Genomic DNA, 54,399 nt, shown 5'->3' on the forward strand with positions numbered 1-54,399 from the left:
AAAGGCACAATACAATGAAGGCTTTCCACATTCATTCATAATTTTAGTTTTAGGCTCCCGGTGCAGGCAGGCATTGAAATCAAGACCTTTCAGACTTCTACACCCAGGCCAATCAACATTTTTAAAAGCAGTTTCCCTTTCTGATGAATTTATCATTGAACGTATTATTGTTGTAATGGGATAAAAGCCAGAGGTTGAGTTAATAACTAGGCCTAATTATTTCGATAATTATTTCAGTTTTTCTTATAGGTGACATATTTGTGGGTTTTAGGCAAACTCATATCCATAATATTAAACCTAATGGGCCGTATCTTTTTTTTTTCTTTTTCTTTTTTTTTGTGAAGGCGTGTAACGTGAGTCGTCGTTGCCCTGACCCCCTCCCCGGTCACATGTGGAACCTCCTCTCTGTCTCGCTCTGTGCTGATCCGGATGCGCTAGGACCGCGGGGACCAGGGCGCAGACGAAGACGGAATGGGCGCACTTGGGGTAGTAACCAAGTGATTTTTGAGTGTGACAGAGGCAAGCAAGCAAAACCGCTAGATTCTGGGAATTACACCGCAGCTCCGAGCTCACTTCTAAACGAACTAAAAGTTGCTGTTTTTTGTTTGTTTCTTTTTTCCAACAAGTTCAAACTGAATTCAAGTTGCGCATGAGAGTAAGCAACGGTGAGCTTAGGGATTGGAGGAAAACACTGAGGGAAACTTTCAAGAGATGCGAGCAAGTGAAAAAGAGAATTAATTTTTGTTCATATAAACGACAGCGTGGCTGTGGATGTGACTGCTCAGCCGTCAATCTCACCAACCCCTGGATTAAGTTTGCAGAAGGCGAGATAACGGTAATCTGGACACTCCCACTTCTCTAAAGGTAATTAACACAGCCATCAACTTTTTAGAGACATATTGGATCGCTTTTTTTCTAACTGTTGTGGACGTTTGGAGGGTGACACATCTCTTGGATTTATTAAAAGCGTTTGGACCAGAGGGAGTTGTGCGCCATGACATAACGGGACACTTGGGAAAAAAATCAACGGCGCTGAATATTTCTGGAATGACCGGATGGCGAGTGTCCATTGTTGAGCGGATCCTTTAACCTTACCATTCATTCAAGGCCTGAAAGCTGATTTTATTATTATTGTTGTTATTACAACTTTCTTCTCGCCCACATTACACCCACTGAAAGCTCCATGGTGCAGATATGGGATGATTGGAGGCTGGGGTGCAGCTGAGGTGAGATCCAGCCGAAGGACAATGTTTGCGCCCGGCGTTGGCATCCCTCTGCTGCCGGGGCGTCTGGTACTGATGCTGCTCCTGTTGCCGAGGCTCTACCAGGCTTGCCCGGGGCTGCTCGCCTCCACCAGTGGCTGCAGCTGCGCGGAAGAGCGCCCCAAACTGCACAGCGTCCAGGCTGTGGGGATCAGGGTCAGCTGCAGCAAGGGGGAGCTGACTGAACTTCCGGATCCCGGCTTGCTGCCCAACAGAACCGTCACTCTGTGAGTTGGAACACTTTGAGCATCACTGTAACATTCAAACTGACGAATTAACAGTGTATTATTATCATAAGGCTGGATTTTTGAAGGCTGGGCCTGACATACTGGTGTCACTGGTACAATTAGGCCTCATTTCTGTCCTCTGGTGTCACTCAGCTTTCATAATAGTATTTCTGAATGTCCCCTAAACATTTTGGAGGGGAAATATTATCCAATCTTTTTAAACAACTTGTTTCCATAGTTAAATTAAGTTGAAGTCACAGGATGTCCATGTTATAGGATTAGGGAAGTCACCTTTAGTTGTTCATTCTTAAAAAGTACTCCCAATGTGATTATCATCTAAGGCTTAAGTATTCTGGGAGCCACACACCGATGACCCCTTGACCTTAGTTTTACCTACATTAATGGCTTTCTGTGTTAATAAGACTTGTCAGGTTAGGCGCTTACATCTTGATTTACTTTAACTGCCGGGCTGAACGCTGCCATGCTGCAAACCATTAAAACAAGCGTTGAGAGGGCATAGGGCTGACTGTAGCCATCATCTGGCCCTGCCTCTCTGACACAACTCTGTCGCTTTAAATTAGACTCAGCCAGACGCCCTGTCTTCAGCTCGCTCCTTCTTCTTCCACCACCGCCGCCGCTCGTGCACATGGCCCAGCTGACTTGGCCTCGCAGAACTAGAATAAACAGAAACACATTATAAGTATTTTATGTCTGAGTCTTTGCTTTACTGGTGGCCGGCTCCTTAAATGCCGCAACACCCTGTCTCACTATCTCCTTCTGTTGAAAAGGGAGGAAAAAAAAAAACATCTGGCGAGAGCTGGACAGCACTAATCCTGACCCAGAATAGTTGCATATTTGTAATTATAAAGCAGTTATTTGTGTGGTCTGTTTTGGACCAAACTTGAAAGCACTACCATCACTGGCCAAAGTACACTATTGACCATGACTGATGGCCTACCGATCTATTAGTGACACATTTCTTTGGACAGTAACACACCACTTTCTTCACAGCTGCTCAGTCTTTTGAAGACATTGCTCATTCCCACAGTGTGTTAGTGTCTCTGTACTCTGACCCAGCGGGAGAAATGCTAAGTGCACATCGTCACAGGGGGAAAAAACATGTTCAACTGCCCCACTGGAGAAAGCATATGAGGTAAAGTGAGGGGATTTATGCCCAGGAGAGCTAAAGCCAGCCAGCAGTCCATTTATAGGGCTTTATGTTTCTTGCTTATTAAAGGCAGGATAAACATCTGGGGAACACATTGCTGAAAAGCTGGAGGAGGCGAAATGGCTCGGGTGGCAGTGGTTGAGGTGACTTAAGATAATCTCCTATACCCACACCTAACTTTGGTTAAGATGTTTTGTGCATGTGCTTTGCATTCTGTGACACTTTTTTGATTAAACTCTCTGCCAGGCGAAAACAATTCCGCTTGCAATCCACCATTTTCTCTATATCCCGGGAACGACGGTGTCTAGAAAGTTTGTTTTCCTGAGGATTCGGTGAGTCTTTTCAAGCGCCTGCGTTCCCACTGTTGCTCGTGACATTAGCTCCAGATGTGGAATGCGAGAAGTTGTGTGGGTATTCGTGTTATTCCTGACATTCCACAGACGCTCTGAAACTGCAGACAGTATCCCAGGTGCGGCATAGGAGCTTTTTCCATGCCCTACATCACTTTTCCTCCTCTCCAGAATCGGAGGGCTTGAGAGCCAGGCCCTGCTGCCCTCTCTCTGGGGCAGCCTGGAGGAATGCTCTCCTCCATGCTGAGCAGGCAAAGGCTGGAGGACACCAGGCCTTGGGCTTCCGGGGCTGGCTGCTACGTGTAATTCACAACAGCTGGCCCCTGTGAACATTCCAGCTGAGGCCCCTGAGCCTCATGGGAAAACCCGACGGCGATTTGTTTATTAAAACTATTAGCTGGCTGTTTGTTGCTCCTGCCATCCATAAAGGAGCAGCAAACAGTCCACCCCCCTGACCCCCCAATATTATCACCTCCTCCTATGGCTCGTCAGTGTCTCTGTTTGGAGTTTGTTTACACTGCAGTGTGTGTCACGTTTACACATCGCCGTTTCTTTAAACTTATGCTTATCGGTGGTTTAATGGTGTATAAATTTATTCTCAGCCTTCTCCATCGAGCTCCAGTCGTTTGTCCCACTTTCATTCGTTTCTCTTTATCTCCATCCCCCCTCCCCCCGCTCTCTATCATGAGTTCATCCACATGCAGTAACTCTCAACCTAAATATTTAGTCGTCTTGGTAGGAAACTGCCATGTCCAAACTCCTTCCAGATGTGAGCTTGAGCAGGCTTGTGTTTAGGCCTAATTATGCACGGCTGCAGAGGAGGTGGATCGCTGAGAGAGGAAGAGGAGTGGAAAGGGAAGAGAGGGTAAAACTGATAAGGGTGTGAAAGTGAAAAGTTCTGTTGAGGAGAAAGTGGGAAAAGACGGTGTAGGTTAAAAAGAGGCCGGAGCGAGGGAAGAAGGTCGAATACGAGGAGTAGAAGAAGTGGGACGAGGGAATCAAAGGGGAAAGAAAGAAAGAAAGCTGAGCAAGAAAAATGATGGCGAGAGGAGAAGTTTGGCAGGCAGTTCAGAGGGATGTGCCCCTGGAGACTGAAAACTCCCCATCCCCTGACTAACAGATCTTTAGCTCCGAGTTGAGACACAAGAGGAGGAGGCAGGGCTCCTAAATGCATCAGCATAGCTTCACTTTTAATACATTACTTTGTGTGTCTAATATTTTGGACGTTACATTTCCCTGTTAGCGGAATTATGCAAAACTACAATTTTGGGTAACACCACTGCCGCTGAAGCAGCTGGTTGGAGCTGGAGTTAATTTTTAAACAATATGCCCAATATTCATAAGATCTATGATAAATCCATATGATATAAATTTTTTTGGTTTGTGTTTTAAGTTTGCTAAAATTTCACAGGCTCCGTTGTTTCCAATCTTCATCAGAACTGGACCAGATCACCTTCATACCAAGATATTATATGGATTTCTGATTTTCAAAAGCTTTTATTCATCATGGCAATGAAGCTGTTGAAAAGGAAGTTAGGTCATATCTTGGCAACACGTTCAAGGACATACATGGACGCGGGACTTTGTTTTGACGAAGTGCAAACAGTCTTTCTTCATTTGCTGCAAAATCGAATAACTTTTGGTTACTTAAAAGAAATAATTCTCGTCTGTGATAATGCCAAGGGAGGTTCAAATCTGAGACATTTTCTAATGCAACTGGCATATTGTTTTTTATCAAGAGCAGATTGGATGTTTCTGTCATAATAATTCAGCTGGATGAACTGAGAGAACTCATCTGTGTCAAAAAAAGACTGCAGATCTCTACAGCTTAGACACTGAAGGCACCAGCTTCTCTACACAGTCTTCTCCATGCCCCAAGCTTAGGTTACTTAGTTATGCTTCACACCTGGCCAGTCAGAATGGTACAGGCCTTACTAGTACTGGTAAAAGTCAGAAAAGCTGTTTGGAAAATGGATTTAAAGGTGATGCATAAAAGTGAGGAGTGGAATACATTAGGGTAGCGCTAGACCCAGTGAGAGTGTTAATGCCAGGTCTGAACCTATTCAAGTACCAGTCATCAGTCATTATTGGACATGTTTGAATTAATAGGGCAGGACTGAGTCATTCAAACATCTGCTGGGGATGCCACATTGAACAAGGTGACATTGTTCACATGTCTGTTCCAGCCTAACGACCCCGGCAGTAATTCATAGAAAGACGTAGGGACAACATGGGCACCAATGTTGGTATATCCCCAGTTTTATGCATCCCAAATAGCCTAAAAGAAAATGAGCGAATTGGCAGGAGAAAGGCTCAGTGACACAGGACGCTCCCAGTAAAGCTAAGAAGACTATACTGAGGCTATTGACAGAGGGAGGAACATCTGTACCTACTCTAAACGGCTTACATTTCTAACAGAAGCTGTCTCTTATGCCTCTATAGCAAAAGTTCATAGTTTCCATTCTCTCAACTGGTTTGGAGTGTAAACACACTTTTCTTACATACCTGTCAATACCACAGACTTCACAGAACTGTTTCTGTCAGACTTCAGCCTGACAGCTATAGTATGTTTTTTAAGACTGATGTCGATATTTGATGATTTAAAAATCCAATATATCGGCCGATATTTTTTTCTTTCAGACACCTGAAACGCAAAAAAACTTCATTTGTTATGTGTAGGTATTTAGTGATTCTGCCTGACTCTGTTTTGTTTGTAGTTCCAAACACTTGTTGGCAAAAGGGATGTTGCAGAGTGCCCCCTGGTGGGCAAACTATGCAACTTCCTGGCTGAGGGGTGTTTCTGTTGACTCTTCTTTACTTGTTTCATTTTCAGTCATTTGCTGTTATAAATGCCAATATCAATAGATCAGAAAATATTTAATATTGGCCTAAAATTTTGGCCTGTTGATAAATTGGTCCAGCTGTAGAGTTCGAAATTCCAGTTAGCTAACTGTTTATGTATGCGATTGGAATAACAAATCTGGCATTTTTGTTTACCCCCCCCTCCAAAAAACCCCATCCAGGTTGGTATTCCAATAATAATGTAATTTGACCTGAAAAGTGTGGATGCCAACTGTTGCAAAATGAGCCCATTAATCACAATGATTGATGGGCTCATTACTAACAAGTTATTATAATTTTAATGGAATATCCACATACGCATAATTTCATCAACCCCTGTGTCCCAAAGCCAAATGTTGTCTATTATGTTGAAATTGTCATTGAAAGTTTAGCTCTGCTGACTAAAGGAGCTGTAATCTTTCGGTATCGGCTATTTCAGTGTTTTCAGCATCTTCAGACTTTCTTCGTAAACTGATCACAGAATTCTTGTTGTATGAAGTGAAGGCTGTTTCAGAAGATTTCATACTGTAGGTTCTACTACTGCATTAGGGAACAGGACAAAAATGGCTTTAATAATAATGAAAATGTGGGAGGCTGTGGGGCACAACTTAGCAGAAGGAAGAGTTCATTCAATCTTTCATCTGAAAAAGGATGTTTCACAGACAATCAGCTGGCAGACATATGCAAATATGCCAGTTTGGGGTATCTGTGTTGAAGCAAGCAATATATATGTATCATTAGCTAACTGGTATACGTATCCTACAGATTCATGCTATAGTCCTGAAACACCCAAAGAAAAATGAGTGCAGCGTGGGGGCAGCTGTGTTTGTTTTAGCGCTTTAATGAATAACAGACAAATGAAGAGAACGTACAGTGGCAGCTCATGTGCAAATGTGCTGGTGCTTCATAACTTGTGGTTTGTACCCAAGTCAAAGCTTTGCTCCTCCTTTGGCGTATTTTCTTGTCATCATTGTCAGTGACTGATGGCTGTGGCTCAGTGGATGTGAGCCTGAGCGAGTGGGCTCAGATGGTCAGAGTGAGGGTCCCCCCCCCATCCAAGACAGCTGCAGTTGCTCTCTCTGCATGCTTGAACTTGAGCCCAGTATGTCAGTGTGGCTAAATGGCAGTCAAGGGTTTCAGATGAAAGTATTTCAGCCACGGCAACAATATTTTTATCAGTGAGGATCATGGAAGTGAATGTCTGCCCATTTACTTCCTTCAGACAGTATGTTTTTGCATGATTTTTGCATTAAAACCAGCATCACTTGAGATGCAAACTTTATGTTCACATATACAGAGATAAGCTAGTTTTTGCTCTTTAGTGTCACATTTTTTTGTGTGACCTAGGTCACTTTGACATTATTTTTGTCCAGTGTCCTGCACAAACTTACATTAGGTCATTGTTGCACAGCTAACAGACAACACATCAGGATAAAACAGCTGACTCTCCCTTCCAACTTTTATCAGTTCAACTCTTAGCAAGAAAGCAGATAAAAGCTTGATTTTTGAGCTATTCCTACAACCACATTTTGTCTTCATCTCATGTAGATGGTGTGCTTGAATGGCATTGCCAGCAAACACACCATCGACATGACCAACTCAGCTTATTCATTTGGTTTTTTTTTTTTTAATTATTCATGAGAAAAAAAGAGAAAATGTCTAAAAGGTAGCTATTTGATGCTGATCATGACTCTGTCATGTTGAGAAACACAGTACCCGATTATAACTTTCTAAACCTTAATGACTCAAAGAGATTATTAATTAAATTTATTCAGATTTACAGTTTGAATACTGAATTGGCTCCAAGAGTGTGCTGATTATTATTATTTAAAAAAAACATCCACTTGTATAACAAAACAGGGTTTTTTTCCACTGCTGTCTGTGTGTTCTTTTCACCATGTTTGTTTAACTAACTTATGTATAGTTTCTCTATCAAATGTCCTCATGAGCAGTCTCTTAGTTTGTTCACAGCTGCTAGCAAAATGTACGGCACACGCCCTGTTACACTGTTGTGGTTGCTCCTTCTCCATAGCCATTTGAACCAGCATAATTATTAGAATTTTACAGGATTTATATATTAAAAACTTTTCTATAATATCACTAGTGTTAGCAGTGGCTGAACTAATCCTGCAAAATCTACACCTACAAGAATATGCTACACCAGCATCTAAGCAGTCTGCCTCTAAAAAGGAGTGATGGAGAAGCCTTTTTGTTAACCCCACATTCATCTGGTTTGAGTCTTTTTTTTTGGCTCTGTTTATCTGCCCATCATGAAGCCCGATATCATTTGCTACATCTGCTACGCCCTCTGAGTGTCTATTTTTTCAAAGCCAGCTCACCTCAGTAGTATAATTGGCTGCCTACAGTATTAATCTGTGTGCCTTTAATCGCTGTGCTATCTTCTGAGTCACATCATCAGCCTCTCACTTGTGGCAAATGGGAGGCTGGATACCCAAGGGCCAGCAGATGTGTCGGTGGTTTATGATTGGTCTGTGAGTCAGTGTTTGTCAGATAGGAGCGTGACTACGAGACATCCCGAATGACATCTTATCATCAGGGAAAGTTCACAGAGAGAGAGAGGGAAAGAGAGAGCGTGCTGGCTGGGCATTCCTGAAGAGTTTATTTATGTGGGGAAAGGTGTTGAGACGAGGGGGAGCAGACTCCCCTCCACACATGTTAGGTGTGGCCGTGGTCAGCAATAAATCAAAAAAGCAAACAACGGCCTGACACTGGATACTCCGAGTTTTCTACTGCAGCTGCAGCACCTGCCAGTGCCACACAAGCCTTGTATTTTATTAAGTCCTTGCAGTTCAAGGTAACATAAGCAGAGAGGGAGTCTTCGCCGTCATACTGTGTGTACTGCAGCTGCCCGCCCGTTTGCTTGATGAATGTGCATTTCACTTATCACCTTGTTGTGTTTGTTGATTAAATGGCCCCGGTGTTCCAAAACTTGGCAAAAACAGCGGTGTGTTGTCATAGTAATCTCATACCCCCAAGTGGCTTTTTGTTATTTTAGTTTTTCCTTTCTCGCTGCTCTCTTCTTATCTTACTCCAAAAATGCCTGACTTTGGCTTTTCTTTGCCAGCGCTAACTTCCCGCTCCCTGTGTCTGACCACAGCGGCCCCCAAAGTTCCTGCTCCGGGTCGACAACACATGGGACGGAGATAATGGGTGTCTGTAGTGGGAATGCCTGTGGCTTGCGTGTGTGTATGTGTATGTGTGTGTGTGTGTGTGCATGTGTGTGTCTTTGAACTAATCTATGGCAATGCAGTGCAATCATCTTCTGAATTTCAGATACTTTTATATTACTTAGAGTATACTAAGTAACTGTATCCATCAGCATGAATAATGTGCTTACACTTTCAGTTTTAGAGGGTGGGTTGACCAGGACAATTTTACAGCAACTACAGAAAGTATTGAATGTGCAAGAAGAGTAACGTGTCGAGCAAAGAGGCTGAACTTAGTGCTTCATGGCTTTGGACATGGCTAGTGCCATTTTATCACCAATCTGGATTTAAGCACAACAATTAAGAGCTAAAAGTCTGCATTAGTCTGTGTACTAACACTAAATGAACATATGGCAGAATTTAAAGTCAAGGAAAGCTTTTGGGTTTCCTTTTGTCAGTCATGTCAGTGTGCTTGAATGGAAACACATGCAGATAGGTTGCTCCTCTGAAAATGTTTTTAAATGCCACATTGTCACAAACAAATAAGCAGTTCAATCAGCAGCTTATCCACCGCTCTCTTACTATGAATGAACTGCATATGGTAATCCTTCCTCTGGATTATTGTAGGGGTCTTTTATAAGCGCATGTTGTTGTGATTTGGTGCCATATAAATACAATGAAATTGAATTAAACTGAATTTCAAAGTTCATCAGGTTGGAGGCTCTCATTAGCTTGCAGCAGCTCTCCATAGCAGAGTAAAGACTGCTGTCGACAGATGTTGGAGTTCACCAGACTGTATGATGATAGATGACAGATTGTAAATTTATAAATTACATGGCAAGTATAGGTGTAAACCTTTGCCAATCTGTCCTAGAGTGATTGCAGTCGATCTGAGTTGTATGGCAATTGTTGGGAGACAGCTTGCCTTCCACTGGGCGACCTGCGCAATCGCCATGTGGTAGAAGTGAATCACCCAGAAGTTGAGGGTGTTGCACGCACAAACTATGATTAGCCATACAACCAGAGCTTATATTGTTCACTTGCACTCCCCTATCAGCAGCACAGGGATGGAAAACAAATAAATTGCTTTATATGTGGAAGGGGCTTTAGATGGAAAGATAAATACTGCAAGTAGTGGGAAATAACAACCCCAGCTTTGTCCCCGAGGTAATGTCATGTGACCACATTTTTTTTTCCTAAGAAACAAATTGTTAAATAAAAAAGAGATAGTGATAGTGTGTTTTTGTATCTTTATCAACGGTACTCAAGTATATAAAACCAACCAGCAGCTCATCTTCATCGTTACTCAAAACCATTGTATTATTGAGTAAGCTGTTACACGGAGCCACAACAAACTAAACATCTGTTGCTTGGATTGTTTTATCCTTTACACTGTCTATGAATAAGAGCTGGTTTAGAGCTACATTTAAAGTGACTGAACAAGTTGTGACATAAAGCAATAACCCTTGATTAAAATCTTCTTGATGGCTTAACCGCTGTTTAAAGATACAGTATGAATGTGTGTTCCTTCGGAAAGAATGGTGGTCTACCAGTTTTTATTACAGATGCCTTTTGATTATTTAATACACTGTGGTAGCCTCTGGTGTTGAAACGTTGGTAAATCTGAATTGAGCCCTGACTGTCATTCGAGAAAGGATTCCTGCTGCACAGAAATGAAAAAAGAAAAACATCCTTCTCACAGATTCCTCTAAAGGCACTCAGTATCTGGGGCAAAAAGATTTTAGCCAAGCCTTTGTAAACGCGGCCTGATTTCCCAGCAGTCTTTGCTGGGAATCAGAAAACAGAGGCTGGTTATGAAACAGAACAATGAGACAATGTTAACAGGCATACACCACATTCCACTCACTGTCTCAAATGGCTAAATTCACTAAATTGCCTCATTAAAAGTGTAAAAACACTTTAGACAGTGATTAAACTGACTATTGTGTTCCTGCACTCCAGCCATAAACTTTCCAGTTTGGTTTGTCTTGACGAGTCTTTGACTATAAATATTGCACTAATTTATTGCAGCCTCACAGTAAGGCGGTTTTATTTCAGCTTGTGTTCCCTGATTGTTAATATTTGTGGCAGCTACTTGTTTATGTCTTTGGAGTTCACTGGTTTCTCAGCTTTAATAAATTGTATATTGAAGCGCTTTTGGTAGACAGTTCCTGATAGCAGAACTCGATGAATTGTCTAATAAGACCAACTTGAAGTGGAGACCTTCCTCTCCAAATCGTATATTGTGTGTGTGTGTGTGTGTGTCAGCCTGAGCGCACACATATGGGAAGGGCGTGCACAGCCTCTCAAAATAGGCTCCAGTCCTCCCCTCTCTAATTAGAGACATTTAAAAAACCCAGATTTTAATTTTAGACTAGTAGTTTTTGGACCACTTATGCGCGCACACACACACATACCCATCGAGTTAAACATACACACTTTCCATATAAATAAATCTGATAGGTCACACACTAGTACATATAAATCTGCGCGCACGCACACAGACACACACACACACACACACACACCACAAACCACAAAGCCTAACTGCTTGGCCCTGCATGGTAACCCAAGCACAATGCAGTACACTCTATAATAAGCGGTTCAACATATCAGATGCAGGAGCACACTCCCCACGCTAGGCCTTGAGGGACATAAATATGATAACAAAACTGAGTAATGCAAGAAAATTATTGGCATAAATCATTAAACTCATCTATTTTGTCATATACACGAATGACAAGAATCTGTACCACTCCTTCATGTGGCTGCTCTCACCCTCTTCTCCCTGTTTGATGACTAAATTACTCAATGTGGGTCTGCAAAATGATTTCATAAAAAATATTTTTCATGCAAGTGCCTTTCCATGACAGGCGGTAAATGGGGCTTGTAGCTTGGCAGCGTTCCCTGGTGACTGCTGCGAGCCCACTGGTGGGTCAGGCACAATGGGCACATTCACATCTTGACATGCATTTGCTGTTTAAGTGCCTGTTGTGCTCAGGGGCATTTAGTCTTTCTGTTATATCTGGTGCCGCGACTTGCCTAGGACAGGCTCAGGGTGCAAGGGGCTCCCAGGACTGCTGGCTTAGGTGACTCTCTGTCTGAAAGGGTCAAGCTATTAGGAATAACCCATGCGCTGAATAGTCGGTGCGATCTGGAAGCCTCTTTTAAAGCACTTATTGTAACAAAGATGACACAACTGGCCTCCCACTCTGAGAGATCTCTTTGCTCTTATTCCTCCTCCCTCCACTTTCCTCCTCTTGTTTCTACAAAATGTGTCTGTTAGCAAGGAAGAGACTTAGAGGAGAGAGCTGCACTGCAATGATTGCTGTAAAAGAAAACCCCCACAATTTTAGAGTAAGCAGGCTGTATGTCAAAAATGCTGTAAAAAATGTAAAAAGAATTATAGTATGGTCACTTTAAATTTTACAATAAAGTGCTGCCAACCCTGCTGCCAGTATTTTACTGTAAAATTTACAGGATTTTTCTTAAAGTTAGAGTTCTGATGCAGGCTGTGAACCATAACCACACATACTGTCAGCAGTCCTACAAATGAAAATGTGAATATTTTCACAGCATAGAATAAATAATTTCCTCAGAAAAAAATAATGCAGTTCACACATACTGATGCATTTCAATATCCCCTGAAATAACATTTACATCTCCTTAAACCAACACTAAACAAATAATCTACATTTACTTTAATACTTATATAATTCCTCGCTGTTAACACACCTCACGAAATGTCATTACCCACAATTCTCAGCTGCTAATGAAGGTCTTCACAGCTTATGTGTATATGTACAGGTGTATAAATGCTTATTATTGTCTGTCACTGCAGGTTTATTTTTTTTTTAAATCAATTCAAATAATTAATAATGACTGCTGTTTTTAATTGTATTGCCTACATTGTGTTCCACTTAAACAAACATCAGCAGTACTTCATGGCAATTCATTCATTTAGCAAATAGCTTTTTTATAGATGCACTCTTGCCTTCTGCATGCAAGACTGGAAGATTAATTGCTGCTGTTAGTAAAAGTTTTCCAGATTGGCTTTCTCACATATCACAGCGCTGAATGTATAAATGGCAGCCCGCTTTAATTACGGCTCTAAGTTTGTCCAGACAGGAATCTCAGCTTAGCAAGTTGTGTATGTTTTTCTGTGGGTGTAAAAGTATCACAGTCATCACAGTCTGTCACTGAAACATTTTCTAAAAGTTTACAGCTCATCTCTTATGACACATCCGATGATGTTATCCTTTCTCACTGGCGTGCCCGCAGCTGAAGGGATCATTTTGATTCTCCTGGTTTGGGAGCTTAAATTGCAGTGTAATCCACTGCATGCTTCCATCATTTTTTTTAAACCACTTATTTGGTTCAGGGTTGCGAGGGTGCTGGAGCCTATCCCAGCTGACAGCGGGCGAGAGGTGGGGTACAACTTCCACAAGTTGCCAGCCCGTCATAGTAGCAGTGTAATGTAGATGGGTAATGGCGTCTGATTCATTAGAGCCCATGTTTGGATGGAGTAAGTAGGATTGGGAAGCTAAATTAGGTAATGCACTTTCTAATCCATCTTTTGGTGTAACCACAGTATTTTGTTGATCCACCCCGTCTGTCTGCATTACTCTGAGGGATATGTATGTGATGTATATATGAAGAGAAGTGCTGCCATGTCCACTTAGTTCTCCTCTGTGAATGGCACATATTCTTGAAATGCACCTTTGGCTAGAAAAAGCTGCTCAAATGGAAAGCTAAAGGGGAAAATGCAGTAAAATAAATCAGCACTGGTTTTGCAGCTCAGCTGTAAGACACAAATGAAAGAGCTCACACAAAGCTGGCCTCTTGTAATCTAAAAGTGGGTAATTGCACCACTTTCAGCAGAGTTCAGCTCCCTCACAGTTAAATTCTTATTAAATTTTATTTATGTGAAACAGACCAGCATGTGCATTATCAGATCGGCTAATTAAACCAGACTTAATTCAGTAATGATGCTCTGAGACTCTCATTTACAGTTAGTCTCATTATCTGGCTCCCATTGGTCTCTGAATTACGACCGGAGTTTTGCCACGTTACCAATCTCTTTCAAGGGTTCTTGTCTCTCACCCCGCGTGTGGTCCTCGAGCGTAAGAGACCAATCCAAAGTTAATTGATGTTTACACAGTGGTGCTTTGGGTTGTTTTTACTCTTTATTACGCTGAACCTGAGCACCTCCCTCTCTTTTGGCCTCGGAGTGCTAGATCGATCGCATCTTTCAAGCGCTCCCGTTGTTTCATCATTGGTGACACTGCTGCAGCTTCAGGTGTTGTAAAGACTGGATCTGCTGAAGAAGAATGAATCTGTAGTCAGTATGAAAGAAAACCATACTATTATTCACAGAACGTGAAGTGTACTACATACATAATGAGCTCTAGGAGCTTAGCCTGGAGATGAATTCTTATTAAATATAAATCCTTGCTTAAGACTCTTTTTCTGCTTGTGGTTTGCTGTAGAAGCCTGCAGCTACACAGAGCTCACTGTCTGAGTCCAGCATGCCTAAATATTTAGGAGCCAATTGAAATCGGGGCTTTTTACTTAAGTACTGCTCATTTATGTTCGGGACTACATGCCAAACCAGGCTAGAGCGTTTCCTGTGTATCCTTCCCCACCCAAAAAAATAAAGAAAAAGTTTAAAGTGCATTTGGCAAAGAAGCAGGATGAGAGGATGAAGGTGGGATGATACTGACACCAAAAAGCAAACAGGACATCCTGTTGTGTTTGAGTTTACAGCATTCTTGCTGTGGTTAGGACAGATAATAGAGGGATGTATTTTTTTTTTATCGCCTGTGTTCAACCAAACGACGGCCCAAAATCAGCTTTAGAAAGTATACAGAATACAGAAGACAAAGGTGCGTAAGCACCCGCACACATCAGGCCTTATCCTCCAGGCTCAGGGCAGCGTGTTACCAATGAGACAGCTATGTAGTTAAGAGTTGGGGGGTGGGGAGTGGAAGTAAATCAAATACGATTTGTGACGTGCTGTCATTGCTCCCGTGTGGCCCTCAAAGGCTTTATGGGTTTAGTAAGCAAATTGAGCAAACCAACAAAGTGAGTGGCATGATGCAGGGAGGAGCTGCTGTGGTCTACTAGACAAGATGCTTTGTATAGTTCTACTTTTTTTTACACACCATCATGCAGCATAAGAAGCCTGATCTAACACGGAGCTGTGCCAATGGAAGCTAAAAAGTCAAGTGTGATTCGATGCGTAAATTTACACATTTTTTGCTACTGAACTTCTGGAGAGAAGGTTTTTGCAGGTAGGGGATTTTTCGTTTTTGCATGATGTCAAAGATTTAAATAATACATAATTTGGCATTTCTAAAGATGTAATGTTTACAGAAATTTACTTGAGAATTGAGCTCACTTATTAAAAGGTTTTTTTTCTTAATATTAGTTTACTTGATCTCTTTGGGGATAAGTTTGCGAAAAACCAAGAATACATCCATATGTGTTTTTATGTTTTATATTAAAGAAAACCGTGACGTCAAGTTGTTGTTATACATGTGGTGTTTAACCTTTCTGCTGAGTAAGAACTGCTAGAAGAGAAGCTGGTAACTCGGTTTGACCTGGTGCTTTTCATATGACCTCTTTCTTTTTGATCCTAATGTAAATGAATTATGCGAAATGGTTAAACAAGATCCCTGGGGCCTGACATGTGGCCCTGCTTTCTCTCTCTTTCTCTTTTTCCTTTGGTTGCATGAATTAGATGGATTCAATTAGCCCATCTAATTTAGGCCTCTGTGCTCTGAAAGGGTTAAGTGAATGAAAGATACCATACTGTAGTCTGGACTGAGTTAGCGCACTGACATGCCATGCGAATAGGTCTTGAAAACAGAAGAAGATTAAATCAATCTGCCATCTGATCTGTCACTTACAGACAGATCTGGCAGAAATGTGCAGTTAAGCCTCAGTAGCAATACTGTGTGCTGAGCAGACATTAGGCCTCCTTGTAGAAGCTGCTTATCTTCTTTGTTTGTAAAGCTCTGTTAACCTACAGTGATGAAGCGATGGACCCTCGTTTGCCTCAGCTGTCACCTGTGTCCGGACCCTGCTCCATCTGTCTGATGACTTTCCAGGAAGTGCTCTCTCTGCAACCCCTGACCTCTCAAACCGGGTTCTGAATAAACAGCTAATTGGCTGGGTTTCCTGTTTAGCCTGATGGGAGCGCTGACTATTTCTGTCTGTTTACAGAGTTCTGCTTCTCTCTCTTTCTCAGAGTTGTACTCTTTGTATTGTTTATAAAAGAACAATACCCTCCACTACAACTGTGCTCCAAACATCAGACTTTGGGGATTATACAGCAGTGTCTAGGCCACGCAACTCCCCTGCGTTCCTGGAAATCTGCGCCTTTTGTTGCTTATGGGAGGAATTCGGTTAGCTCATTTTGTGTGCGCTTTTTATTTGCGAAAGTCAGCTTTCAAGTTTTAGCGAGATAATTTAAATACTGTGTGTGGAATGTGTGCTGGGTTTAGACCTGAATGCAACACACAAATAAATAAATCTGTGCAGGTTTGGAAAATGCATATTAACTCAGTGTGTGATTATATGAAAGGAGGTGTTTTGTTCCTGTAGGCTTGCAGCGATGTGCACATGTGGGTCTTCGGAGGACACCAGAAACAAATGTGCATTATTCCCTGACTAATAGTTTTCTGCTTAATAAGCAAAGTCCAAAAGGAACTATCTGTATCTCAGCTGTCTGTGTTGAATTAAATGGCTTGTTTCTTTGCCAGATGTGACTTTCTCCTCTCCTATCTGCACTGAATTATTCAGGCAGTTCCGGATCTTCTGTAACTTTCATCCTGGGCCTGCATCCATTTATAGGAGAGATTTTGTGCCCAAAAGTCGAGCAAGAGACCTCAAGGCCCAGGAGTCACGGGTTCAAATCCAGGCTACACCACAAGAGGATTGCTCTCGTCTAACATCCTCTCTCTGCCTTAATAATAATGATTTATTTTGAGGAGTTCAGTGGGAATTTGTGAACATGACATGTTTGTATTTTTTCCAAATCTTGGAAAGGGTTGGGGGGGGGAGCTCAGATTTGGGATGATGTCAAAAATGGTGGGAGAGGCTTTACTTTCAGTGTTCCAGTCGTTATCATTTTTAGTGTCTTGATTGCAGCCCAGCTTGAAAATGTGTTTTCTTTGCTTTTGAAATTTTGCTGATAATTGTCGCAAGATATTGGCTGAAGAGTCCACAATGTAGCTGTAGCAAAAGATGATTTACTCCCTACGTTTCCATTTTGCAATGCTGGCTTTCGACACTTTTGACTGTTACAGGAGGGAAGAAGTGAGTCGGGCCAGCTCATGCTTGTATACTGAGATTGGATGATTAAATCCGGTCATTAAGCGGGCTGGAAGGCGCGGAGCTGAAGGCAGTGTTTTTATTGATGTGGCAGGAAACGGGGGGCTGTGCGCTGCTGCTGAATCTGTAAATCTAACGGACGCTTCACAGTGAGCTCCCTCTCTTAAAGCCGCACACACACAACTTCACTCTCTCAATTAAGAACACACTTAATGTCACAAACAGCCCATTAAAAGCTGTGTGGCAGGAGCAATAATGACGTGAGACTAAAGGGTGTGTTAATGATGGCAGCCTGTCTCCAGGGCAGGGTCCTGGCTGTACCCTGAGCCCACGCTGAGCAGGATATAGACAGGTGTCTGAATCCGAGTTATTATGGTTGTGTATTTTCTTGTTTAAGTTTAGTTTCTATTGTTTGAAAGTGTTATGATTTCATTATTTTCAGTGTTTATTGTTGTCTTTTTAATTATAGTTGTTATATGTAGGGCATATATCAGAGGCAGTATTCAGGAAAATCAGTACAGGTAGTCCATTAAAGCCTCATTAGCTGTAATACATTTTTTACTAACAGATACTTAAACAAACAATATGTTCTCTAGATTTCTCTAATTTTAGTTAGTCTTAATTTTATTTTCAAAATTCTACTTTTTAGTTAATTTTTAGTTAACTATAACAACCTTGGTTAGCCGGGATAGACCCCCCGGCGATCCTGATAAGGATAAGCAGAAGAGGATGGATGGATAGATGGATGGTGTAGCTCCATCATAATTGTGATTATGGTGACAGTAATGTGCTGCGTATGGAGAATAAAGTGCTATCAATCTTGACCACTGGTGTTTTTGTGCACCAGTTCTCCACCCAGACCTCCTCTTGAACTTTTTGTGCACTATAAAAATGTCATTCTTCCTGAATTGGAAGTTGTGACTGTAATTCAATACAGTAGCAGATTTGTTTCAACCCTTATCTGCTACAAAACTTTCATGGTGTTTTAAGTTAATAAATTCTCATGATGCGTGTCTCTTCCTTTCTCTGGCTAACACTCATTTATACAGGTTAGCTTTTCCTTAATCTCCTCTTTATTAATTGTCCTCTTTATTTTTGGACATAGTTTGCAACTATTTGCATGTATGTGTGCGATGAATGATCGTATGGTTGATTATGTGTCTGTATCTTCAGACATTATCTTTAATGTGTGGCTTTTATTCAAACTGTGAAGGACTGTGTGACTCTGTGTTTTGACAAATGTCATACAAATAAAGTTGTTTTTATTAAAAAGTAACTATTTTGTTGTAGCTTTTTTTTCTCTATAAAGAAGACAATTGACTTGCTGCACTTTCCATGATCCATGCCTCAGACTAGAAATTTTCCCTATCATGCTTCTACTGTTGTGAATAAACTAAGCCAACAGGCTTCTGCGTGTAGTGTCCTATTTACTTAACTCTCACAAGTATATTGTCACTGAAACTAGGGGCAGAGTATAAGTCTATGCAACTTCTAAAGCAGCCTTGGCCTATTGCCTTATATTTTTGCATTTCCCTGTCAAACCGAGAGATCTCAGCCTCACTTCCACTCTGCCCTCTAGCATTTTGCCCTGTGCACTGATAAGAACTCCAAAGGCCAAGTGATTTGCCAGCGGGGAAAGAGCTAATTACCGTGGCATGTGCCGCCATTTGTTTGATATGGAAAGACATCCCTTTGATCTTAAAAAATAATAATTTATAAAATGATTATCAAGATTGCAACATCTGTCTTGATGCCCTTCTGTCTTATCATTTATTTGAAACATCTTTAGGTAATGCTAATGCTAATCTCTCATGTGACTGCAGCACTGAGTGGACATTTTCTTTGGCTTTTTTCCTCCTCCTAATTTATGTTTCTATTCTATTTCTATTTATCATGTTTTTTTCAACCTATTTTTAACAACCGTGTGATTTGATTTGTTTCCATTTTTTTTATTTACAGGATACTGAGCCACAACAAAATCCGAGTTCTGAGAAACGGATCCTTCCTTGGACTTTATGCCTTGGATAAACTGTGAGTATCCTTTTCTCATCGTCCTTTATTAAATACTGTGCTTCTGCGGGTGCTCTAATGTCATGTGTATTGTTTCCACTGGATTTATGTGTGAGCTGATTTCTGGCTTGTCTCTGGCCCGGGCCTTGTGGCGACATACAGACAAAGTATCAGAGAGATCTGAGCAGATCTGAGCAGCTATGGCCCATCTATCCGATCACGGGCTTCATTCCAGAAGGGAGGATGATACACTCAGACTGGCTATCACAGACTTATGTTGAAAACTTCACATAATTACACTTCACTCCTCCATTATCAGTAAAGCCCCACTCCACATGACAAGATAAGGGAAATCTCTGGCAGGAGCTGCATGTTGGCAGCTTTTCCTGTGGCTTGCAGACAGTCTGGCCCTCCTTAGCGGCATCGTAATCTCTCTATGAATGGGGTGTGAGACAAGTGAGAGATGAAATAGTTTCTTACGAATTTGAGGCGATGCACAGCGCCACTGGTGACAAACGGGAAAGGAACTATAGTTGGAACTGCCAGTGGTGACACATGGCTATAATTGCACGGCCTGTAAGATGATCCACCACCTTGGTCCAGACCACGATATTATGAAAACAAATACAACCCTGTTTTCAAAAGAGCTGGGTTGCTTTGTGTATTGTAAATAAAAACAGACTGTAATCATTTCAAATAATTGAAATGACATATTCAATTGATAAAAGTACAAAGACCAAACATAAAATGTGTTTTTTGCTTTTTGGAAAAAATGTATATATTCATTTCAAACTTGTTGCCAGTAACATATTTGGAAAAACAAAAAGAAAGAAAAAGTTTGGCCATTGGTATGTTTACAGCTGTGCTGGCTTGAATCTTCTTTTAATAGTGTTTTATAAGCGTTTAGGAAACTGAGGAGGCCAACTGTTGTACATTAAGAAGCTAAATGTTTTCCCATACTTGCTTGACATGCAGGGCCTCCTTAGCTGTATGTTTCATTTCACAGTGTACCAAATGTTTCCAGAAGTTGACGGGCCTGGACTGCAGGCGGACCAGTTAAAGCCCTGAGACTTGTCCTACACAGCCATGTCGTTGTAACACTCTCTGTCATATTTAGGTGGGAATATAAATTGATCAAAACCTGCATGCATCGTTCAGAGCAAGTTACCCAGGCTGTGCACACTAATGCACAACAGCCATGCTTTCACACATGCTGGCTTTCCTTCTTCAAATTTCCAAATTTTGACTTTTCATACCACAGGGCAGAGTTTGAATAAGCTTGGGTCTACAGACGTTGACAGTGTTTCTGGTTCTTATACAAAAAATAAATCTTATAAATCATGTTGCCCAATGAATGAAATACAAACAGGATAGGTGTTAAATTAATTAGCACCTACACGCTACTATGCCAAGCTCCCTGAATACTCTGATATTCTCACACTGTCCTTGAATCTAGTGTACGTTTCACAACAGATTCATTTTGGGGGTTTTTTTCACAGTGTGCTGTTTCACAGGGCATCCCAGTAAAGCTTTATGGCAACAACACATATGTTGCAGCTTCACTTCACAAACTTGGATGCTGTAGTCTGGCAGACAGGCTTATATTGTTGGCGAGGGGGCTGGTGGGTATGTTGCAGAGATATTAGTTCCACATGGCACTTCGAGCTGCCACCCATGAAGCTAATGAGTTTCTCAAAAATGTTGAAAGAAAGAAAAATATGGTAATTTGTTGCAGTTGTTAGCTTGTTAGTACCTACCACTGAAGTTCAGAGCAGATGTGCCAGTCGAGAACAAAAGCTATATTTGCTCAAATTGATGTTTTTTTTTCTAAAGTCTGGCACGAGAACACCATTGGTGAATAGTTTCAAGGCCAAGTTGTCAGTTCTCACCTCAGCAGTCTTGCACCGAGGACGCTGATAAAGCTGTTGACAGGAAGATCCTTAGGCTAATGCTACTTGGGCAGCAATGTATAGTAAATTAAAGCCTGATCTGTGGCTCAGAATGAGCTGATGTTGCTTATTTTTGTTAGTGTGGAAAAGCCTTCCTGTAGCGCCATAGGGTCGGCGGGTCGGGTAATCTGAGCTCTCCCATGTACCTGGAGCAGTGATAAAAAACTAGCAGGAGGCAGCAGAGTGGAGGTTTAACTAAAAGAGCTTGGGAGAAAGACAAAAAACAGGCAGACAAACCCCTGGCTGTGCTCCACAGTGGGAGATGCAGGCGTCTGGCTGAGCACGAAATGTAAATCACACAGGCCTCATTTCACTCCTCCGCCTCCACCTCTGCTGGCTTGCTGACACACAGTGGTGGAGGTCCACTCACTCACTCAGTCACTCACTCTGACATCTTCAACCTTTAATTGAGCCTCGGGCAGCTTATAATTACATCTGAGCTCATGGGAAATTTGCTGTCTGTTGTGAAAAATGCCACACTGATGGAAGGGTTTGCAGGGATGAATTCAGATATGAGCTTAGAGTGTGAGTTTTGTCTGCGCTTGTGAGATTTTGGTTTTGTTTTGTCTCCTCGGTCCACCACGGCTCTTCGGGTCTCCTCATTGTTTCCAGTATGGCGTCAACATGTGCTTGTCATTTGGAGCAGTAGTGAGCAGTTACTCATATTATGTGACCAGCGGTGTAATCAAAGGCCAGCCCACTGGGGCTGAGTAAACACACATCAGGGAATTACACTGCATCTCTTCCCCTACGTGACAAGGATAAACACAGTCTGCGCCCCCTAACTGCACACACACACACACACACACACACACACACACACACACACACACACACACACATTGGGACACATGTTGTTGTGAAACATACACACACGGGGACACACACACACACACACACACACACATTCTCGTTTTGATATCTTAGTGAGGACATCAAATTGATAGTGCTTTCACTAGCCCAGAGGTTTTAGATATCACCCTGGGTCAACACAGCTGAATCAAATAATTAGTTCATTACCAAGCTTCTTGAGAACTGTTGAGGAGGACATGTTGAGGAGGTACTTTAGACATTTAAATCAGCTGTGTTGGATCAAGGACACATCTAAAACTTGCAGGACACCGGCCCTTAAAGCCCAGAGTTGCCTGCCTAAACCTAACCATAATCTAATTATAACCCTGACACTAAATCCACATTTTAAGTCTCAAAAAGTCTTCAGTCTCGCAAGGACAGCTGCTTTTGTCCTCATAAGTGACTGTTGGTCCCCACAAGTATAGTAACATTCCAATTTTTGGTCCCCACAAAGATATCTAAACAGGTACACACACACTCGCGCACACACTCTCACTCTTGGCTCATCGCTGCTGTGACTTCAGTGTATACAGTAACCCTTGAGTGTGCTTCCTAGTATGGGCACCGTCTCTTCTGGCCCAGTCTAACAGGTCTCAGCAGACACACACTCACTTCCACACGCTCACAGCATACTTCTATTCAGAGCTGAATGCAGTCTGATCTGCTGTTATTAAACGGAGAATTCAGCTCCAGAGTAGAACACCCTCCTCCAGGCCTGGACAAGGCCGTGCAGCAATCTACACAGTTAGCCCTTTCATTGGGACAAACCTCCTCAAAGCCACTATTGCCTTCATAACCTGCCAAGCCACCCAAGTGCAGAGGAGCAATTTAGGATTGTTTGTTTTTTGCCCTCTTACTAGACTACTGTGTTTTTGTAGGTCTTATAAACAGGCTTGCCATCCAATGGCTACATTTGGATCTTGGAATACTTCATTTCTTTCCAGCTCTTTGGATGAACACACTGGTTAAATCATGCCTCGCCTCTGTGGCGGTGGTTGCTATGCGCAAAATAAGTCACTTTCATACACACCGTCAGACCTCTGCTCGTGTACTTGCGCACCTTTTGAGTACCTCTACCTCTATGCACACCCTTTCTGATGGAAGTTTTCACTGGCAACCCCACTAATGAGCCGGGACCTTTATGAGTTGTGGACAGATCCCAGCAGCCTGTCCTGAACTGATTTGAGGCAAGGTAATGAGAATAATGAGCAACGAGGGCCGAGGCAGTCTGGCTCCTTTCCAAATGGGCCCCACTGCACCATGGGACACAGGACAGGCAGGCAGGGCACAAGGGGCCCTCATTACTAAGGCCTGTTACCCTACAGCGAGAGAGGGAGCAGGGAGGGAGAGCAGAGGGCAACGATGATGATGGATGAGGGAGCAGCAGGGTGTTTGTAGTGGACAGGTCTGAAAGGCAGGAGTGAGGCTTGTGGTTAGGAGGCTCTAGGTGTTGGCAGCGTGACCGTTTTTGTCAACAAGAGAGGCTGAGATGATCTCTACAGTGGGAATCTTTTAAACACTGCGCTTCTTTGGACTCATTGGAGTAAGCACATAAAACATCACATAAGACAACCAAACACTTCTTGTAGACTCAACTTAGTTTAAGTGTAGAAAATAAGGAGGTGCTTGAGATTTATGCTGATAATGCAACAAAATTAAGGGAAGCCTGAAATTAAACCTTGGGCTGGAACACTGTTTCTTAAAAATGTCTGCATGAGAAAACATGCACAGTTATAGTGTTATGATTATGTGCAGGCCTAGGCCAATTCATATATGTTTGGCTTGATAGTATCTGTTCCGCAAAAGCAGACGCAGACCATTCATTCATTCTTTGCCTGAAATCTCTCCCAAACCAACCTTGAAATCGCCTCTGCCATTCTGAGCGGTAGGGGTTAGGACGGAGTCCAACTTAAACAACTGTACCATCTGACATGAGGGACGCGGAGCCAAGGTGGCTAAAGATGGTATGGTGGTGAGAGAGAGGGAAAGGGTAGATGAAGAAGGGAGAGGGAGGGAGCGAGGGTGAGAAAGAAAGCACCCTCCTGCAGTTTGTCTTGTATAAATCTGAGGCCGTTTTCCTTAGCAGGAGATTTCCACACAAGCTGAGCAAATTACCTTGATGAGTGGGAACAAAGAAGAGGTGTGCCACACTGTAACACTTAAAAACAGTGGCCAATGTGTAGGCATGGCGAGATGGCAAGGAGCCCCTCTGTCTAGACTGGCTTGACTAAAAGAAAGGCTCAGATTGTACCAGCCCACTCTGGAGAGAGCTAAGGACAGCTGCTGTGATTGCACAGGGGAGTCTTGTTTCCCCCTTCACAGAAAAATGAACATTTGTTTTGGTGCATTTTTCCCGCACATGCCACCGGGTGGCTCCCGGTTAGGCAACAGTCACCTAATGAGAGTGCATGACCCATTAAGGGGTGGAGTGGGTGAGGAAGGGGTTAAGCGTGGTGGAGAGTGGAAACACAAAGGGGGTGCTGCAGGAGTTGATAGACTCCAGATGTGTCTTTCAGATAAACTGGAGGAACGGGTGTGTTTGTATTGCAAGCTTAGCCCAGTCATGGCTCTGGGAGTTTATTGAAACAGCGAGCAAACCCCCTCATAAGCCCATTACCAAATCATATGCTTTATATGCCAGTAACTCACTCTCACACACTCTTTCGGCAAACTCGATATGGTTTCAAGGGCATTTTCCTCAGGAGGAACTTGAGCTTTCTCTAGACCTTCTTCCCCCCCCAACTTCCTTTTCTGCTTTATTTTTGCATCTCCCTTCTCCGAGCCCACTCGGGCTCTTGCTGTTCCTCACCTTTTACACTCTCTGCATGCTGCAGTCCACCTACTGGCTGAAAATTCACTCGCGGACATGAGCCACTCTTTTCATTGACAACCTGAACAAAAGGCACTTGTCCCTGCTGATTTCTCAGCTGCAAATTGTTACAACTATATTTTTACTTAACTTTCTAATAAAGACTGAATGACCCAGATGAAATGAAAATAAAATGTTCTTAGCATTTTTTTTTTTCACTGTATGTTCAAATCTATCCGATCTGATCTGACTTTTATTGTTTTTGATGCTTTGCATTCTGGTAGGTCTCATGAAAATCTGCCAAAAATGGGCATGGCACTCTTCTCTATGCCGCTCCTAAAGCCAGACCTGGAGTCAATCACGATCCGTGGTTTCAGAGTTTTCCTTGGCAGAATAATCTTCATCTCTTCTTGCTGCAGATTATAGGAACATATAACCAAGCTAGGAAATTTTACACTTCAAATAAAAGTGTGTTGCTATTTCTGCACATCCCACTAACAACAGTGCAGTTGGACCCACGGTTTATGTTATGGTCAGTCATGGGCAGAGCTGCGGGCCTCGTGTTTTTGAACCATAGTACGGTCCTGATGCTTGTTCTCCGAAATTGCAAGGAAATATTTTAAACATGTGTCCTGCAGCAGCGTTACTGACAGAAAATCATCGAAAACGTGTATTATGTGTGTAAGGTTTCTTGGCTGTGCTAGAATAAATGCTTTCCAGATGGCAAATAGCTGATCAGGTATATCCAATCTGAGAGGAACCAGAAAAAAATTAAATAAATAATCTAGGGAAGGGGCAGCAAAGCAGGAAATTAGTAGAAAAACAAGAGCTCAGCAGATCCTGGTTTCCTGTTTTAGGGGGAAAGCAAGAGCACGTTGGGGTCGGTAGTTACAGAGCCCCATTGTGAGCAAGTGTGTTGTGGAGTAGGGGGGTGGGGTGTACAGGGACCATACGCAGGGCCGTATTTTTCTTCTTATTACTGAATCCTTTAACCCACCTGCCCCTCCCGACAAAGGAAAACTACCTAGTTAAAAAAAGAGAGAGAGAGAGAGAAAGGAAACTGTAAAAATAAACGAGCAAAGGCCTCTGTTAGACCCGCCAACCAGACAGGAAATGACACGCGGCACAAAAATGGTCTCCGCTAACCTCTTTCAGGAACCAAGGTGGCAGTTAACACCCCTCCGCTTTTTTTCCATCATACCTTCAGACATGTTTGTTTCTGTCTTCGTGCTTTTTCCTTTATTGAGTCGTATACAGAGAAAACTGCAATTAAAGTACAGAAATCACGCCGCAACCCACTGACTTTCCATTAAAAAAAAAACTTTAAAAAAACTCCAGCAACAGGAAATTCTTGATTCCAGTCTGGTGATAATGAGTGGCCATTCCCCTGGCTTCCGTCACTTTCCCAGCTCCCTCCAGGACTAGAGCCTAAACAATGTCAGCACTCCAGTTGCTGCTGCTGTGCTCCTGATAATGGAGCACTCCATGTCTGGAGCGCTTTACAGACCATGTCTTCATTATTACCCTCTCGCTGCCCTACAAGCACGTCGCTCCTCTCCAGTCTGCATGGGGCCCAGGCGCTCATCCCCTGTATCCAACAGAGCAATGACTCTTCAGAATGGCAGAGGACCAGTCCCATTGATCAGGAGGAGTTTTGCGGGGGGGGCATTCTTAATGGCTGCCTCTGGTGTTAGGCCCAGCGGCGGCAGACAATGGCCCCTTTTGGATTTGGGAGCGAGCTTGAGTTTGTCACCGTCTAATCATACACGCCACATGTAGCATAGAGGATGAAGCACTGCACTCAGAAGGTTACAAAGCATAACTCAAAAAGAAAGGCCGTAGTGACTGTAACAATGTGTCGCCATCAATCAGCTCATCGAGCTTTTGGAAAAAAAAGATGCTGCTCCTGAGGAGGATGTTGAAAAACGAAAATAATAGCTACAATTTAAACTTTCAGGATTTTAGACGTTGATATTTTCATGGTCTGCAAGCATGAGGCTTTGAAGCATTCATTGTCTCTGCTGTTTTCCTCTTCCTTGGTGACAGCTGTTTTCAACAGTGTCGAGGTCACTGAGCTGTGAAGCTGCTGTAAGATGGGGCGCTGGCTACTCCAGAGGGCACGCACACAAGTCATCGCCTGAGTGTGAAGCCTGCTACTCTATTTTCAATCTACTGTACTGAAGGTTTTAAATAGCGCTGGAAACAAATCGGACACTGTGAGCCAGTGGTAAGAGGCGGCTCCAGACATTCAGCTGGGATTGTGCCGGCAAAGTGCTTGGACAGTGCTTCAGTTCCTGTTTTCCTTCACATTTACCAGCCTGGTGATAAGAGAAGGGATCAGAGGCAGCGGTGTGTTAATAATCAGGTCAGAGCCTTGAGCCAGACAGGAAATGCACATTGGCTTGATGCAGTTGGGATAAGATTCCTCTTGAGAAACATGAAATCCACATTGGCACAATCACTATATAGTTCTGGATTCATTCATTAGCTTGAATGATACATTTTGCTCCTGTTTTTAAGATTTAAGACTTCCAAACCAGCAAATCAGAGAAAATAAAAGTACTGACTTGATAAAGGAGATCTATATTATTTTCCTAAGGGTCAATTTCATAACTTTCCCACATATAGCATCTGTGTTTGAATCGAAATTTAACTACCTATCAAAAACAGCACCCAAATATTTACATATCAGTGCACTGCAGCGACCGGCTCACCTTTAATGGCACGGGGTGCAGGGACAGAAGGAAGTGGCCTCCTCCAAAAATCAACAAACGCTTCTTTGGTTTGGTTTGGTATCCAGGCACAAATTTGAACTCAGTCTAATGTCCTGTGAGAACAGCACGGCTAACATGTTTGTGTACTTGTGTAAGTCTATTTGGATTTATGTTATGTTTGTGTCATTCTAGTATCATCTGTTGATTTTTGATTTTTTAGGTGTTTTTTTCCACCAGACAATATAACAGAAGATAACACACCAGAAGAAATGAGTTAATTTAGTTGTTCTGTGCAGTACATTACATTTATTAAGAAGCTAATTAGAATTAGCCATTATATTTTTCTCGAGATCTTTAGTTAGCTGATCTGAGGACATTTTAAGCAGGAGATTTTTACAATATAAAGGAAAAGAAATAATGCACTGTCTTAATAATAAATGTGTTGTGTAGATCATATGAGCAGTGTTATAGTAAACATTACCTCCATGTGCAAGAAGGACGTGACAAAAACAAGCATTTAAAGACAAGCCTTGAAACTGACACTTCTATCTAGCAACTGAATCCCAGCTTACAGCGACTCTGTGGCACTTTTGTGTTAGCATTTTAATCCAGCTGTAAGAGCATGTTTGAGTCCGTACAGATGGGGGTAACACAGCAAAGTGTGTGGCTGTGTGCACGTGGAGCATGTGTGTGTCAAAGGGACAGACAGGGAGGGAGCGAGACAGATCTCAGGGAGAGGAAGTAGTGGGCAGTGCCGCGTCTTTCATCGCTGCACTAATGAGCCCCGTGACACACAGACTGGAAACAGCAGTATTGTTCTTCCCCTGCCTGGGTCAACAAATTCTATGAAGCTAATGTCCCCCAGAAACACATGTATATTCAGAGTGAGACGCAGTAACACAAAGATTGCTATTTTATATTGTGACAGACTCATAATATAGTCCGGAGACACACACAAACACACACACAGATACTGAAAAGTGTAGCTGTTCTCTGTCAAACACCCAGATTGCTCTTTGATTTGATTGGTGATATGCTTTTTTTTACTGCTTATTTAGAATCACAGAGGTGGAAATATCTCCAATTTTTAAAAAGCTGTGAAATTGTTGCAAATGTTCTGACTGACAAGCTGGCACACACTCAAAGATCTGAACCGAGCAAACTTTGGCCTGTTGGTCTGGGGCCAGTTTTTTTTGCTCCATCATTTCAACCAGTCTCCTGTTTCGAATCTAAATATGAGTGATGGCTTAGAAGGACCAATAGCAAAACCCCCTGATCTTTTTGAGCATGTCTCAGCCACACCGCAGTGTAATTTCTTTGCTCGAAGCATTTTCTACAACAATTTTCCCGCCGTAGCTTACCCAGAAAAGTTCATCTCTTGGAAAGCAGACAAAACAGTGGTTAAGAGACGCCTGAGGTGATGTGAAGCAGCGTGGTTGACAACCGCCGTGGAAGATAATGTTTTGTGGAAAACAAAAAGGACCAAAAGGTCCTCTGAGGTCTAACATAACATCGAAGTCTTTGTTAAAAAGAGAAATTGAGAAAAACGCAGCTGCTGCACTGATGCTCCTGTAAGGAAATCTGACTCTGCGACTGCTCTGATGGGAGCAGAACTATTTCATGCTATAGGAACGTGGATAACATGTGCTGTTCATAACCATCCGTCTCCCGACCTCATTTAACCTTGCTATTCTCACCTGGCCAAAAAAAAGGTTCAAAATCTAATCTACAGCAGCTGATGTAGATGGGAGTATCTAGCTAAAGTCTTTAAGACTGGAGTGTGGGTGTAGAAGTGGAACAGGGTGGAGAAGTGCAGCGGATAGTATGAAATTAAATCTTCAAAGACACTTAGAAAAATTATTATTTATGGTTTGAATTGGGTAAAGCTTGTTGCGGTAAGGACAGTTTTGGAAAAAAAAGAAAAGAATAAATAACAGAACTTAGTGTTAATAGTTTCAGATTCCACAAGTGTTTTATGTGGTTGAATATCTCGCTAGTCTCAAGCCCAGGAGGCAGTTCGGATAATATTTCCTATTTGTTTGCACAAATATCCTGCTGTGGCTCGCTGGACGAGCCAGGTTTAGGATGTGTGTCCCTGCTCCCATTCATTTAAACCTAACAGCGTCTTCTTTCAATGGTAAATGGTGATACCATGCTTGTGACTGTACTACTACTACTACACAAAATCCCTTAAAATGCTGCTGTTATTTTTAAACTTTCTTCTCTGAAAGGGTTAATTAATCAAGCTAGAGCCTTACAACTTTGTGCCCCTTGAGGACTCATTTTATTACAATGACATAGCTGCTTCCCTTGATCCAAGTGTTTATGCTAAGCTCAGTAAATTAGCTCCAGCTACATATTGATTACAAATATATGATTGCGGTACCACTCTAAACATTGCAACTCTCAGTGAGAATACAAAAATGAACGTTTGCAGTCCTCTTGTTAATGTGTCAGTATAGTCCTTGCGTGCACCTAACATTTTCTCTTTCCCCCAGGGACCTCAAGCACAACTTAATCAGCACCATCATGCCTGGAGCCTTCCAAAGCCTCCCTGAGCTTCGGAAACTGTAAGTAGATATTAAGATGACCCACATTTCACTCGGGTTCACAACTCAATAAACACAGAGAGTTTAATCCTAAGGTTTAGCATAAGATGGACGGAGGTTAGTTTGTTGCCCAGATTGGCAGTAGTCAGGAGAAAACCCACATATATATTTTTTTGGAAGCTCGCAGATGTCATATGTCATATCAGGTTCATGGTGTTATTGTCACCATAAAAGCTTCCTTTCCTAAATGTTTCTGCAGAGGGGACACTGGGATGTCATCTGTGAGCCCCGCTTCAAACCTCAGGGCTCCTCACACGCAATTGAATGTGACAAGGCGGCTGTTTGAGGCCGCTTGCTGCTCACTCATTGTGTTTTTGGACACCGAGGTCTGGTTGCAGCATGGGTCCAAAGACGCAGCGCCGCATGACTCCCTTTCCCTCCTCCCCCTTCTTGTGTTTTCCCTGCAAGGTCTGGGGCTTCTCAAAACAAACAGGGGGAGATAAACACATGCTCTGGACAGCTCTCTGCTGGGTAGTGTCAGAGGTACAACAGAGCAGATCCCTCTCTGACTGCAGATATACATCACACTCAGAGGTGGACAGCAGAACTGGGGCCCTGCTTTTACCCCAATGATGATAAACTCGTACTTGGGTCCCTTTGTGTCCTGATAAGGAGAAGTAGCCAGAACTGTTGGAACGCTTCTTTAACTTCCCAAATATTAAAATATATAATGTTCTGACTACAGTTGAATACAGCTACTTAATTTTTAAAGACATGAAAGGAGATCCTATACAAGTATGTTGTATATGTTTCTTAGACAAATGACATTTCACATCAGTAAAGCAATGCGGCCACTGAAAGAGTCAAGACACCACAATCTGGTGCTGAGTGATTGAGAAAAGGCCTCGTAATTTGAAAAACTAACCACATTCTTTTGTCTTTTACACTTTTAGTGACCTTTCCAACAACCGCATTGGCTGCCTGACTGCAGACATGTTCCAGGGGCTGACCAATCTTACTAAACTGTAAGAGGCAGATGAATTGATTCGATTAAAAAAAGTCCTCTATGAGTTACAGCAAAGCTATGAAGTTACACTGTTCATATCTAATTTGTGTTCTGTTAGGAACCTCTCTGGCAACATCATATCAACCATGAATCCAGGGGTGTTTGAAGAGTTGCCGTCCCTCAAGCTAGTGTGAGTATTAAACTCTGTCGGCCTTTCATTCCCCCGAGGTTACCCTCACGGCATACCAGTCCATAGTTTAACAAAATATTTTTGGACATCCTAGACAAAGATAACATTTATTTTCAATTAGTATTTATTTTCCCGTGTGTATGCCAACCGTGTTTCACAGTGAAGCCTGTGTCAAAGCTCAAATAATCAGAGGATTTATTTGACATGTATTTATTTTAATTTGGATATTTTTGTCTATACTATGCATGCTTTTTTTAAAAAAACTGAAAGCATATTATTTATGCTACCGTAAAGAAACATTAAAGTTTATCTACAAACATTTCAAAACGGAACCACAGACTGTATATAAAAGATGGACATGGCCATGAGATATTTGTTAAGTGGCTGTTTTTAACCCTTGTGTTTGTTATTTTGTCATCTTGTGTTTGTGGAGTCAAAATGGACCATATTAGGAGAAGAGAGTGGACTTGCTAGCTTAGCAAGCCAAGTGCAAAACATAGATATGGATACGTGCTAATTAGTGCTAACATTCAAATGAAATAGTATTAGAATAATGTTAGAATTTAACTCATCAAAATTGGAGCACAAAGTTCTTTGATGGTCTGTTAATACTATTTACAATACAACACATTAGTTGTCAGGTAAATGCTTTAAAAAACACAAACAGGTGAAGTGACGCCTAGCTGACGGCTAGTGACTTTATCTGCCTGTGTCTACACTTGCCTGTCATTCCAAGCAGGCACATCCTTATCAATGCATGTCTTTAAGCTTTTACAATATTTTAACTGTGGAGATCATTTTTAGCAATAGCTATAGAGATCATAATTGTTTCTGTACCGGGCTGTAAAGATGTTTTTGTGCTGTAAAATTGAGCATTTAAATATTGGAGTGTTTAGCAATAGTTTGAGTCAGCTTCAAGTGGACTTTGATTGTTTGCTTTTCACGTACAGTCCTGCCCATGTTTGAAAAAAGCTTATGAGTCAGTTCATTTCATTTTACATCAAGCCAACCAGCATGTAGAGGTGTGACATTTTGTGGCATTTCCTGTAGGTAAAAACTAGAGCTCAGTCAAACAGAGTAAACATGGAAACTCTCCTAAGGCACCATTGGTTCTCTCTTCAGGAACTTCAACTCAGACTACCTAACATGTGACTGCGAGCTGCAATGGGTCCCGAACTTCTTTCGCGGCAGTCCAGCACGGCTGGGGGAAGAAACCCTGTGTGCCTACCCCATGAGCCTGAGAGGAAAGCCCCTGCGTGGACTAAGGGAAAGCCATCTGAGCTGTGGTAAGAGCCTGGCAGCAGTGAGGCATATGAATGAGGCGGTTCACCACTTTATTTCAGAGAATGTTGCACTGTGAATGACAGCAACAGTTCACTCATTATGAAGTTCAAGCTCATCTCAGCTATTTCAAGGATTAACCGACCAAAAAAGGGTTGAACAAAATCAATCCCCGCTGCTCTGCAGGGACATATTTCCAAAAGGCTCAGTGAGTTGTGTTGACAGCTAATCCTGTGGGTTGAATTTACCAATTGCTGCAGTCTGCATCCAGTCTGCTCTAGAACGGCAGACTCATAATAGCTTCTGTGGAAAAATGTAGCTGAGGCTTGGTAATGACAGAGCAGCACAAGCAGTTCCGAGCGATGTGTAACCTTCACATCTGCATCTTTTCCCACCGTGTTGCTCAGATGGTCCTCTGGAGCTGCACACCATGTCACTGCTGCCGTCTCAGCGTCAGGTGGTCTTCAAAGGTGATCGGCTGCCCTTCCACTGCGCTGCTGCCTTGGTGGACAAGATGACCACTTTACACTGGCGTCACAATGGTCAGCCAGTGACCACTGATCCAGAAATGGGTGTCCAGCTGGAGAGCAGTGTCGTGCATGACTGCACCTTTATCACCAGGTGTGGTAAATAGAGCAACACAGACAGAGTAGTAGTAGGTCAGATGAGTTGTTTTCGTTTTACTGCAAAGACAGTCCTGAGTAAAAAAAAAAAGGGAGAGGCTTTATTAGTTACAATACTATGTGTTAACGATGTGTTATAATGAGCTGTCGCTATCATTTTTATCCAGTGAGCTTATTCTATACGATGTGCATGTGGAGGCCAGTGGAGAGTGGGAGTGTGTGGTTTCTACTGGGAGGGGCAACAAGTCTCTCACCATTGAGATAGTGGTACTGGAGAACAGTGCCTCCTTCTGTCCAGAAGATAAAGTTGTCAACAACCGTGGGGAGTTCAGGTCAGTTAAAGCTTTAAATATATCCTGTATATTATAATATGGAACATATGATATAAAAAAAAGATTCAGCGTTGCCATTATTCTCTGGCATTTATCCACAGGTGGCCAAGAACTCTGGCAGGAATTACCTCCCACCAGTACTGCCTGCAGCTGCGTTACCCTTCCCTGTCTGTTGAGGGGGGCATGGAGCAGAAAAAAGCCTCTCGCTATTGTGACCGCACTGGAAAATGGGAGGATGGCGACTACTCAAACTGTCACTACACCAACGGCATCACACGTGTCTTGCATACCTTCATCCTGGTCAGTCGCAGCGCTGTCAGCGCCGTAGTATGTTGGTTCAATAAACATTCATAGCATGACGTGACTCCTTATGTCCTCACCATATTTCCGCTCTTGCTTTTCAGAGACCCATCAATGCATCCAATGTTGTCACAGTGGCACATCAAGTTCGCACATACACCCTGGAGGCTGCTGGTTTTACTGACTCGGTCGATGTACTGTACATGGCGCAAATTATGGAGAAGTTTATGGAATATGTGACACAGATAAAAGAGGTGAGGGCACTTTAAGTAAATACATTGTTTAGAAATGTAGTAATATATTCTCTAGAGTTCCTTATTAAATCTCCTTTTAAATTTCCCTGTGCTCCAGTTGTTGGCGGTGATGGTGGAGATGGGCAGTAACCTGATGCAGGTGGATGAACAGATTCTCGCTCTGGCCCAGAGAGAGAAGAGAGCCTGTAGTTCTATAGTCAACTCCCTTGAGACATTGGCCTGGTCTCAGCTACACAGTAATGCTAAAGAATTTTCCATGGTGGGAACTATTAACTGTTTTTTATATATTTATCATGTGATTTTCAACAGAGCATGCTTGCTGTGAAACCTGTGAAATCTTTCTATAGTTCATTCATGCAGTAGGAAATGCATGTGTGTGTGATTTAGAAGAGTGGTGCATGTCTTTAATCATATTTCTGTGTGAAATTGTCTGTGTAATACAACAAAACCCATAGTAATGTTTAAATGAAAGTGTCAGGGTGTTTACCTTGCCTGGGTGACTTCATGTTTACAGATGTCTAAGAACATTGTGATGGAAGCCCATCTAATTCAACCTGCCCACTTCACTGGGATAACTTGTACTGCGCATCAGCAGCGTGAGGTGTCAGTGGGCAACCTGGGAATGGAAACGTCAGAGTCTGTCCATGAACAGCAGCTTCGCGTCCACTGTAGCACTGGTGCCCATAACACCTCTCTCAACAATTTTTTCCTAAAGGTGAGGCTTATGTATGCCTTCTTGCATCCGCCTGTTCTGTCTACTTCATTAATAACCACATCATATAGACACGGACAGTTTAGGTTTAATGAAGGATTTTGATACAATCAACATTTGCAGTTTGGCTTCTTGTGTGACTTGCACCTTTTTTAATTCTCCAGAATTCTGTAGCCTTGGCCTCGGTGACTCTTCCAGCTAATCTGTTTGCTTCGGATGCTGCAGCAGACTGTAAACTGCAGTTTGTAGCCTTTCGAACAGGCAGCTTTTTTCCTTTGACTGGGAACTCGAGCACCACTACTGAACACTCCCGCAGACGCACTGTCAACAGCCCTGTTGTCTTTGTAGGCCTAGGTAAGGAAACCTTTAGTATATTAAAGAGACTCCTTTTATTTATTTATTTATTTATTAATGCATATTTAAAGTTAATGTTGCAAAGTTAAAATCATGGGTGTTTGGATGCTCTGTATGCTTAGGCATCATAATAAAACACATTAGTGTATTTCTTCTGTTCTGTGACAGCTACAAACATCATAATTATGCTTCAGGATGAACAAAGAACGAACCACTTTGTGCTTATTTGAATTAATTAAATATGAAAAATATCTTGCAGTCAAATGGGACAGTTGCTTTCTTCACCAAACGTAACCCGGGTATAATTTTTACAGATCCGATACTGTGTGAAATTCAGTATAATGAAAGGCTACTTTGTCTGAACCACTGCACCAGAAAAACCTTGGGACTGTTCTTTGTTCGTTGCTTGTTTTTGCCTTGGCAGGTTTTTCTCTCTCTTTGCCAAGAGTCATTTTGCAAATTGTAGCGGCCAATCATGAAATATAAACAAAGCCTTCAATCCATTTTTTTGCACTTATACCCCAGTTTATGTAATTGTTTTTACAAAAACAACCAGGTGGAAAGTAGAATGCATTGGGTATTCTATTCAGTAAACAGTAGGTTTTTATTTATGTATTAATTTCATTCTGTGACAGATGGTTGCAGCATGCAGAACAATTCAGACCCCATCTGGGTGTCACTCCGCCACTTGTCTCCTGGTACCGATGCCGTGGCAGCCCATTGGAGCCTTAAGGGACCGGAGAAGCAGGGAGGCTGGAGTCAGGAGGGCTGCCAGTTGGTCCGCAGTGACAGCAACACCTCCACCATGCGCTGCTCTCTGCTTAGCAACTATGCCGTTCTGCAGGTAGGCTCAAAAATGTAATGATTCATCCAAGATCACCGTGGCTAAATGAGAGTTAACTTGACTTCTGTGGTTTCTAGGAGGTCCCCGACTTCCCTAGCTCCCCACTGACTGTGAGGGTGCTCCATCCAGTGGTCTATGCCTGCACTGCAGTTCTGCTCCTTTGCCTCTTTACTATCATCATTACACACATACTGCACCACAGGTACTGCAGTGTATTTGCAATTTCTCGCTACTATTTATTTATTTTTTGCTTCATTATCTAATTAGCTTACTCTTCTCCCATAGTTCAATATGCATATCAAGAAAAAGTTGGCACACATTGCTGAATACCTGCTTCCACATTGCAATGACAACAGCAATCTACGCAGGCGGCATAAGCTTAACAAGCTATCCAGTCGTTTGCCAAGCAGTAAGTTTTGAATTTCAAGTATTGCATTTTTTTAGAGGCATTTAAGCTTGATGTCTGATCTGACAACATTACGTGACAGGTTGGCATTGCCTTGCATTACTCCTCGCTGTCAACCCTGCTGTGGATTGGAGTCAGCGCCAGGGTGATTTACAAAGAGGCTGTGTGGAGAATGCCCCGGCAACCAGATGGAGAATCTCCTGTTCCGCCTACACAGCGACCTATGCTCAGGTCAGTGAACAAGATTCAACTCACCTTCGCCCACTTCCTTTACTGGAAGTGGGCTGTTGTCAATATTACTGTTGTATTACTGTTGTCAATAAGGTTTATATTTTGGGCAGATGCTGTAATTCTTGTGTGTGACCACCCAAAGTGTGCACGATCAAAGGTGGTTATTGTGCCCAATGGCTAAGGGGAGGGGGAGGGGGGAAAGGGGCATGAGACCACCATAAGAGAATGAGTGGGAGTTGTCATGAATCTGAGCATATCTATCATATCCAGTATTCCCGATTTTCTTCTCTTCCCGCTTTCCTGTTCCTGTGATCTAGAGGTTGTGCTCATACTACACTGTGCCTCTGACCTCCAGCCACCATTTGTTGCCTATTCAGCCACATTAGATGAGAACATAGATGCCGGTGTCTGTGCTGATCCATGTAACACTGTGCCTACTAAGGCAGCCAAAGATCATAAAGCCCTGCACATGGTAGAGAGCCAGGAATACATTAAAACACCAAAAGGAAAAGAAAAAAGATCATGGCAGCCGAAGGTCAAACATGCACAAGAATCGCTTTTTATCTCATGAGTTTGATATGTGTCTCTCTGTTATTCAAGGTTCTATTTGATAGCTGATGGTGTTCCTCTCATCATTTGTGGGATCACAGCAGCTGTCAATGTTAACGACTATGGAGACAACAGCCCTTAGTAAGTGCCTCTCTTTTTATCCTTGAGCCATTTGGCCCTTGACTTTGTGTTGTTTGGATTGCTGCTGAAGCGAATGACACACAAAGATGTCCTTGTTTTGTGCTGACTCTCCTGCAATCTTTTCTGCCTCTTGCAGCTGCTGGCTGGTCCGGCGCTCCAGCCTGGGGTCTTTCTTTGTCCCCGCTGGCCTGGTGGTGTTGGTGACCTGGATCTATTTCCTGTGCACTGTTTTTCGCTTGAGGCACCGTGAGGCCAAAGAATGCACAGGAACCACTCTGTCTTCTCCTGTGACCGAGAGCCATCCTGCACTCGCAGGAAGTACAAGCCTGCTCTCCACAGACTCAGTGACTGGACCTGTACACCCTGTTATGTCTCCAGAGGATCAGTATTCGCTCAAGACACAGTTCTCTGTGCTGGTGGCCACCCACTTCCTGTTTGTGGCTCTGTGGTGTTGTGCAGCCATGGCAGTGTGGCTTACAGGTCACACTAGCTTGTTGTTTAGCTGTCTCTATGGGATAGTCGCAACAGTTTTGGGGGGTTTTCTGGTGGTGCACCACTGCTTCCGGCGACAAGATGTCCAGACCTCTTGGCTGGCTTGTTGCCCAGGCTATCAACGCCCTCATCCCGTGTCTACCTACACCCATACCTGCACTACTGGGAGTGGGGTCCAGACCTCTGAACAGGGATCCCAGCTTTTTATCAACTGCCATCCACCTGGTGACTCTCATAATTCCTCATCAGCTAGGTCGTCATCCACACCAAGTGGGATCAGCAGCGTGGGCCCAGGGCCTTGCAAGCTCACCAACCTGCTGCAGGCGACGCAAGACAATTCAAACGGCACTTCACGTGCTCCTACGGGCAACAACACTAGCACCAGTACTGACAACATCACCAAGCCTACAAACAATGTTCTGCCCACCATTAACTCTGCAGCCCCAGGACAGCCCCAGAGAAGGAAAGCGAGCAGCAGAACTAAACAAGGCAGTAGTCAATACTATCATCGGGGCGAGGGCAGAGGTCACTATCGTCTCAAAGCCCTAAGGGCTGCTGGAGGTGGGGGCAGTCTTGGAGCTTTAGGGCCCATAGCTTTAGACCACCTCAGTTCATCGCATGCTGTTTACAAACAAGCCACAAGTGAGAATGGCAGCATTCACCACAGTCTGTCAGAGAACCAGGCCAGCGTGCTGACAAACGGGAAGCGGGTGGGAGAATCAGTAGCTACGAGCCCCTCGGAGGGAAGCGATGGAGGAAGCAGCGGGAGTCGCAAACCATTCCCCCTGCTGCCATCGATGGCCAGCCGAGTGGCCATGCAAAACGCTCAGAGGCGATGTGCCAGCAGAGACAATTTAAAAGTCGCAGCTTCTGCGGAAACAAAGCGCTGCTCCTACCCTCTGAACGGCGACACCGCCACTGTTCCAGGGGCCGCTGGCCAAAATGGCAACCTGAAAAACTCTGTGCTGGAACTAGAGCAGGACATGAGTGGCACAGACCAATCACAGAGCTCTGTTGGAATGAAGAGTGGTTTGTGGAAAAGTGAAACCACGGTGTAAAATATGCTTACATGTGAACAACTATGCATGTCCTTAATGAACTCTTGAATGACTGGGTTATGTTTCAACGGTCTCTTAATAATTATCTAATTTAAGATATAATATCATGAAGGCATCCAGGACCCTAAACTGGTACTTTTGCCTCAGTAGCGTTGAGAGAGTTTGCTGTGAAATGATTTAAAAAATAAAAAAATACTAAGGCAGGTGTTTTTATTGACATTTTCAAAAAGAAGATACACAATTATCTTATGAAAATGTACAAGTCATTTCTAAAATTGGCATATGATGTTGATTTTAGATGTCTAATGAAAGCTTTAATGTTTTAATTGTGATTCTTCTATGCATATCAACTATAGCATGAAATGGTTTATGAGATGGGCCATTTCCAAAGTCAAGCTATATGCATTTAATCCGTGGAAAACCTTTCACCCTTATGTGCGCTTCGAATAACTGGTTGTGTTACTCATGTATGCACTTCTATGTTTTCTGCAAGTTTATGCTTCAGTGTGTGTGTGTGTGTGTGTGTGTTTGTGTGTGTGCGCGCTCACACAACAGAAGAGGATTTGCGTGAGTGTGGCTGTACAGAATCTCAGAGTGAAATAAAAAGGCTATGCGAAACTTTTAAATATAAAAAAATGTTTCCTTTTCATTTCTATGTACTCCTATCAGCACTGCTGGAGCTTCTCTTGTGTGATAAATTCACAATATATCCACTCAGACCTTGTCTGATCTAATACCTGAATGACTGCCCCCTCCTGGATAGCAGAGGAACCTGGATTGAGATTTCCTTTAAACTGTATTTAGCAGGTTTTTGATTGTGGTGGTCGAGCTGTTTGTAATTTAGGGGCCGCCGTAGTATTGCCTTGAGTTGACTCACAAATCCAAAGCCATACTTCTGTTTTATGAGCTTTTTAATGCACTTGCAATTCAGGAAATTACATTAACAGGAAATAGTATTTCTGCTACGCACCTCATTGCCACGTTTCTCCATTGTTCTCTGGGCAACACACCCTGTGTTGTTACACTTGTTGCTGTGTCATAATATGCTCTTTCTTTGTCATATTTTATTATATAGGCGTGGTATGATTTTGTTGATTAGAAAGATAGACTTGTCTGGTTCATTTAATATCATGGGCGATAGGTATACATATAATCTTAATGTTGCCTCTCTATCAGTAACTATGCTTTTGTTAACAATTTCCAATTTGCAAGTTGCATGCAAGACAATGTCTTTATTTAAAAGGAAAAATAATCAGGGCACTAAAATATTCTGTTTAATTTCTGATGTATTTTTCTTTGTGCCAAAGAAAAACCTTTATGTTGCTGAAGAATGGAGCCACAGCTGCTTGTTGCTTGATTTCAATAATTCACATCTTTAATTATTTATAACTGAATGTTGCATTTTGTAAATAACCCAATCGTCTTCATTTACTGAAATATCCAGTGGAGTGTACTCTATTTTGCAATTACACAAGCCTACAAAAACCCAGTATTATTGTGGTCATATGAAATATTGTGTTCTTAATATGATGTTCATTTCATTAAAGGGACATTGCCTGAAAATAATTTGCAATGGCTTAAACTTTGTTGAAAAGGGCCTGGTAGATAAATGAATTCATAGTTACTGTATGATAGGATTTTAGATGCCCTTAGATTTATGTTGCTGTGACGTAATTTCACAAGTCTTACCTGTAGCACACTGTTCCCTGTGCTCCCGCAGGCAAAGAACAATGTAAAAAACAAAGTAAGACAAAAGTACATTACATTACTGGTAGTTTTTAAATTAATGACGTAAAAACACAATATTTTTTGTAATTATTTTTTGCTTAATAATAATAGTAATTTAATTTAATTATTAAAAACATTCGTTTTAGACTTAACAAATAAAAAAAAAACATTTGTAAAAATGTGTTGTAAAAATGTTTTTACATTTTTAAAAATGGCCATTTTCTGTCCCTTACAAGCACGCAATTACCAGCACTGGACTCAGTTCGGTGGTAACTGCTGACCTCTTTCAGTCTTGCATTGCGTTTCCCAGGCTAAACTGATTCCTGGTCAGTGCTTTTCAGCCACGGTTAACGGTCTGTGAGTTATTAAAGCCCTCCTCCTCTGCGGTCCAATCGCTAACTGACTTTTTATAAACGACTGAAGAATTGGCCAATCAGAGAGCGATATGTAGAGTATGGGCGGGAACTCCTTACATCAGGGAAGTAAACTATTCAACTTGGCGGAAAGAACTGTGTTTATAAAAGCCTCTTGAAGGATTTAGTTGCGCTACAGTGCCCTGGTTGGGTTACCTAGGCTAATATTACCATGCAAATGGTAAAGTAAGTGTGAACTGAACTCAAATGTTATCAGAGGCTGAGGCACAGCCTTTCAAAGAGGAGGGAGAAGTATTACGACATCATACTGAGCTTCCCGAACTGAAGTCAAGCTAGGTAACCCACACCTAGAACCGCAGAGGACGCCGAAGGTGAACAACAGAGTTCAAGAAAAGGTCAACCAGTCTTCCGTTTTATTGAGGTATTTTTCGAGACAGTTCTGAATAACTTTTAGTAAGGCTTGACGGACTTTAGCGATGTCTCTGGCCGACCAGAGCCAGCAGTCGTATCCTACGAGTGTCCAGGTAACGGTGCACCAGGCTCGGAACCTGCGTACCAAGGGAAAGAATGGCACCAACGACTCCTACGCCATCATCCAGGTGGCCAAAGACAAGTTTTCTACCTCCGTGGCTGAGAAGTCTGTCGATCCGGTGTGGAAAGAAGAGGCTTCGTTCGACCTGCCGCTCTTCCACCCGGGAAACGCTGAGCGCTGTATGCTATATATCATAGTAATGCACCGTGCCCAAGTGGGGCTGGACAAGTTCTTGGGCCAAGCTGTGATAAACCTGCTGCAGCTTTATGACAACAAGGCTCGCAAAAAGACAGAGTAAGTGTCTTTTCAGTTTTGGGAGGGGTTTGGGGTCTCACAGATTCCCCCATTAGTTCTGACTAAGTATGTTTAAGTCTTCTTTTACGTATAATGAGTCTGGGTTTTAGTGCAGCAGCAGCCTTAGAGCACTGCACAATGAAAAATGACTATCCAAATAACTTTCGTTTCACAGCTTCATATAGAAGAGAAGAGAATAGGGCCCTTTATTGTCATTGTACATGTACAATGAAATTCTAGGTGCTCCACACAAACCGTGCCGGAATAAACTATAAATAGTCGACAGTAGGAATAAATGGGAAACAGGAGAAATGTATATACAAAACAAGAGAGAAGTATACAAAAATAAGAGAAAGGCACACAGTGGAGAGCAAACTAGTTGCAAATGTAATGTAGTCTAGCCCATAAGGCTAGGTTAAATGCATTGTTTCTAGGAAGAGGTAAGTAAGCTGATATCGAGTTTGTTTCCACACCGTTCTCTAGCTGGTATCTACATTCTGCTAAAAAAAACGTTTCCCACTGAAGGGAACAGACTTTGAAGAAGCAGTAATCTTAATAAATGTTACAGCCAAAGTGCCACCAGTTTTACTGTGACTGGCTTATCATGTGTCACAGTGTAATTCCAGGGCTGTATATTAACTTTCAGAATCACTGGGTAGTTGGATTAGATTTTTACCTCTCAGCTGCAGATTTGAACTTTGCTTCAGCTATTCTGAGGAGGTATTAGCATACCTATTGGGCTTTATAAGTGCCTGTCTGATGATCTAGTTTACCAGCATTTGCTTTGCCCAAAGTAAGTCTAACAATTTACCTACCATTTACCACCAGATTACCTTTTTATTCAATTAAAAGGAATTCCAGAAGAATTTATGTCAATGTTTGTTATAAAGCGGCAGCACGGCTTATAGTCACTGAGAATTACATTATGTGAAATACTCTGGAGCATCTTTTGACTTTGTATGTGTCCACTGTGAAACACAGCAGTGAATAATGTCATAGTCATTGAGTTTATTGGTTTACTGACTTTGCAATTGCAGGGCTTATCTAGACAAGTTGAGTTTCTAGACACCCACTTGAATACTTCAGTGTTCTGATGTCATATATTTCTTTTGGTTTGCTGTTATTGATAAACATGAACGTTGGTGGAGCCCCTGTCCTCTTCCTCTTCCTTTTTTCTTTTGTGTTTGGGTTTTAAAACCATCCACTGACTTGCTTGGAAAATGGTCTGAGATCATTCTTTCCTTTGCTTGTCTGTCGTCATTGGTCCAACCCTGCATGCTTGTGGGTTCACTTTTACTTCACAAATTATTTTAAGACAATGACAATCACTAATGCTTGATGGTGGAGGCATGCCTTAAAATCACTTAGCTTTTGTTAATCCTGAGCATTCCTCAAGACTAGCTTAAAATATGTCTGTTCACACCCAGATGCATTACATGAATGGCGCTGACATGGGTGTAACGTGGGTGTAACATGAATCCAAACAGAGCTTTGCTTTAGAATTGTCAAATTGGGTTGGACACCCTCTTATGTAAAAGAAATGTTAAAAATAAAGGTGGTTTATTTTAGGCTACACTGGTAAAACTTTCCCAGTAATTTTGAAGTGACCTTTGGTAATGAATGAGTGAGGTAGCGCTTGCTACTTCTTAGTAATCACTCACCCTGGGGGCAGCCTAGATTATGGTGCTGGAATGACCTCATGCTCTTGGTTATTGTACCACCATATTTGAAATGTTATCTTTTGCTTACTCAGGTTCTTTTTCCATGTTCATGCCAAAGTTCATTCCCTGCTATTTCCATTTCATAACTGAGCTCCTTCGTTCTCCTGCCTTGTCCTGCTCCTCCTGTTCTGTAAGATGCAGTATGCGTGCAGGGGTATTGGATGTTGCTGGTTTTCCCTTGAAGTATGTGGTGTTAGATTACTGCGCTGCTCCCCTGTTGTGCTGATACAGGGTGTGACACCGAAGGCTTTGTTTTCCAGTTGAAAGGGAACCTGACACTTTTCCTCTAATACAAAACAGTTTAGCGAGATGAAATTAGGTTTTAAGGCCAGACATCAGATAGATACATAGATAGATAGATATCAGTTTAACAATTTACTTGGACTTACTCATCTTTGCAGCTCCATTGGAGTGCATTTTTTTCTATGAATGCAAGTTTTACTATCTTAATATACCAGATTGTTTTAAATGTTTTTGTTTTTTTCAAAGATTCCTCTAAACTTAATTTTTCACAAGTAGGATATTGAGCTATACTGCATTATGAATGATCTACAAGTAATAGTTATTTTTGCACCGTATTGTCCTAAACCCAGTGTTTATTGTCTCAAAGGACAAAGCAGGAAATTCCAGCCATTTGAAAGCTTAAACTTGCAGGTGGTTGAAAGTTTTGCTGAAACACTCACTGAAATGATTCATTTAATTTATTGTCCAGTTTCCAGGTAATCCGTTTCGCCTTTAGATGTTATTTATGTAGGTTTTAAATTTTAAAAACGTCAAACAGTCCTTTAATTTGTCTCTGCAGAGGCAGTAAGGACAATATCTTAGATAGATATACTTCAACATGGAGAGCATGACAGGGCGAACACTCAAGATAAACAAATCACAAACTCAAACAGAAAAATCATTGTATTTACAAATGCCTCCTCTCAGCTTGGGGTCCTGGATACATTAGAGTAATCTACAACAACGGTCCCCAACCCCCTGTGAAATGTATGGTTTTCAGGGTTTTTATCGGTTTTCAGTGTTATTTTGTTATCGTTTTTATCGTTAACTCTGTTTTCCTGGGTCTTTTCACGTGTGTTATGAATAAATCTTCTTTTTTTCGGTACCGGTACTAGTTTTATTTTGTTGTATTTATCCGCGACACCTTAAAGGCCGGTCCGTGAAAATATTGTCGGGCATAAACCGGTCCGTGGCGTAAAAAAGGTTGGGGACCGCTGATCTACAACATATTTGTGGTGGTACCGCTTTTGTTTTTGTCTTCTACCTTCCCGGTGCCTGAAACATTAAAAAGTGGTATCGACTGTTCTGTGTTTTGTTGCCTGGAGCTGAAGTCTCTCGTCTCTTATAAAGACTCAGTGGGCAGTGAGGAGGTGGTGGACGCTGTGCCCAGCTGAAGTGGGTACTCTGTTTTTAGAGTTCTTGATAACTGTGCTTGTTGGTGTGATTGCAATCAAAACTGTTGCAAACAAAAAGAAACAAATAATAAGAGTCTTCTAACCTTTTCAGGAGCTCCCATCTACCACTGCTATGCAGAACCACAGCACACTTATTGGGCTAATATGAGTTGTTTAGAACATACATAAATGAACAAAGTGCTAAAATTAACATTTTAATCTAAAAAGAAAATAAAAATATAAGTAAAAGCAATAAAACCTTGATAAAAACATAGTAAAACAGACACTAAAAAGTATGCTTGAGAAGAAATTGAGATAAATGGTCTGGAGCTAGTCGCTGTAGTGCTCTGTATGCAGTCATGAGAATTTGAAAACAAATTCTTCAATCAACTGGGAGCCAGTGTAAAGAGTACAATATAGTGGTAATGTGAGCTTGCTTGCTGGGACATGTAAGGAGTCCTGCTGCGGTGTTTGTACATTATTTAGAGGCAATTTTTGTGGTACAGCTTGTCGCATTCGCTAAGTCCAGCATGAAAGTTGAGTGAAAATAGAGTGGTCTCATTTTTTAAAAGCATTTTACACGTTTCATTTTGCTTTACTGTGAAATGTAACAAAATGATTGTTTCACTAGTTATGACTTTACAGGACAGCTTTAATTTTCCATTTGTATATTTATTCATATTTAAACTAGAGAATATTGTCTATTTTTTTGAAGTCTCTGTTCCAAGTTACAAATCCTGATCCATTTGTAATTTGTAAAGAAAAACCAAGTGGAACATTTCAGGCTTTTATCTTTAATGGTTTTTGCGATATTCAAGCAGAAGGCTCACAGTGATTTGAGATGAAATAACCCAGTGACTTTTCTACTTCTGTTTTAGTACCAGTAAGGATATTAATGAAAAAAAAATCATTTATTATATACATACCCATCACTTGTTACTAACTATACAGGGAAGAAGAAGAGAGTACGCCCACAAAATATCAGATGTGCTGATCTGAACTGTATGACTAATATGCATACTTCAGTATTTGTTTATTATTTGCATGTCGTGTGATCGTGGCAGTATTGAACAATTTTATCAGCCGTTATCAGTTTTCCTCGTATCGTGCAGGCCTAATGTTCAACCATTTGCAGAGGCAGTTCCCAGAGTAGGACTCATGTGTTCAGACATATGAGTCACAGTATTTTGCAAACAAAGCGTACAGGAGAATTTCCCATCCATGTGAAATATGACGCCCAGTAACATCAGACTTACCTAATGCTGACATCAGACTAAACTTTCCTAAAGATAATTTTTAACATGGCTGTATGTGGAACAGTAACAGCCAATTGTAGCCTATCTGTATGAGATTGTTTTTATACTTCTTTGTTTTTTATTGGCTGAATCATCCGTACTGGCTGGTGTTGGTTCACAGGATAAGGATGTTTGTTAATCATTACACATGAAAGGGAAGCTATTGACAGTTAACAGAGGGAACCTGTCCAGCAAGACCAGTGAGCTCATGCGTCAGGGAGGAGGCTTTATATGCATGTGCAAACAATACAAAAGTTGGAACAGCCTGACAGCTTGTTAGTACTCGTGTTAATTCATATTGTTTTCGTAGTCCTCTTGGTGCACGCCCTGTTGTTATTGAAGACAAGAGGACAAAGCTGTTTCTTGACTGACTTGTGAAAATGTTATCTTCGTGCCCTTGTGCCTCGACTCGGCTAGCGATTGTTTGCTTTGGCATTCTTGGTTTAGAGTGGGAGATGAAGAATGTTTGAATTAGAGTCAGCTTAAATTTAATTATAACACACTTCACACACAGAGGGAGGTGCTGTGAGGAATGCTGTTTCACTCCCATGCTTGTTTCCTAGCTGTTTTTCCCTACAGCAGACTATCTGCATATCTGCTGCATGACAAATAAATGTGCTGGCTGTGAACTTCCTTTAAATTGCAGTTTGGTGTCAGATTAGGACTACACAACGTTTTGGGCGGAAATAGATAGCTTCAGAGACCTCAGTTTAAGTCATGCAAGGACAGACGGAACTTTAATAAGATTCACAACATGTTGCACAAATGAAATCAAACTGTGACCTTTACCTCATGTGAAACGGTCAGAGGAATGTACTGTGAAACAAAAAGGTTAAAAAGGGGAAAGGCTTGACAAAATGGGCGTGACTGCTGAACTATTAGTACATCTAATAATAGCATGGTTTTGAGAAAAACCTTTAGAGCCCTTATAATGTCTTTGTTTTAAATTATACAAATGGAGAGCAACAGTATGCAGTGGCACTAACTGCGTGTTTTGGCTTGCTTTTAAACGGGCCTCTCCAGAACACTCTTACCTTTCCCTTACAGAAAATAAAAGCTGATCCTGTGCAACAGAGAGGACATGATGGGGGAGCCTGAACAAAGCTGCCGTTGGCATGGTACTCCTAACAGGAACTACAACAAGCTGTACAGTATAGACACCTGTCAGTCTCAGGTTAACAATCGGCAGACAAATGCCAGCAGGGCTGATGTATTAGACGTCACAAGTTTTAGGAACCTGCTCATTTTGGTTCAGGTTCTTTTTTTGCAGTCAGATATTTATTCTTCAATGTCTTTCATACATAAAACGTAATTTAAGCCCTGCATTCAAATTATTGTATAAAAGAGTAATGTCATGACCAAAAGCAGGTTTTTGAAAAGCAATGCACACTCCAAAATTACACTGAAAAACTGCAGGACATTTGATAAGCCGAAATCAAAAAACATTTTCAGATTTAGCTCACATTATAATCACAATAACAATTGTCAAACTGTTGAAACCATTAACATTTTTCATGTCTAATGCATTATCTGGGAATTTTGACGTGATGGATTAATGAGGCCTGTAACAACTAGAGTGTTTTCTATATGTTTAAAAATCTATTTGTATATAATAATTTTCAGTATAATTTCCATCACATTTTTTTTATTGTGAGAAAAAGATTGATAGTAATTACATAAAACAAATATAGTTAACTCCGTTTGCACTGTGTAGCAGTGTTTAAGAATAAGAGTGGTGACTGTGGAGGCAGCATTAAAAAATCTAAAGTAGAAATCCTGAGAATAAAGTTGCAATAGTAAATCAACCTGTGTTACAGAGTTTGGGGGATTTAAGATTTATTGTTTACATGTCTCAATTTTTAAAAAAAATTTAAGGTTCAGGTTTTTGTGTTTGTGTGAAGCTGTGCATACTATATAAAGATAAATCATATAAATAGTTCTGAAACAAAAGTCAAATCCTGTTATCTTCCGATAATTCAGTTTTAACACATGATTCATTATTTCTGACATTTGCAGATGGTTTAAGCTGGTGGACAAAACGGGAAAAGAGGACAAGGCACGAGGAGAGGTGCTGCTAGATATCCAGTTTATGAGAAACAATATGTCAGCCAGCATGTTTGACCTTTCCATGCAGGACAAACCACGCTCTCGCATTTCCAAGATAAAGGACAAAGTGCGTGGGAAGAAAAAGGATGGTTTCTCTGACTCGGCCTCAGCGATTGTGCCCTCTGTCAGCCAGGTCCTCACAGACAGTGAGGGCGAGGCTGACGCGCAGTCACTTAACCAATCTCCAGATGAGAAAAAGAAATCTAAGCTCAAAAAGCTCTTTGCCCCCAAATCAAACTTGCAGCGTAACATCTCACAATCCATGTCCACACTGGGGACGCTGCCTGAGAAGAATTCATCTCTGAGTGGCAGCCGCTCATCTGGTCTCAATGTCAACTCTCCTGATGGTAATTTAACCTCTGTTCTCTGTTTATTGTTTGCTGTTGCCAGCGCAAGTTGCGTAAGTTGTTTTGCATGTCAACAATGACATCATGCCTCACTGTCTCTCTCCCCGTAGTTAAGAAGAAATTCAAATTGGGACACAAACGAACCGGCAGCTCTGACAGCAAGGTGTCTTTGGGTCCTTTCTCCCTGCTGGGCCGCTCCAAGCAGAGCAACAGTGACCTGAACAACCTGTGCATTAACGGCAGCCATGTGTACACAGAGGAGACAGAACCCAAGAGTGGATCTACACTCAGTCTGAACAGCTCTGGTCGAGGCTCTGTGGAAGATGTCCGCAAACACACTTCTGATCTCTCTGCAGATGCTTTCAGGAGTGTATCTGTCCCATCAACAGACAGAGCTTCACAAGAACAACAGCACCATCAAGAGGAGGAGGAAAGAAGGCAAGCAGAAGAAAGGCGCATAGCAGAAGCAAAGAGGATTGAGGAAGAGGAGAAACACAGGGCACAGCTCAAGAGGCTGCAGGAGGAAGAGGAGCGTAGACTGCAAGAGGAACAGGAGAGGAAGAGACGCTTCCTAGAGGATGAGGCCAGGAGGAAGAAACAGATGGAGGAGGATGAGAGGCGAAAGCAAGAAGAGCAACGCAAGATGATGGAAGCAGCAGAAAATCAGCGGCTTGAGGAGGAGCGTCGTCGAGCAGAGGAGCAGAAACGTCAGGAGGAGGCGTCCATGAGTGACAGACTGTCGTCCTTGTTCGGGATGATCAAGAAGAAGGAGGAGAAAAAGGAGGAGGTACAGCTGCCCACCCCAGCCCGTACTTTGGATGCGCAAGATCCCAATCAGCCTGTCTCCCGTCATTCCACCAACCCATTTGAGGACATTACCCTCAGCTCAGATGTTTCTCTAAGCAGCAATGTCAGCCCAACCGATCATCAGAAATCCAGCAGCAAGGCACAAACCCCCTCTGCCCTGGTCTTCCTTAACCGCACCGCAAAAGTGTCTGCAGTCAAACCCAGGTAGGCCTTTTTCTCACTACATTGCACAAAGCACACTTAACCATACAGTCTGCACTAAATATGTCATGATGTCTGGTGCTTCTGATTGGTCAGTTTTGCTGTATATTATGCCTTTCAACACTGAACCCTGGAATTTACACAACCTTCTTATCTGATCTTGCTTTTGTCATGAGTTACTCTTAACTCCATCCTCCGATGGCTGACGAACCTGTGAAACCGGTTTGGTTTGTACCGATGACAATGAAGGTGGGGTTTAAATCTGTAAAGATGTTGTGGAACAAGTTGTAGGCTGAACAAAGTTCATAAGGAGCGACTGAGCCATAGTGCTGCTTTCTGCGTGAATGTCGTGGCTGGTTCGATTTTCTTTTCTTTTATATTGTGTTTAAGATCTTTTTTTAATATCATTGTTTGTGTTCTGGATCGGACTGGAATTCTTAGATCTGGATCATAATGGTAGGTGAATGACCTTTTTATTGCTGCTGTTGTTGCAGTAATCTTTGATTTCCAAAATGTTTTAGAGATTTAGGCCATGAAAGATGGCCCTTAAATTATGTTGCAGTGTTAGGCCTGCATGGAGTGATCTAAGTAGGATGATGTCATTGTTGTGTACAGTCATTAGGCTAAAAGAGCGACCGTAAAATGTGTAAATATCAGCAGCTTCCTCTCATTGAATAGTGGACCATTTTATGGGAAAATATTTTGTTATACTAGCGGCAGTACAAAGGTGCAACAGTCGATAAATCAAAGTGAAGAGTTTATTGATTAGTGTTAAACAACAGCTACATTATATGAGCCAGTACATGGGGAATGTAGTTACCTGCTTGTTGAGATGTTATCTGCTTGTTATTGGTGACGGTTTATACACTGGTGAAAGTGAGGGTGCCAGTAATGACCTGTAGGCCTTTGTTTTCACTCCTTGGCAGATTGGCTCAATCTTTGGAGCCTGAACCTGCTGACTTCCAAACCCCCAGTCAGCTGTCTCCTTCCCCAGCCAACTCTGAGTCCATCCTGTCCAGAGTCCCATCTGGGTCCCCTGATACTTTCTCCAGCCTCCACTCATCTTTAGCTCCAAGAAATAGCAATCAAAGCCCACCTAGTTCTCCCCGTGGCAACACAGAGAATTTGTCATCTGGATCTGAGGGGTCTTCACCCACCATGGCAGATCAGAACAGAAGGGCCCTCCTACCACCCACTTACAGGAGCCAAACCAGAGGAAATCTTACTCCTGTCAGAGAGATTCAAAACCCGGCTTATGAAGAGCCAGAAGAACCGCAACCAGGCAAAAACTCTGTACCACTTCCAGATTATGAAACCCTCTTCCCTCAGAGGAGACACGGGGTGAAAGGGCAGCCTCGATGGGATAATATAATTGCTGAGGTCAATCAGAAACACAAGAGTGCACCTGCACTCTTGGGTCCTGAGATGAGTGTGGATGGTCCATTGGAGCATACACCAAGTCCTAGGTCTTCTGTTTCACTGGAGACTCCTAACATGAGGCTTTCCCAAGCTAAACCTCAGGAGACCAAACCTGTGTCAACAAAAAAAGCACCAGCCCCGACTCCTCCTAAACCAGTGACATCTCCACTTCCACGATCAGCAGCAGATTCCAGTCAGAAACAAAGCCCGAGTGTTTCTCAACAGTCTTCAGTGACACGTAGTCAACCTGCATCCCCAGCATCAGTAATATCGGACCCTTCAAGCAGAGTTACGTCAGGAGATGGCGCAAGAAAGGTGCTGCAACCTTCACCCACACCTTCACCCAGAACACCAAGCCAAATGGACTTGAATACACCACCTTCAAGTGATCAAAGCAAAGAACAAGCCACCATGAACAAAGAAGCACCCACAGCTAAACCCAGACAAAGGGTCAGTGTCAACGAGCTAACAAAGGAACAACAATCTGCTGTGAACGGTAACATCCCAAAAGTATCTAATTCAAGTATGAGCAGCACGGACAAAAAGTTAAAAGACGGCTTTGCAGAGGAGGACCCATTCCCCAGTACTCAGCTTCTTTCCAGAGACCCATGGACGCTGCAGAAGGAAAACGGTGATTCACTTTTTACTGGTGATGCTAGTAGGAAGGAGGCGACACCTCGAGATTGGGGAATGACAGCAAGTGACTTTGATAAAGTTTTTGGTCAAGAAAAAACACCAGATCCTTTCACCAGTTTTAATGGCAGTGATCTGAAGAAACAGAGTGAATACAGGAAAACGGATGATGAGTCAAAACTAGACAGTCCTGCTTTCCAAAGAAAGAATTCACAAAAAGGAAAGAAGAGCCTTCGATCCACAACTCCCACACAGCAGATAATACCCACTGCCACTCAAGGTTTCAGAGATATCCCACTACTGCTTCCCAATGATGGGAAAACACAGAGCAGTTTCAGTGAAGGAGAGGATCTTTTTGGAGACCGATCTTTTTTTCAAGCTTCAGAGCCCCTTCAAGTAGTTATGGAGGAACCAGAAATCTTGTCTGGGGGGAAGGAAACTTTGCGAGCGATGGTGTCACCATCTGAGGTTCAGCCTGTCAGTACTCAGAATAGCAATGGAAGCGGGCTAGCGATAAATTCACGCAGGTGAGATTGACCAGGCTATTTTCAGAGTTAGCCTTTGATGAGGGTTGAGCTTGATTCAGTTATGGTGGATCACACGTGGTGCTGTTATACTGGGAGGCGAATAAGTCGCTGGGATTTATCTTGTGGTGTGGCTGTTTTCCAGGCTGTGATTTCTTGGAAACTTTCCTCACACTTGATTTCAATCTGAATGTTGAATATTGCACTTCAAATGCACTTTGAATACGATAGAAATGATTATGGAAGATGATAAAACATCATTTAATTGTTTTTCTCCTACACAAAATATTTCTTAATCATTTTCTGTGGGGTTTCTGTACCTCTTCTTCTATTTACTTAGTAAACTATCAGGCCTTACAGTAACGTAATGCCTTTATTTACAGGCCTCATCCCGTGAAGCCTATGAGCACATCAGAGAGCCAGAGCATCCACGCTATGAAAGAGATAAAGGTCCGGGACAGCACACCAGCGACGATAAAGGTACTGTCATACTGGTATAATGTACTGGCACGTAAACACTGTTAACCTGACCGGCTTTTGCTGCAGGAACAATTCGTGCCTGGATAACCTAAAATCTATTTTCCACTGTGCAACATGGTCTGCACTGTGCTCTTATTTACAAGGAGTGGCATGGGAAAAAAATGCCAGGTGGTGCTATGAGACGATTGGATTTTACACATCTAAGATCGTCTGGCAGTCTGCTCTCAAAGTATTTTCAGAAACTTTCTCAAACGTTCTTCTTGTCTCTCTTTTCTTTAACTTGGCAGATGGTGATGATATTAATTATTTTGTCAGAAAAGTAATGGAACTTTTATATTCCAATTTCTTTGATTTGTTTTTCTTTGTGTGCTTAAATTAATTCCTCAATATGTCCTAATTTAAAAAGCATTCACCGAATTATCTTCTTTTCATTCAGATGATGGACTCTGTGGAAACTGGACCGTACACTCAGCTGACTCAGGAGGAGCTGATCACAATGGTGGTGAAGCAGCAGGCTGACCTTACCAAGAAGGACGCCAAGATCGTTGAGCTTGAGGAATACATAGACAACCTGTTGGTCCGTGTCATTGAGGAGAAGCCGAGTATCCTGTATGCCCTCAATGCTGCCAAGCCAGTGTAAAGGAATGTAAACAGGACTTAATTCTGCTTCCTGTTTGTGTTTGTACTGTATTATAAGACAGTGTCTTAGAGCATATGCACTTTTTTAACTTTCAAACAAATAGATGCTGGAATGTAAAAAGCAAGCAGAAAATCTTTATATTGTCCCGACACTAAGGTACTGCAACTTATTGCAAAATATACTAATCATTATAAATTATTAAATAAAAGTTGAATCCAGTTTTCATTAAGTAGTTTTTTTTAAGTCTACACTGGGCAGTCTCTAAGTTTTGCTGTGTAGTGAATAATCACTGAAATCATTCATGTATGTTGTCTTCCTCCACTAAAGTCTTTATTTTTATTTTCTTTGCCTCATCTTTATGAAAGCATGTATTCTTTTAACCACTTAACAGCAGTCATTATATTGTACTCACCACATATGAATGTCACCTGGATATCCAGTCCTTAAAGACACTGTGCCTATTGTTGCTTCAGAGAGGTCTTACATAGAAAACCAGCATCGACTAAAATAGAGCAGCTGCTATGTTCTCAGCAGATTTTGAATCGTATACAGAGTTAAGCAATTTTGTCTCCATTGTGCTCATAGTTCAAATATTATGCAAGTTATACTACAGTTTCCTGTTCTCCTTAAATTAATTAGAAACTTTGAGCACTGTGATGTGTTTTGTCTTTTGTGAAGTAATTTAAAAATCAAGACCAGAGTAAAAGACTCGTTTTAGTAAGTCGCCTTGTCTCTATGTTTGATCTTCACTAATGATGCCTTTACAAACGAAAACTGTTTGATGATAGCATGGCCGTAATGATAGCAATATTAATCAGTATGTCTGTCCAGACTTGTGCCTTCCAGACCTTCTTTTCATGTATGATCTGTTGTTTTTCTGGAGTGAGAGCTCA

At 42.1% G+C, this 54,399-nt stretch overlaps 2 protein-coding genes across 2 annotated transcripts; both read left to right on the forward strand.

Moving 5' to 3' along the window:
- The first annotated feature begins 413 nt into the window (after positions 1-413).
- Positions 414-40,779, forward strand: adgra2 (adhesion G protein-coupled receptor A2). The gene is made up of 19 exons (XM_084946610.1): positions 414-1,489; positions 19,312-19,383; positions 30,185-30,256; positions 31,189-31,260; positions 31,360-31,431; positions 32,554-32,717; positions 33,120-33,333; positions 33,503-33,667; positions 33,769-33,967; positions 34,072-34,221; positions 34,319-34,480; positions 34,736-34,936; positions 35,098-35,287; positions 35,923-36,131; positions 36,209-36,333; positions 36,417-36,540; positions 36,620-36,768; positions 37,369-37,458; positions 37,595-40,779. The coding sequence occupies exons 1-19, from the start codon at positions 1,200-1,202 to the stop codon at positions 39,006-39,008; spliced, it is 4,134 nt and encodes a 1,377-aa protein (XP_084802736.1). The 5' UTR covers positions 414-1,199; the 3' UTR covers positions 39,009-40,779.
- A 395-nt stretch (positions 40,780-41,174) lies between these two features.
- Positions 41,175-53,648, forward strand: rab11fip1a (RAB11 family interacting protein 1 (class I) a). Its single transcript, XM_084945562.1, has 6 exons — positions 41,175-41,936; positions 48,366-48,802; positions 48,913-49,813; positions 50,737-52,389; positions 52,770-52,866; positions 53,303-53,648. Exons 1-6 carry the CDS (start codon positions 41,587-41,589, stop codon positions 53,504-53,506), a joined length of 3,642 nt encoding a protein of 1,213 aa, XP_084801688.1. The 5' UTR covers positions 41,175-41,586; the 3' UTR covers positions 53,507-53,648.
- The last annotated feature ends 751 nt before the right edge of the window (positions 53,649-54,399 follow it).

Source organism: Perissodus microlepis, chromosome 12 (assembly GCF_051167445.1).
Source record: "Perissodus microlepis isolate ML-2025 ecotype Zambia chromosome 12, ASM5116744v1, whole genome shotgun sequence".
Classification (NCBI taxonomy): domain Eukaryota; kingdom Metazoa; phylum Chordata; class Actinopteri; order Cichliformes; family Cichlidae; genus Perissodus; species Perissodus microlepis.

Coding starts and splice junctions, on each gene's coding strand:
- adgra2 (XM_084946610.1), top strand. CDS start 1,200: ATGATTGGAGGCTGGGGTGCAGCTGAGGTGAGATCCAGCCGAAGGACA. Junction 33,968..34,071: donor TCTTGCATACCTTCATCCTG/GTCAGTCGCAGC, acceptor CTTGCTTTTCAG/AGACCCATCAATGCATCCAA. Junction 36,769..37,368: donor ACACAGCGACCTATGCTCAG/GTCAGTGAACAA, acceptor CTGTTATTCAAG/GTTCTATTTGATAGCTGATG.
- rab11fip1a (XM_084945562.1), top strand. CDS start 41,587: ATGTCTCTGGCCGACCAGAGCCAGCAGTCGTATCCTACGAGTGTCCAG. Junction 49,814..50,736: donor GTGTCTGCAGTCAAACCCAG/GTAGGCCTTTTT, acceptor ACTCCTTGGCAG/ATTGGCTCAATCTTTGGAGC. Junction 52,867..53,302: donor GCACACCAGCGACGATAAAG/GTACTGTCATAC, acceptor CTTTTCATTCAG/ATGATGGACTCTGTGGAAAC.